The sequence below is a fragment of the Hesperophylax consimilis genome, chromosome 2 (genome assembly GCF_061612785.1).
Source record: "Hesperophylax consimilis isolate HC1 chromosome 2, BYU_Hcon_1.0, whole genome shotgun sequence".
NCBI lineage: Eukaryota > Metazoa > Arthropoda > Insecta > Trichoptera > Limnephilidae > Hesperophylax > Hesperophylax consimilis.
In genome coordinates this window covers 36,920,251-36,992,339 of record NC_142837.1, presented here as the reverse complement: position 1 = coordinate 36,992,339, position 72,089 = coordinate 36,920,251, and positions in this window count along the sequence as shown.

Genomic DNA, 72,089 nt, shown 5'->3' with positions numbered 1-72,089 from the left:
CCAAATGGCGTGATGGTTTGTGTTCAAACCTAAAGAAAAATAAACAGACAATAAATTAAAAAGGGTTTGCGATAAACAAACTCCAAAGGCAAACCACATTTGTTCATAAAATGCCATCAAATTCGCTCGTAAATACGCAATAATTTTCAGTAACGATATTTTATATGGTAAACCGAGCTATTTACGGAATTCCTACGTGATGTTTTTTAAGTTTGTTTAGGTACACATGGTATTATTGTTAGAGACCGTACATTCTTTGATTACATTCTTACATAATTTAATTGCCCAACGGATAACTATTTGCAGCTTCCTGTATCTCTGGATAATCTCTAGATATTTGGGTTGGCTTAGAGAAAAAAAGCAATCCTGCAACGTTACTAATTCAATCTGAGAGACGGGTAAAGGCAACGCCGACTGGAAACTATTCATAGGATAACCAACACTTTTTCGTTAGGTTATCCTAAGTGGTTCGCTGCGTTTGGTGACTTAGCAGGTGTAACGTGTTCTATTACACGTAAATGAACTTTAAATCAACCCCACAATAAAACGACAGTGTAAAGCTCATTCAATTGGTTTTGAAAAATCGCAAAGAGATTATCTTTAATAAAGCCACTGAGGATATAAATACTCTTAAGGATTTCTTCGACATTAATTTACTATCACTTAATAGCGATAAAACATATTATGTAATTCCATTTGCAATACACACAAAAGACATCCCTAAAAATTTTGACATTATCATTCATGACAATTCCAAAATACATTATAAAAATTACTGTCTCCAAAACTGCACAATACTAAAAAACATAAACACAATCAAATATCTAGGAGTAATTATCGATTAAAATTTGAAATGGAAGGAACAAATATGTCAAATTGTAAAAAAATCAGAAAACTGATATATGTATTTTTAAGAATCAGAATTTTTTTGTCTTTAAAAACCTATATTTAATATATTATGCCTTAGTCCAATCAACTCTACAATATGGTATCATTAGTTGGGGATCCACATGAAAAACTAACCTTACTCCAATAGAAGTGGTACAAAGGTTAATAATTGAAATAATATTAAGAAAACCTTCCGATTACCCAACGGATCGATTATTCAAAGAATTTCAAGTGCCTTCATTTAAAGATCTTTATACTAAAAATGCATTAATTCAAATCATAAAAGAAAAAGACAAGTATCAATTTCTAACTGAAAACCGTACTCGACTTAAATATATTTTTCCATGCCAAAATTAAACACTTCCTTTGCTCAAAATTATTACACTTACCGGGCAAGAATTTTTTTCAATCGACTACCTGAAGAAATTAGAAACATTAATGATAACATCCAAATAATAAACACTGTGAAAAAATATTTTAAAGACAAACTTACAAAAAATAAAAATGTTTCCAATTGAATTTATCTTAAGAATTACTCATCTCAATTAGTTTCCTTAAGTAACATTCCATTCTTCAAATAAGTTTAAAATCATTTTATTTTTAATTACCTACATATTGTAATAAAACAATGTACACTCCATTTCCAGCCACAAGCTAATGCTTCTATGGAAGAGGGGTCTTGAAATATTTGATCATATATTGTAACAAATAAACAAAAATTTACTTATATAATAAAAAAATAAAAAAAGATGAAAGAAACTCAGGGGCTACAAAAATATTACTAAGCTGAGTTGACAAACGCAAGAATGCTACATGATATGGGGTGGATGTCAATCATGTATGAACACGCGTTAGAGTTGCTTCCCGGCTGTGCACCGGTACCGAGGGGATCAATGATATTAGATCCTCGGAGCATCTCCCATTGAAAAACTTGAAGAATAGAGACAACATTTTCACCTGATTTACTTGTTTCAAAGAAGATTCCCTTGGTCCAACGACTGCAATGAGGTTGTTTGATTGAAGGAAATCAAGATAATTTATTATATTTAAAGAGACGATAAAAACGGGGAAGTTATTAGCTTTAAAGCGAACATTGATAAATATGCAACGGTGTATTTATTTATTATTGGATAATTTGTATAGCGCCACTTTTGTGAGATATCACCTCAGGGGCGCTTTACAGTTGATGCAGGTATTACAGAAAATATAAATATTACAAAAATAGAGTGAAGTTAAGTTAAGTTAAATGAAGTATAGGAACAGGTGACACGAAGATAGAAGATGGAGACTCTGCAGCCAGAATCCTAGATGGTGAAGAAACTGGGCCAGCCTCTGCAGCGAAAGAGTCCACCGCGTCCACCAACAGTGCCAGCACAAGGTTCGTCATCCGTCCAGGTATGTGTCTGCTGCTAATAAAGCGCTGACACACTATCCTTTCACAGATACCAGACCTTAGCAGCACTGCTGTGACGTTCTACAAAGATAGAAGATGGAGGCTCTGCAGCAAGAATCCTAAGTGGTGAAGGAACTGGACCAGCTGCTGCAGTAAGAGAGTCCACCGCGTCCAACAACAGCGTCCAGGTATGTATCTGCTGCTTATAAAGCGCTGACACCTCACATAGATAAGAGGCCCTGGCAGCAGCGCTGTGACGTTCGGCAAGTCCATCATTTATCTCCATGTAATCCTGTTCCTGGTAATTGTTGAAGTGGTGCATTCTGTCCGCAATAAAAAGCTGGGTTGGGGTAATAAATTACCCTGGGCTTAGTAAAAAAACTTGCAGGGTCTAAGCTTGCCCAGTTTCCGAGAATTTTGTTGAAAACATCTGGAGTGCATTTACCGATCGCTGTTCGTTTCGAATGTCCAATATTTTTGAGCAAATTTTCGATTATTTATTCACTTTTAAAACACTGCACTCAAATCACATATTATAAAGTTCTAATAATTATTAAGTTTATTTTTATTTAAGTTCAAATGTTGATTGATTGATTTTAAAAATAATTTCAAAGGGATGTTGCCTCATTTCACTTGAAAATACTAAAAAAAACAAAATGCGGTTGGAGGAAGCATTAGGACGCGTCCTGCTGCCACGAAGGGCACTATACTATATACTATCTTGCCGTCAAACTTAGAACTATTCGAATGCCAGTGCTACAGTACCGTGCGTGATGTCACACGATTTTCGTCCGGCAGCAAATAGACGGCCTATATCTTCGGCGCTATTCTGGATTTTCCAAAATTTCTAAAAGTTATGTCCTTAGCAAACTCATATTAGTTTTCTCTAAAATTACCATTTCCAAAAGGATATCAGAACACTTTCGAGCATGTAAACTCAGCCATCCTGATAAATCAGCAATTGCCAAACATTTAATCAAAGCCGGCTATTACATTGAATTTGTTCCCAAAGTCCTAAGAAGACCCAAAACGCATAGAGCACGCCAAATTAAGAAAGCAATTAAAATTCATAAAAATCCCATTAATTGGATTTGAACCTGAAGTCCTTAGAATACACAAAACGCATAGAGCACGCCTAATTACTAAGGCAATTGACATTCATAAAAATCAGATCAATATTAAGCTCAATAGTTCTTGGTATTCAGTAATTGACAGCTATACCAAAACTAAACGCCGAAAACCACATTAAATTGCCCTGTAACATCAGTTCTTAGAGGATCGGAACTGCCAACATAGTATCGCATCTACATAAGCTCACCACAATCTTCGATTACTCATCTGCCCTGATGATGAACACTGCAATGATTTCCGAAACGTTGGCTAAAGAAGTAGGTAGCGCAACATGGCTTATTACTTTAAAAAATAATCGCTTTATTACTTTTGGCCATCAAAGAATAACACATTTGTAAAATTGCGAAATTTCATTGTACGAGACAATCTAATTCGTACGTATATGATGATATATGAAAATTTCTTGAAATAACTAACAAATAGGAATCTCTCAAACGGACCACCCCTTTCGAAATCTAGAACGTTTATGAATGCTTTGTGCATTAGTACATAGATAAGCAAGTTATTCACGTCTCTTATTTGTGCCCATTGTCATTGCAGAAGTTACACTGCTTTTAATTAAAATTTATTGTCAGTGTTGTTGACGGTTTTATCTACTATTCTACTTCCGCATACTTGAAGTTTTTGTCCCCCAACTTCCCGACTGCTGTAGCTATTCCAAGCTACGGGAGTGAGACAAACCCCAGGAACTCAGAAGTTAAGGGAAGTAGGAGGTCCATACATTATTTAGGGAATATTTTGCAAGAGGGGTACACGCGGTACCTGACGGTACGTCAACCGACGAATCTACACACAGCACCGATGTTCCCAAATTCCTGAGAGCTCCGCCGAGTTACCTGCGGGAAATGTGTCTCTGGGACTGGCTAAAGTATGCCCAGCATTCAGCTATCCAGCCGCGTGTTTCAACCCTCCAAGCTCTGAGGGATGAACAAACTGTTTACGAAATTACCTGCTTTAGGGGGTAGTACACAACCTCTTAGAAATGGTTGAGTTACAAACTAATCGTCAAAAACTTTTATCAAAGGATTTACTCGACAGAATAATATATAATTTAAATATGTATAAATATATGTACTTTTACATTAACTTCACACAGGAGGACATGCAGAATATAATATGCCTCAAGGCCTATGTCGTCTTTGGGAATGATGTAGAGTAGGTTTTTTTAAGGGATGGAAAAAGAGGAAGTTCTTGGAAGGAAAAACGTATGAGAAATAGAAGGGAATCTGGGGGTCAGTATGATCAGGAGTGACGTATAAATCCATCCCTCCCAATGCGATTTAAGGCATTGGGATCGAGAGTCCAGCTGGACAGGTCTAAGGGTCACCCTTCTCTGGCCTCTTCCAATCCTGCCTGCCATGCAGCTTGTGGGCAGACGGATTCGCCATAAGTAACCAAAAATAGCGATCCACTTCCGATGACCTATGGCAGAGATATCGGTTATCTAATTTCCGGGGCGGCGGTACTCACACCCGCCTCCCAAATTTAATATAACAAAATAAACGAGTAGTGAACTCAGAACTCAGAGAGTGGTGAGATCTCTCCAAAAAACTACACAAACTCTAATACTCATAATTACTAGGAATCTGAAAATCGTATCGGAGTTTTACTGTTTGTTTCGGACCTTGTTCAATACAATTATTGGCATTATCTTTTCTTAATTATTGACAGATCTTCTCATATGACAAGAAATACGAAACAAAATGTCATAAATTTTAGGAAAATAATGAGATTAAAAAGGGGCTCGAAATCTAATGTAAGCGAAATGTAGTTAAAAATATATATAATGTAATTTTGCTTTAAATAAAGGCGGTGTAAGGACACGCAACATGTGATATTGCGGGCGTAACATATTTTTGTAATCAAAATATCCTTGTTCTCTACTCACACAACATTATGTATGAAAAAAATTTAATAACACTCTTTTTTAGTTTTATTGAAGTTTAACTTTTGACAGGCCAAGACGCCAAACAAACTTCTGTAACCAGATGGGTCTTCTGACGACCCCGTACATTGTTCTCCCTGGCTTTTAAACTATAGAAATCCCAATTATTCAGTCAAATATTAAGGGAACTTATGTATTTACGCAGAAATACGTCAAATGCTAAATTGATATGTCAAGTATTTAAGATAATATACGGAGGATAGTAATTTTGGGTACAATCTACCCCTCCACTTAGCTGCGGAATAGTTACACAAATGTTCACAAAATTTCCTGTAATAAATACAATTTTAAACCAATTTTGTTAACAATTTTGTTTTGCATTTGTGAATTGAATGATTTTTTTAAAATAAGAAAAAACAAACTTAAGATAAATTATGAAATGCAGGTAAATTTATTTGCTTTTAACGACAGTTAACAGTTCATCTGATTTTGCGTCAATATTTGGAGGTACTATTTTTTTAATGATTTCTAAACTAAACGTTTTATCGTCAATTTGTTGGCACTCTCGTTGTAAAATTATGTTTATTTTCTTTATCACACACGACTTACATTTTATACATTTACGGAAATACAAAATTTAAAAAAAAAAATCGTACCGTCAATGCCACGAGCTGTCCACTCGCGGCCGTGAGGATGATAGAATGTTGTCAGCGTTGATAAAATAATGTGGCCAGAAAATGAAATAATTTACGTAAGAATGATAAGTTCGGAATAACTTTAAAATGCGTCCTTTTTAAATACAATTATTTGAATTTTACTTTGGTTTTCGGTAATGAATATGCACATCTTGGAAAATAAAAATTAACGCTTTCGTGATTTATTTTGAGCACACAATATTCACGATTGATATATTGTTTTTTTTAATTTTTTTAGGTATAAAGGAGAAATATTCTTTTAAATTTGTTTCTTTATTTGTTTGAAATGAGAAAAATGAAGATAATATTAAGTCAACGTTCGAATAAAACGTTTTTTGTGTATTTTAAAAAGAAAGTAAAGTTAAGTCGATAAGTTTCTCAAAGTTTTTAATGTCTTAAAACTAATAAAATAACGGAGAATGATATCTATCCACAATGTCTTAAAACTAATAGAATAACGGAGAATGATACCTATCCATAACGTCTTAAAACTAATAGAACAACAGAGAATGATACCTATCCACAGTGTCTTAAAACTAATAGAACAACGGAGAATGATACCTATCTATAATTATTATTAGAGCATTGATTGAGGAAAAGTTTTTTTTATATTTTTCTTACCAGCGGTAAAGCTTATAAATATTAACTTGATTTTTTTCATTTGAAATATTTTCAAATTATGCAGAATATTCCCACCGTTCAATGTTTTTGCATAAAGAGCTTGAAAGGGTTACGAGAGGTAGGAATTTACTATTGTTTTGGTGAAGGTTTTGTTGCAACTAAGGCGGGAGTAAACATGTTGGAAATTTTGAATACGTTAAAATAATTGTCGGAGTAAATTGAGCAATTCCGCCACAAAGGGTATCATAAAACCACGTCGGAGAAAATTATGCATTTGCTTTAAATACTCGTGTAGCTGAAAATAAGTCACCGTAAAATATCTCTTAATAATAGGTGTTGATATTTTAAGCAGACAAATAAAGTGATTTTATGAATTAAAAGCAGAGAAAAGATGCAAGCGAGTTTAAAAAAATCAACCAGTAAAAGTACGAAGAATTTTTTGCAGTAATGGGTGGAGAAGCAGTAGACTTAAAATTAGTTTGAAATAAAATTTTCAAATTAAAAATTAAAAATAGTGGACAGAATAGACATCTCTGGTCAGTTTCGTATAGATTTTGCTATGCAGGTGAGTGATAATGAATTACAGTCATCTTTGCATTAATCAGCTAGATTCATCCGAATTATATTATTTGACAAAAAAGGGCACCACTATTCCTGTTTGGTCAATTTAAGACTAAGGGATTAAAAATATTTTTGTCACAATAATGTGGCAGAACTTTTGGAATTACAATGTGCTAATTCAAGATTATTCTAAATTCTACTCTCTTGAGAGCTGGTCGTGGCAGATTATAATTTCATAGTGCGAATGCAAATATTATTGTGCCGATTGCCGTCCGCTGCCGAATTTGAAGATTAAGGAGCTAAACTCAATGCGAGTGATATTTTTGGTGAGACTTCTTCTTTTATGTATTTGGTGGCTGGATTATAATTTGTTACCTTTTCTGCAGAGTGAATTTTGTAATCAATCCATTTTTGTCATAGGGAATTAATTATTCCCTGATGGTCTGTGTGACTTTTAAGCCAGATCATCACCAATGGGTGTTAATTTTTTTTTGATTGATTGAGGATTGAATCTTCCTCCCCAGAAACTGGAGTCAACCGCGCTTACAACTGAGCCAAATCCTGATTGGGTAGGATCAACTTTTATTTTTTGTGTTAACTTCTGTAATGTCATCTGAATTCAGATAAATGTGAAAATATCCGCGTGCGTATGCATGATTGCCACCAAAAGTTGGTAGAATGCGTTGTCATTGACAATGAATCTATCTGTCGAGTTTCAGCTCGATCGGATTTCGGGAAGTGGGTTTATTTAGATTTCAATGTTTCCACCTCATTGATACATTTATTACCTAAAACAGAAATGAAATTTAAATTAATTATATTTAAAAAATCAACCCGCAAAAAAGTTATTGTATCATACGTCTATTCCGCACATTCCCCTCGGTCACTTTTAACTGTATCATACTTCGAATAAGAACTACTAACATTGTCTTCATTTTTTCACCTCATACATAAAGATAGTTGCCAATAAAAATGTGCGGTGAAAAAATGAAGACAATGTTAGTAGTTCTTATTCGAAGTATGATACAGTTAAAAGTGACCGAGGGGAATAGGGTCCCACTAGCTCAGTTGGTAGAGCACTGTCCCGGAAAGACAAGGGTCCTGGGTTCGAGTTCCAGATGTGACCGTTTCCTTTTCTGATTTTTCTGTTTCAGATTTTCGTTTAGAAATCACTAATATTGTCTTCGATATTTAAAAAACGTTATGTTTCATTTTTGTTTTAAAACTTAAATTGTTTTTTTTTGTTTGACAGTGGATAGCACCTTAGAAGTAGGTATATGTAAAAAATAATCCGTTATTATTTCAACCTTCAATTTAACCGTTGGTTTGGAAGCATTAAAGAATTTGTATATTTTATAAGCACCGTTTTTAGAAAATATCGCCTTGGGCGCTTAAAAAAATGTGACGCTTATGTGAATACCTCCCCACCATATGCAGCCAGTGGAATAATGGTGTCCCTTACTTCGGAATGTTGTAAAGATAAAGGAAGTAGGGAAGGTAAGAAAATGGTCAAGACGGTGGCTATTCTGATCTGGTTACCAAACACGGCTAAAACCATTTTAGTTTCCTTTCTGAATGCTGGTTTCACCACGATAATACTGAGAGCGTTTAAACAAATCGCATTCGAATCTGTAAATCAAATCGACTAAGATCTCTCTAAGGACTGATTGTTTCAGAGAATTTGAACAATTCTTCAAATTATAAGCTAATTTTGAAGTTTTGAAGTTATTATTTCAGTTCTGTCAAGTAACTATCCTATAATAATATAATAACAGAACTTTAATAGGACTTTCTCAGAACCCGTAAATGAACATTGAAATTTGATTAATTATTCAAATTCTGTGAAACATCGTCCATTTACTTATCCTAAGTAAAGTACATTTCGGAAATGTAAAGAACCTAATTCGAAAATAAACTATATTTTTAACTGAATTTGAACAAATCTTTCTATTTATATAAAGAACCGTTTTTACATAAAATTTCGAAAACTCACACGCACTTTATGTTCACACTCCTCAAAGCTGAATTTTGTTACTCATTGATGAAATTTTGCACTCTTGACATTCAAAATAAAAGTAAAATTACTGTGTTCATCTGATATCGAACTCCAGTAAACGGCGGGAAAATCAGCTAGTTCTCTATGAAGTTCTGCCACTATTACTTCTAATAGGCATAGTTTAAATTCCATTTTTCTCTTCCTTATTTTCTTAATAACATTTAATCGATAAAAAATGAAACACAGTTTCAAAGAAGTTCAACAATTGTGGTATTATTAAATCAATTAGTTTAATTAATTGTATCCCTAACTCAACACCTTAATAAATAATACAATAGAAAATTTTGTCCAAGTTCATAGAATCAAGTCTGGAACAATGATCAGGGTTCCACCTCACAGAATCTCTCTCAACCTTGGGTATATTTACAATTTATTTCTGCCTTCCCGGAACCGGAAGTCGTGTCTTAGTGAATTGGAGGCGGAAGCGTTTAGGAAATGAAACTGACACTCGAATAGGGGTAAGAGGAAATGAAGCTGAACTGCCGGTTCTTTACCCGCTGTTTGAGCTATTCACATGTGTTGACTATACTTGTTCAATTCTGGGAGAGTTAATCAAGAGATACGTACAAGTCCACGAAGTTCTCAAACAGGTAGAAAATAATACTAGTAGTTCTGTGATCAGTTAAGAAGTTTTAAATTCAAAACTCAAATTTGGATTTGAGGCAAAAATGCTTAACCAAACTGAATAATTATTTTTTTAACCATAAGGTTTTGCAAATATCTAATACGGATTTGTGATAATTTATTAAATTTAGTTTTAAATAATGATATACGGGACATTAAAGAATTATATTTTTGACGATTTAAGAAGCAACTTTGCAATTTTTTGGAAAATTAATTAAAAAAAATTATATGGCCCTAACTATTTTGTTAATATAAAAATTAATTTCATTTTTTTAATCCTTCTAGCTAGTTCCATACAATGCTAGTATGTCTATTAATTTTGAAATGTGTGCTAATTTTTATATTTATTTTGAAATGTGTGCGATTATGTCTATTAATTTTGAAATGTGTGCTATTTTGTCTATTTATTTTCAAATGTGTGCTCTTTAGTTTATTTATTTTGGAAAGTGTGCTATTTTGTGTATTTCTTTTGAAATGTGTGCAATATTGTGTATTTAATTTAAAATGTGTGTGATTTTGACTATTTATTTTGAAATGTGTTCTATATCGTCTATTAATTTTGAAATGTTTGCTTTTTTGTCTATTTATTTTTAAATGTGTGCTATTTAGTTTATTTATTTTAGAAAGTTTGCCATTTTGTCTATTTATTTTGAAATGTATGCAATATTGTCTATTTATTTTGAAATGTGTGCGATTTTGTCTATTTATTTTGAAATGTGTACTATATCGTTTATGTATTTTTAAAATTGTGCTATTTTGTCTATTTATTTTGAAATGTGTGCGATTGTGTCTACTAATTTTGAAAATTGTGGTATTTCGCTTGTTTATTTTGAAATGTGTGCTATTTTGAATGCTTTAGTTGGTATGCCCTGTTTTTATAATTGCTATTGTATGTACCGAGTAAACTGTATCTTCTCATGTTTTACACCTTCTATATTGTTACAGGGCAAAGTTAGTATTAGCCAACCCTCTGTTTTCTCACATTCATTCCTTCCCTACTTGATTCAGTCCCATACCATTCTCCAAATTGTAGATAGTACATAATTGTTGTGAGATCATAAAAACCGAATTGATAATATTATGCTTTGACAGAATATAAATTTAGCTGAACCAAAGCCAAAAGATTAAAGTGATCAACATAACGACTAAGTACTGCAGAATTTATGTAATATTTACAACCGTTCTATTTGGCTTTTACAATGTTAGGGTTCGTAAGAAAAGCAGGATAAATCGCCTCAGCACAGGTCACTCTAGTAAGGAGGGCTAAGAAATACTATTTACTATGCATATTAAATATATCATATTTTGTATGTACAATGTTTAAATATTTGCTATAATAAAAATACGTTATAAAAAATCGATATTTTAGTGACAGATTAGTTAAATTTTGTAACTCAGAAAATTTTTAGCACCAAATTTATCAGTATAAGTTCACAGTATTTATTTGCAAGACGATGAATTATAGCAATTGGGGAAAAAACAGAGTAAATTAAAGAACCTTAAACATTAAAAACGAGTATACTGTATATATTCTAGGATGAAAGTATTCACTCAAATCACGCTTGTGTTTGATCATTTAACTTTTTTCCATGAATCTCAAAATTAACGAGATAAATGGTCAAAATTGTATTTGTTCCTAATGCAGGATTCTACCAAAAAAAATCTAGCCAGATCAAATAATAATAAACAAGGGACATGAAAACAATAATGCCTAAATTGATTTGGGAGACGCGGCGCAATTTATTGCCCGGTTTTTTCAATGAAAGTTGGGACAGTTTTCATTTGAAATTCCTCCCCGTCGCTAATAGGAAACGCTGATAACAAAAAAATTGGCGGTGCAAAAACAAATAGGTACATTTCAACTCACAAGCGGTTGGTCACGAGCATATTTGTGTAATTAATTTATTGTTTCGGGCAATAAATAACTAGAATCCGTTGACATAGGCTAAACCAGGGAGACTTATTTGAAACTCAATTAACGTGAGTCTAGTGTTTGAACAGGCTCGTGACTTCAGCATGCATTACGGTATTGGATTGGCAAACCTTCCGTTAAATCCAATTACCTATCCCTTTTGTAATATTATGTACCTAATTGTTAAGGCCCCGTAGTAAGCGTTCAAAGATGGTTTCAAAGGGAGATATGCAAATACGAATGTTAGAAGGAGCTAATATTAAAAACACGATAGTAATAAATAAAAAGAAATAAGCGAAAATATTGAATAAAACACGACTCCTTTGAAATAGAGCAATAATATTTTGACAAATGATTGAGTTGCATTTAAAGATAAACTGTGTATTTTTTCATGCCTATAACATATTAAATGACAAAACAAAACGAGTTTTACAAAATTTTCGGAGCTTAATTTTCGATTTTTTTTTCTATCGATGGAATTTTTAGTCTATCGAGGGAATTTCATATAATTAACGTTTCGGCAAAACAAATTTATAGATATTGTCTAAAACATAAGTTTTTTTGGAACTTAAAAACATTAACTTAACGAGAAACTTGTTATAAATCGGTAGAAATTGGGTATGCGGGGCTTAAAATTGGAGGGCGACTGTTAGTCTAGTTTTCACATCAAAGGCGCTGTGCAAAGACAGAAAAGTATCTACAGGGTTTTCCAATAAGAAGTGTTATTTTCATATTCAATCGTAAAAGATCAATGGTTTCGTTGCTTGTGTGGCACGTAGCGCCGCACAGTGGCTTAAATTTGAGCGCTGGAACGACATTGACCCCAGATCGGCATGTTCCCGAAATGAATTTTTTTTTTTACCAATGTGTTCTCAATTAATCACTGACATTAAAAAAACCATTGAAAATAACATCCGAAGCTTACTTACTCGGTAATTACGCACAGAACTGAGATGTTCGGGTACGCAACTATGCTGCTGTATCTAGGCGAAGGCGTGCGAAATCAGGTTGTTTGTGTACTTATTTTACAAAAAAATTATTTTTATAAATCACTTGAGATATTCTTTAAGATACGTGCTTTATTTAAGTAACTGAAAAAAAATATTTTTTTTCATAAATAATAACTGTTGCCTTGGTTCAAAGCTAACCTTTTTTCCAATGTTTTGCCTTTAATGGAGTAGGAATAAAAATCTTCACGAGTCTTCACGCTAATTTTAATAGGATATTATTGCTGTGTCTTTTTTGTACACGGAAAAAAATCACCACCAACTTTAGCCAGCCACTCCAGTAATTGCATTTTTAAGAAATGATTGTACTTAATTTTCGTCATTTTTTTTTTAGAATCCAATATTTGACTCCGATATGTCAAAGAAAGATCGACTGTATGTAATATTTAGTTCTGCGTACCGTCAGAATAAATTTTAAGTTATTCAAAATTATTCACTGTCAATTTAAATTAACATCTTAAACTCAATTATTATGTAATCAGTCGCAGAACAGGGGTACACTTATATTCGGGCGCGCAACTATGCTGCTGTATCTAGGCGAGTTTGAAGGTGTGCGAAATTGGGTTGTTTGTGAACTTATTATACAAAAAAGTACTTTTTAAAATCACTTGAGATATTCTTTAAGATACGTTCTTTATTTAAATAACTGAAAAAAAATTTTTTTTTCATAAATTATAACTGTTGCCTTGGTTCAAAGCTAACCTTTTTTCCAATGTTTTGCCTTTAATGGAGTAGGAATAAAAATCTTCACGAGTCTTCACGCTAATTTTAATAGGATATTATTGCTGTGTCTTTTTTGTACACGGAAAAAAATCACCACCAACTTTAGCCAGCCACTCCAGTAATTGCATTTTTAAGAAATGATTGTACTTAATTTTCGTCATTTTTTTTTTAGAATCCAATATTTGACTCCGATATGTCAAAGAAAGATCAACTGTATGTAATATTTAGTTCTGCGTACCGTTAGAATAAATTTTAAGTTTTTCAAAATTATTCACTGTCAATTTAAATTAACATCTTAAACTCAATTATTATGTAATCAGTCGCAGAACAGGGGTACACTTATATTCGGGCGCGCAACTATGCTGCTGTATCTAGGCGAGTTTGAAGGTGTGCGAAATTGGGTTGTTTGTGAACTTATTATACAAAAAAGTACTTTTTAAAATCACTTGAGATATTTTTTAAGATACGTTCTTTATTTAAATAACTGAAAAAAAATTTTTTTTTTCATAAATTATAACTGTTGCCTTGGTTCAAAGCTAACCTTTTTTCCAATGTTTTGCCTTTAATGGAGTAGGAATAAAAATCTTCACGAGTCTTCACGCTAATTTTAATAGGATATTATTGCTGTGTCTTTTTTGTACACGGAAAAAAATCACCACCAACTTTAGCCAGCCACTCCAGTAATTGCATTTTTAAGAAATGATTGTACTTAATTTTCGTCATTTTTTTTTTAGAATCCAATATTTGACTCCGATATGTCAAAGAAAGATCAACTGTATGTAATATTTAGTTCTGCGTACCGTCAGAATAAATTTTAAGTTATTCAAAATTATTCACTGTCAATTTAAATTAACATCTTAAACTCAATTATTATGTAATCAGTCGCAGAACAGGGGTACACTTATATTCGGGCGCGCAACTATGCTGCTGTATCTAGGCGAGTTTGAAGGTGTGCGAAATTGGGTTGTTTGTGAACTTATTATACAAAAAAGTACTTTTTAAAATCACTTGAGATATTTTTTAAGATACGTTCTTTATTTAAATAACTGAAAAAAAATTTTTTTTTTCATAAATTATAACTGTTGCCTTGGTTCAAAGCTAACCTTTTTTCCAATGTTTTGCCTTTAATGGAGTAGGAATAAAAATCTTCACGAGTCTTCACGCTAATTTTAATAGGATATTATTGCTGTGTCTTTTTTGTACACGGAAAAAAATCACCACCAACTTTAGCCAGCCACTCCAGTAATTGCATTTTTAAGAAATGATTGTACTTAATTTTCGTCATTTTTTTTTTAGAATCCAATATTTGACTCCGATATGTCAAAGAAAGATCAACTGTATGTAATATTTAGTTCTGCGTACCGTTAGAATAAATTTTAAGTTTTTCAAAATTATTCACTGTCAATTTAAATTAACATCTTAAACTCAATTATTATGTAATCAGTCGCAGAACAGGGGTACACTTATATTCGGGCGCGCAACTATGCTGCTGTATCTAGGCGAGTTTGAAGGTGTGCGAAATCGGGTTGTTTGTGAACTTATTATACAAAAAGTACTTTTTAAAATCACTTGAGATATTCTTTAAGATACGTTCTTTATTTAAATAACTGAAAAAATATATTTTTTTCATAAATTATAACTGTTGCCTTGGTTCAAAGTTCACCTTTTTTCCAATGTTTTGCCTTTAATGGAGTAGGAATACAAATCTTCACGAGTCTTCACGCTAATTTTAATAGGATATTATTGCTGTGTCTTTTTTGTACACGGAAAAAAATCACCACCAACTTTAGCCAGCCACTCCAGTAATTGCATTTTTAAGAAATGATTGTACTTAATTTTCGTCATTTTTTTTTTAGAATCCAATATTTGACTCCGATATGTCAAAGAAAGATCAACTGTATGTAATATTTAGTTCTGCGTACCGTTAGAATAAATTTTAAGTTTTTCAAAATTATTCACTGTCAATTTAAATTAACATCTTAAACTCAATTATTATGTAATCAGTCGCAGAACAGGGGTACACTTATATTCGGGCGCGCAACTATGCTGCTGTATCTAGGCGAGTTTGAAGGTGTGCGAAATTGGGTTGTTTGTGAACTTATTATACAAAAAAGTACTTTTTAAAATCACTTGAGATATTTTTTAAGATACGTTCTTTATTTAAATAACTGAAAAAATATATTTTTTTCATAAATTATAACTGTTGCCTTGGTTCAAAGTTCACCTTTTTTCCAATGTTTTGCCTTTAATGGAGTAGGAATACAAATCTTCACGAGTCTTCACGCTAATTTTAATAGGATATTATTGCTGTGTCTTTTTTGTACACGAAAAAAAATCACCACCAACTTAAGCCAGCCTCTCCAGTCATTGCATTTTTAAGAAATGATTGTACTTAATTTTCGTCAATTTTATTTCAGAATCCAATCTTTAACTCCTATATGTGAAAGATAGATCAACTTAATGTAATATTTTGCTCTGCGTACCATCAAAAATAAAATTGAAAGTAATAAACCACTAAAAATATTGCTGTTATTTACATTCAGAACGTAATTACGTTGATTTATTTATATTTTTGCATTAAGTTGCAGAAAATAGATAAAAAAGAGGGAATTTCCCTTTTATTATTTAGTTGTATTTGAAGGTGTGCCGAGTTGAGTTCTTAATGTGTTTATCGTTGATTCAAAGTGAAAATTTAACCCTGTATAATGTTCTTCAAAGTAAGTTATTTACAATGTATATTATTGTTAATATTTAAATACTTGCCCAAAGTTATAAAGCCATAGAATTATAATCTATAAAATACAAACTTAGCGCCAAAGTTACACGCTACTTTTTATAAAAGCATTAAAATCATTATCAACATTTCAACTAATAAGAATTAACAAGAAATAAGTGGTATTTCTTATTAATACTTTAAAAAAACATCAATGATGCCAAATGGTCGAACGCCGAGAGCGATGTCGCACTAAATCATCAAAATTCGCCACTGTGCGCCGTCTTGTTAAAAGTAAACGTGGTCCAAATCAATACCATCCAATTCGGGCCATAAAAAATCATTAATCATCTCTCGATAGCGCAGTACATTCACCGTTACTGTTGCTCCAGCTTCAATTTCGAAAAAGTAAGGTCCAATGACTCCGCCGGACCATAAACCGCAGCAAACAGTCACACGTTGAGGATAGAGAGGCTTTTCAACAATAACTCTTGAATTTTCCGAGCCTCAGATGCGACAATTTTGCTTGTTGACAAAGCCACCGAGGTGAAAATGGGCCTCATCACTCAAGATGATTTTTCGATAAAATTCTAATAATTAATAATAGTGAATTTTAATAATTTCAATGCTTTGTTAAAGCGTGTATCGTTCCATTTTTATTAATGGGATAGTTTTTACCTGTCAAATGTCTAAAATGACAGCTTCAAAAGTAAAATCTACTGAAATAGCGGGCTATTCAAAATAACACCTCTTATTGGAAAACCCTGTACTTGACTACTAATAATTAACAGATTAAAATAAAGATCAAAATATCATTTTTTTTTAGAAAACTGCCTTTACGTGTTACATACTAAAACGTTTCGCGCTGGAGATGAGTGGTTGGGTTTGGACTAAAGTTACTACGACTGTGGAATAATGTATAGCGCCGGTCGATTGTTTTAAATGATTAAAAGTATGTAAAATTATTTTTCATATACCTAATTGTGTATTTTTTATTTTTACTAACCGATTTTCAGTAATAACATTTGAAATAGGAGGGCTTGCTAAAAACAAATTGACATGTAATGTAAGGATTACATGATCGTTTTATCTTTTCACATTTCAATAAGATAACAGAGTAGTGAATAGCAAAGGTAATTGTCTCTTTCGTGATTTGCGAATTAATTAATCCGACGCTCTACAGGAAACTCGCATTGCATTTAAATCTTTGAAAATGAATTATTTTTTAATGATTAACTAATGTTTATAAGACATAATTTTTTTACGCATAGCACAAAGGATAACAAATTATTATAGGCAATAATTAGTCAACAATTAGCACAAAGGATAACAAATTATTATAGGCAATAATAATTTGTAATCATTTGTTAGCATTATTTTATCATTAAAAAATAATAATATTTGACAAGTCAAAATATTTCACCAACAAATGTAGATATAATATGTCTCGACGCCGTCAAGTGGGAAAATTTAGCACTAACAAAGCCTTTTCTATAAAAATAATTATGGTTGTTTAGAGCTGAAAAAACTATAATAAGCAGTTTATTGAAGTACTAGTACATATTGAATTATTTGGCGGGTTGGGAAAAAGCCGACGTAGCTCAATGGTCCAGAGCACCTGAACAGACATCAGAAGGTGCAGGTTCAATTCCCGTCAGCGGCATTTAATTCTACTGGGAAGATATTTTCAATTTGAATAGATATTTCAGGCGACTAATTATTGGTTATAATAATTTGCTTCGAAAATTAAATCTACGCAACAACAAAACGTTGTTGTTGCGTTATTCCGTACAATTTTTCGATGAGCGGTATTCGCCAGTCACCTTGCAAAGGATGACATGGTTTATTTAAGATATGCATGAACTCCTCCTGCTTCAATTAGGTTGTCAGGTGATTTGAATTCGGTCGTGAAAATGGTACGCAGATTTTGAGAGTCAGTAAACAAGACCTTGTAAAAATCAGCCAAAGAAACATGGGCTGCTAACGGCAAGCTTGGGTTATGTCACAATAACCGAAATCAGCCATTCTTCTTATATTGCCTTCTCTTATCGGAGGTTGGTTATCATTTTAAAAAATCCCTATTGAGGCTGTAGCTCAGACTAACTAGTAGCAATCAATTTCAAAGCCAATAATATACAAACACCTTCCATAGTTTGTTGTACATGATGTTTCTCTGGATCATGTAATGTTTTCCCGCCTCCCCTTATTCTCGTTAACGGATTACTATTTTGCTCGTTTGATTTGGCTCTTCTCGCGGTTTATCAACCCTTCAATCTTAACGAATTAATATGTCACGTTGTGTCAATTTTTTGTTTCGACAGGGATTAATTCATTGAAGGATCCTTTTAATTGGTTGTGGTAACTTTGGTTCTTTTTAGATGAGGCGTGTTACATTCTGTATGGTTTGAAAATAAGACAATGACCGACTACCCTGATTTTAACTACCTTTTCCTACCTTGTTTGCTCGCCCAAACGTTTCCGGTTGCTGCAGTTGATAATGTGCTAATATAATGAGACAATTAATTACAAGTACATGAAATTTGCTATAGACAATTCAATTCAAGATGCACAAAATTCTAAGTTAATGATTTGACTATGGATTGTTAGTTTTGTGAGTTATTTCTATGAGTAGGTATTTTCGGGAATAGCTAGAGACAAAACATGTGTTGCTTTCGATTGGTCTCCGTCCAAATCCCATCCATCAACGTGACCAGCTCGAGAGCAGCCAAGTTGATGGTCCAATCCCAACACCTCCAGAAATGAATTGAATATCGCTCAGCGACAGATGAGATAATGACATGTTTTGCCTCCTGCCGGAGGGTGATGAAGGTGGAATGTGGGTCCTTGGTGGTAGCTGTTGATGTTGATGTTGATGATGAATGATGAAGATTCATCTTATACCGTTAGGTACAAGGGGCTGCTCCGGTCCGGTGGCATGATAGCCTGGTGTCAGGAACCATTTGGGCCACGTGGGTAGCGCGAGGTTTAGGTCGCGTCAACCTCCCCCAAATCGATGATGAGTTGAGCTTCGCCAGCATGCCGAAAATTAGGAGTCCACTCTACTAACCTCAAACATAAACATATACTGAAGTGGTTTGCATCAGCAACGTCAGGAGTTCGGGAGTCCCGTGAACACCCCTCTGGTTTACGCTCGTAAGGATAATGATGAATTCAGCTTCAGTTTGTTCGACTTCGCCTCTGCAGTCACGCTACTCCAAATAGCTCCTGGCTCCAGCCTATACAGCTTCTCGTTCCAGTAGAGGTAATGACACATATTTATCATATGTACAATACAGAACATACTTCAAGTCTTTCGTCCACACTCAAAATAGTCATGTCAATATTTAATTTGGATGAGGGCGTCCATCCGACATAACGAATGTTTCCTAGACGGGAGATTTTACCCCACTTCAAAGTCATGGTCATTCGCTCTATCGTTTGTTACCCTCCGTTCGCTTCAAATATCAAAGAATGGTAGAAATTGATATCCTCGACTTCCGGCGCTAAGGATCAGGGATACTGGAATCATCAGGTCGTGAATCTGAAATCATCCGATCTCCGTCAGCTCAAACGGTTTCAGTCGGAGTCAATTTCCAACCTAATTCTGGATGACTTCTCCTCCTATAGTGGGGTAAGTACTTATTGAATTTGACAGGAAGGACGTCAGAAAGCGCCGAAACAACTTCATATTCGTCACGATCCCTTCGTTCTGTCAGCGAGAAAATCCTCCTCACACGCCAGCCAAGAATAGCATAGCCCTTATCCGCTTTGTTCCTTCGTCTACCAGCTAACTCAAGTAGGAAAGCCCATTAGCAATTTTCGTTCCCTTCGATCTGAACTCAGTGAAAGCGTCCTCTCACCAGCTGAAAATACTCGAAACAGGGGTCTATTCCGGGTGACTATCTAAGGCTGGTCCGCCAACACCTTCGACAGAAACCGGTGCTTTTACGGGAATAACTCAACCACACCAATAGCAGGGGAAAAAGCCGGCGCTGCTATACTAAAATAGACGTTATCTCGGTATCCAGGGTTATCGACTTTGCTAACACAAAAGTCCCTATTAGGCAAGCCAAATTACAAATTTCGTTCCCTTCGCTTTTGTCGCTTTGGTAAGATAGGACAGCCTACGGAAAATTCGTATACTTCGTCCCCGTCAAACCTATGAAAAATTAAAATCTCGCTTGATAGAATAGGAATGCCAGACAGATGCACTCTCTCGGCGACTAGCCTCGCTCTGCTGCGTTATTCCGATTCAAAAATGAATTAAAAGAGTGATGTTTGAATAAATTATATTTAATTAAATATATTTTATGAATTCCGTATAGAATAAGTTGAATTCCCAAGGAGGATACGACAACTCATTTTCAAATAACAGGCATTGAAGCATTTAATTTACCGTTCTATCCGTTACTATAAAAACACTGCATAAATACAATGGTTTGTGTTCTATAAATTTTGGCGCTAAATATAACTACTAGAGAATTATTAAATCATTTTAAACTCATAAACAATGTCTATTGTTGGATGATCTAAAGCGGTTTCAGGGTAACCGTTCTTCGTCCCTTTTTTAATGGCCAGGTCTCGTAATTTATGACCTCCTTCGCTAACGGGTACCTATAGTGCTCAAGTTAAATACCCTTACTTCAAAATACAATTGGATTATTTGGTTTACATTAAGGAAATAAGTGTTAATAATTAGATTATAATAGACTTACCGATACATCTTAGTGTCAACAATCCAAATAATTATAAAAAAACAAACACAGTCACATGCAGAAAACTCATGCTGTTAGAAAACCGCACCTTCTACACTAAATGATTTTAGCCGTGTTCGCGTCCCGACGATTAATTCTTGTTGACGCGCTTCCTAGTTTTTACTAACTCGACTATCTTAAAACGCTGACCGATCCTGATTATTCCTGACCGTCTCCCAGACCTTGAAACTCTGACCCCCTTGACTTTATTTCCCGCCTCCCAACGTTTTCAAAACCTGACTCTCTTGAACCGCTTTTTTCACCCTCGACTATCGACTTTCTTCTTCCGTTCTTCAACGCTAACTGTCTTGAACCGCTTTTTCTAACCACGACTATCGACTTCCTCCTTCCGATCTTCAACGCTAACTCTCTTGAACCGCTTTTTCTAACCACGACTATCGACTTCCTCCTTCCGATCTTCAACGCTAACTGTCTATCCGCCCGGGCTCCTTAACCACGACTATCGACTTCCTCCTTCCGATCTTCAACGCTAACTGTCTTGAACCGCTTTTTCTAACCACGACTATCGACTTCCTCCTTCCGATCTTCAACGCTAACTCTCTTGAACCGCTTTTTCTAACCACGACTATCGACTTCCTCCTTCCGATCTTCAACGCTAACTGTCTATCCGCCCGGGCTCCTTAACCACGACTATCGACTTCCTCCTTCCGATCTTCAACGCTAACTGTCTTGAACCGCTTTTTCTAACCACGACTATCGACTTCCTCCTTCCGACCTTCAACGCTAACTGTCTTGAACCGCTTTTTCTAACCACGACTATCGACTTCCTCCTTCCGATCTTCAACGCTAACTGTCTTGACCGTCTCCCCGCACTTTCAAATCCAGACTCCCAAAAACTGACTACCCGCCCGCGCTCCTTAACCACGACTATCGACTTGCTTCTTCCGACCTTCAACGCTGACCGTCTCGACCGTCTCCCCGCGCTTTCAAATCCAGACTCCCCCTCCCCAAACCAACCCCCCAAATCACCATATGCGATTTCTAATTTATGTTCTTTTGAATTCTGAATGCTTTTTGTTTTCAAAAGACAGAAATGCACTAAAGGAACACATCAATTATGGCCCTAGAACCTGTCACATTAATTTTAAATCGTTTCAAAACCAATAAATTGTTACTTCTCCAGTAAAATGTCTAATTCTTCGTTCAAAGGATGAAACTTGACTACCCCCAGTCCAGTGGCGTGTTGGCCCACCAGCATTTTAGCTCGGCTTACTATTATCAACCACCATCACGGAAGTCTCTGCCGATACAGTGCATGTTCCTATTTTTTTTTTCTCTACCCTAATAAATCTAAACACTTGTTTTAAAATCAGTTGTCCAACATCTGGTAATCTCCTATGTCGTGAGACCAACTGAAAATTTCTTTCCCACCATAATAAATCAACAATAAAAAAATTTTATCCCAGGGCGAGTCCATCACAATCATCATTTGGTCCTTTTCCGGAAAGATATCATTTCACACAAACAAAAATACTAATGACATTAATAATTATAATTATTAACATTTTTCTTCCTCTTCTTTCGAATGGTGGGGGGGTCAGATGGTAACATCTAGGCCAGTTAGCCAGTCTAGGATCTCAGGCGTCGCCCTGTAGACCTCATCAATCCCGCCGGGGAATGAATCCAGCCGGCATTCTTTGACCACATGGTTGGTGTTCTGCACCACACCGCATTCAAAAATTGCATTAATAACATGAATTTATAAGAATAAAAAATTTTTACAATATATTAGTTTACCAAGGAAAATGGTAATTAAATGTATATAAATAAGGAAACATCATCGATTTAGATTTTCTTGATTGAAGATTGTTAGAGCCAAAATCTTTCTCCGATTTTCTTCAATACTCGAACTAGAAATTTGACAGGATTCCATGATGAGGACATTTGTTGAGTTATTGATCCTTTCCCCCATTCCTGCAACCCTTGTTCCATTAAGGCTGCAACTCGTTCTTCTGCGAACATAGAGGAGCCACATCAGTGCCTGGGAAGTCCAAACAACATACGGAATGCATTATTATATTGCACCCGAAGCTTTTCCATGGTTGTTTTTGTTGGCTCAGACCTCGCATGTGTAAATGTTAGCAGAGAAGGCTGCGAATAGCGTCCTTTTCACATGACGCGAAAAATTCTGCTAAATATATTTAATTAAACTAATGCCTCATCTAGTGTTATAATCAACAATGCTGGGTATTTCAAGTGGTAGTTACTTGTAACCCCAACGAGGGTTGTAGTTTGAGGTAAGTAGAGCCTGAAGAGAGCAGTGAGAAAAGGTACTAAACTGTTCACATCATTCAACCTCATTTAACTCACCTTTTAGGTGCGGTAATGGCGTCACGCATTCTTGTTAACTTAGGTTAGGTTTTACTGGTATTTACGGACTTTCAAACGCAAGAATATTTACCTCAACACATTAAACGATTAATAACGTTTGACTATATACACAGAAATAAAAAGATAAACAGAATCGTAGTTCATATTTCAATTTGAATTATGAATGTATTCAAATTAATAAATGTAATTTGTTTTCCATTTTCTACAATCGCTTTATTTAATATTACTGTACTGTAAATAATTAAAAATATACAATGACTGCCTTTTTTTTCAATCACATATTGATTCATTCAATGATTGGTGTAAAATTAATAGCTTGAAGCTAAATGTCGATAAATTCAAAATGTTGTCATTTTTACATAACTACAAACCGATTGTTTTCGAATACAAACTAAATCACATTTGCTTAACAACTGTCACATCCAAATTGAGAAAAAATGATTTTGTTAAAAATAGTGATAGCATGCCACTTTCCCGATAAAATATTAGTCATTCAGAATATATCGAGAACACATGTTCTTTTCCTAGTAAATTTCATTTTTTTTAATTTTTTTATAGTGAATACCTCACAAGAGTCCCAACTGCTCCCGTCTGGAGCCAGTGAGACTATGGCATCCCCAATTGGGGGATGTTGTGAGGCTGAAGGTAAGTGGGGAAGGGAAAGAGGAAGGTGGGGAAGTACCTGGCTATTCAGATCTAGTCACTAAACACGGCTAAAGCCAAATGACGGAATGCGACAGTATCAGTATGTCAATATCATTACCAGTATTTGTATTAAAAGGAAACTACAAGCCAAAAATGTGTATATTCTTTGTATACCTTATATCGTAGGTAATAGGCATTAAAATCGCTTTACAAACATAGTCTAGAAAAGTTGGATTTCAAGCAAATAACCGGTTTTTATTTATTTTGTAAATAATTTTATAAGAAAGCAAAAAAGTTTATGAAGTGAAACTGTCACAGATAATCTTAGCTATAATACTGTATTTTTCAAAAACATTCGCTTTTAACTGATACTTTATTACGAACTCTGTCAATTCATTCTTTAAAGGCCCGCAGTCCCGTTTTTAACAGGAAAATTTTATATCAGTAAGTTATCTCGGTGTATTAAGGAACTTGGAGTTTCTAGATAGCATGATTTATGTTAGGTAACAAAAAGGTTGTTTATAAATCTCTCATATTACTCTGGTCTCATCATCACCTCTGATTTCAAAAAAATGAATAACCTAATTTTTTTTCACTGCTCCTTGCTTCACTCCGAATATCTCGAATATGCTTGTGTCCTTTGTTTCCTTTTTATGCTGTCCACATTCGTCATACGGCATCCATTCAACGTCGGTTTTTAAGAAGGATTGCTAGGAGATTAGGATTTGAAACAGACAAAACCTTTCTCCTTTAGAAGACCGTAAAAAAATGATATCATTCGTTTCTCCAAATTATTTATTGTATTATTGATTCACATTCTTTACTATGTACAACTCATACCGAGGCATTATCTACCGTTCTATTGTAATAACTCCAACACAGAATCTCTATACTCTTGTTCGCCGTATACAAAATTTTGGTAACGACTATATAGATGTTATGGATATATTCAACACATCATTCACCAAATATAAACAAGTCATAACCCAATTTATTTCAGAAAGAAGAATATCAAATATAATATAATTTAACTATAGAAACTACGTAGCCCTGTTTATCTTACCATAGTTTTGTAATCTTCCTAGTATTATATTTTTCCATCTTGCATGGTGGAGTGACTAGTTTTTACTTTATTTCGTTTTGACATTGTTTTTGTTTAAAAGGTTGTGTTTTATTATGTCTTCTATTTTCTTTTTGATTTTGTTTTTTTATTATTTTTTTGTGTTTATTTCGATGTTCTTTGCAAAATTTTTTTTAAAAAATAGCATGTAAAAGCCCAGCCGGGCGTAAATTTAGAAATAAATAAATGCCTTTCAATATCCTCTCCCGAAGACTCAAATAATGACTTGGTTTCCCTCCATCAACACCGATGGTCAACTCTAGTCATAATCTTGATTTTTTTTTTGTAGAAGTGTAAATGTAAATGTAAAAAATAAGTGAAATAATGGGGAACATACTAAGTATTCGGCTGACAGTTAAATTTAATTGGTTATTAATAATTTTAGCTTTTGAATTTACGGTTTTTTTTTATTTCCAAAGCTTCTAAATTGTTTAGTTTTAAACCTTTTTCATTTTTATGTAGGACTTTGATACCTGTATCGCGGTCAAAAGTATTTTTTAAATACTTAATTTATACATAAAAGATTTTTTTAAAACATTATTTATATATTTTTTAATGAAAATTTACGCATACATTTCTTTAGGTTATGGTGTCACGAAATTGCTACTCCACTCTATAAGTTGGTGTTTGAGGGCGGTGCTGGGAAAAGCCCATTCCAACACACTCGAAGGACCTGTTTCAAAACTGTCAAATGCCTGTCTCCTCAATATATTAAATCACAGTTTTTGGAACATAAGATAAGCCCAGATTGGAATATAGGAGAAAATGACTCCTTTCATAATTCATCCGCTCTTCATATCCAAAGCATCTCATCGTTCCTTTCATAATATTATCCATTACACTTTCATCATCCTCGTATTCATCTGTTTTATCTCATTATTTTATTTTATCACTATTAATTTCTTGAAAGCTGTAAAATAAATACAAAAACATTTTTTTCATTTCTTCCATTATTATTAATGTGACCATTATGAAAGGTGTTTTGTTCTGAATCCGCCTTACTCGTAGTAACTAGAAGCGACAATTTGTTGTAAAGAAATTAATGGCCCAGCTTCGTAATTTAACCAGAAAAAAATGTAAAACGTAGCAAAGTGGAAAATAAGATTCCGGCTACATTACCCGTTCGTCAATGTCGTAATATTAAACCTCGTTAACTTGGTTAGTAATAATTTCTCGCCTAACAAATTATTACGTCCGAGTAATTTTCAAGCGAACGCACAGAGGTCAGACTAACAAAATTAGATGGCCAAAATTTCAAAAGGTTTTTTTAGAAGAGTGACAATTTTTTTGCGGTTATAAATAAACGAAACATTTACTACTTAATTTTCATACATTAGGATGTACACTTTGGTAATTCCGACTCTTGATAGGACCTTCCGTCATGTCTTCCTGGGGTGTCCCCGACTCGTTTTCCCATTTATTATCGCGTTATATACTGACACTGCTTTCTCCGCCATCTACTCTTCTAACTCGAAACACGAGTATTTTATATTTTGTTCACAACGCTATCGTCAGCTTTGCTCTATATCCAGTCGTTCAAATTTGTAATTCGATCATACATGGTTTTACTGCTCGTACGCCTCAGGGATCTCATTTCCACAGCATTTGACTAGATTTAGATACCTGATCACTATCAAGGTCAAGGAATTAAGGAATTTGCCCAAAAATACACGCACATTTGAAACCGATTCTGTGAGATGTAACTTTTTTATGAATCTCAGACTTTCAAAGTATACTTTTAAGGATAATTGTGTTGTTTCGTATTTCGAGTAGTTCAATATATGTCAAATTTCAGTGTTTTGTAGGGAAGAAAATTTATTTCATCATCATATATTTTATAATCACGACTTCAAAAAGTGTTCATCGAGTTTCAGTAATAAAAAAATAATAATAATATTGATTTTCGTAGGATGAAAATGAATGTTTAACATGTTTATATAAAAGCAGCTCGATGGCAGAATTTTATACACAATTATCCTGATTTATTTTTGGGGTACTATGCCGCGTATACTTTCTTCTCAAGCCAACGTTTCAAACAGCTTTACAGTGTCCATGTATGTGTGATGCATTACACATATGTCCTGATGATGGAGTATTATTATTTGATTATGTCATTGCAATAAACGCCCGGGTTGGCAGCAATTAAAAAAAAAACATGTAAGAAGTAGGAAGGGCAACACGGCATAATACACCAAAAACAAATGATGCTCATACTTTTGGTCGTTAAAATATCAAATCAAATTATAAAAATATCAAACAGGGTTTTCCAATAAGAGGTGTTATTTTGAATAGCCCGCTATTTCAGTAGATGTTACTTTTGAAGCTGTCATTTTTTGACATTTGACAATTAAAAACTGCGTCATTAATAAAAATGGAACAATGCACGCTTCACCAACGCATTGAAATTATTAAAATTCACTTGAAAGAATCAAATGCAAATCTTTTTGAGTGATGAGGCCCATTTCCACCTCGGTGGCTTCGTCAACAAGCAAAATTGTCGCATCTGGGGCTCGGAAAACCCAAGAATTATTATTAAAAAGCCTCTCTATTCTCAATTTGTGACTGTTTGGTGCGGTTTATGGTCCGGCGGAGTCATTGGACCTTACTTTTTCAAAAATGAGGCTGGAGCAACAGTTACGGTGAATGGATTGCGCTATTGAGAGATGATTTATGATTTTTTATGACCGAAATTGGATGGTATTAATCTGGACAACGTTTGCTTTCAACAAGACGGCGCTACGTGCCACACAAGAAACGAAACCATTGATCTTTTACGATTAAATATCAAAATAACACCTCTTATTGGAAAACCCTGTATTATCTTATTTGCAATGGGGAATTTTCACAAATTATGAATACCGTTAAAAATGGGTGGAAGATTTAAGATTATTTTTCTGATTGTGATTTTCTTACTTAAAGTGTGTAAATTAAATATGTTCGTGATTCGTGATTATTGATTTCAAAAAAGATCTAAAAACAAGCATTCTGAAATGGTTCCAACTGGCTACAACGTTATATAAAACGTCGATGTCTGGTATTACGGATGTCACCAACGTCGCCCGGCGTGACCTCAACGCCGCCCAATTTACTAATAAAAACAAATTTGTCGTTTTGGCGGCAAATCGAAATAGGCACATTTAAAACCTTATAGAATATTCGTCAACAAACAAAATAAAATTAAAATACATTCACTATCGTAATTTTTTTCTTCAGTTTTTTCGAGGACAAAACCAAAATGAAAACACCCGACCTTTTTTTTCTTTCAATTAACCCTTTTTTCACTCGAATTTTTGACCAGCTAAAGTGACGATTCGGATGTTCATATAGCGGTGAGTTTTAGCATTGGTTGTTGATTACCCCCGTCCAAATCTCTAAAAACACCCCTCAAGTCATGAAAGCACTTTTTAATCCGATTTCTGATTAACAAAATTATAATTATGTGATTTTCATAAATCCTTTAGAGAAATAAACTTCTTTCTCGTTAAGAGACTATTTTTTGTTTCTGGTGCCAGACTATGGCATCCCCATCGGGGTATTTTATGAGGCTGAAGGTAGAAGGGAAAAGAAGGAGATGGATAAGAGAAAGGTTAGAAAGTACCTGGATATTCAGATCTGGTCTCCAAACATGGACAACGCTGTTTAAAGCAAAGTTTCGATTCAATACTGAAAAGCGCCGTAAAATTACTGAATATTGTGAGTTCACAACCTTCAGAATCAACCTCAATAACGGAGGCCGTCCGGTTTTCCTAGTTCAGTTTTCTTTTTTTTGAGTTCTGATACTGTTTTAATAATACTTTTCCTAACTTAAACAAGCCAGATTTCTTCAAGATATGTATAAGTCAAGTGATTAATATAAACTTTAAACTAAACCCCTATTATAGGAGGCAAACCAGTACAGGGATAACAGCACATTGTTTCTTATTTGTTAAGGGACTAACGTCCACTTAAAACAATTAAACCCCCACAGCTCCGTCCCAAAGAAAACACAGATTGCTGATGTGCACTGGTAGCAGTCAGCGAAACCATCATTTACTTCTAATTTTCATTATTATAAGTAAAAAATGGTTTAGCTGCCTGTTACCAGTGCACATCAGCAATCTGTGATTTCCTTGGGAAGGAGCTGTGGGGGTTTCATTGTCTTAAGTGGACGTTAGTCCCTTAACAATGTGCTGTAATCCCTGTACTGGTTTGCCTCCTATAATATAAAATAAACTTAAATAATGGCCTTGTCTATGGAACAAAAAAAAGTTTTTCTAGTACCTACCATGCTACCAATGGACGTGGATACAACCCTAACTTTCCACTACCCTTCCTCTAACCCATTCCGCTACCCCTATCATAACCAGCGGGGATATTAATATCAACAGGTTCTGGCGACGGCCACCAGGGAGCGCTTTTCAATTTCAGAACTGTCAATGTGACAAACAATGAAAAATGTATTGCGCCCCCTTTGCCTCCTCGGTGGAGGCAAAACAAACATGTGTTGCTGTTTAGTTTTTAGCACGTACGCAACTACCGCATAAACAAACCGGAAAATTGGGACTAAAAATTTAATCAAATTAATTAATTCATGGTACGTTGTGGTCAAATTGAATTTTATAGCATTTTTTTAACATCCTTATTTTGAGACAGCGTTACAATGCCCATTACTTCTGTCTTGACGATAGCTCCAATATTGGCTTAAACAGGAGGAAGCCTAATACGGCACAGTTACCCAAAATAACCTTAACGAAATTCAAAAATTAACTTATGTTATATCGGGTTCAGACGTTTCAATTTTAGTTGATCAACTTTTATTGAATGACAGGACTTCTAACTATAATCTTGAACAACTTTTTTGAAAGAAGATTCACACTTGCTTTGTATGCAGCACACATGCTTTGATCAACCGAAATGTAACGTCAGAACCCAAACAATTCAAGAAAAAAATTGTTTTTTAAATTTTTTATTAATTTACTTTATTTTTACAAAAAAATAACTGTAAAGGATACATTTTTGTGTTATTTCACCCGCCACAACAGGGCATAATCTTTTAAAAATATGTCCCCGGTGGTGTCCGGTCTTCGCAAAATTATTTTAAGATTTTTATCAGATGTAGACAGTAATTTTCCTCTTATTTTTAATGTAAAGGGTGACAAATTTCATTAAAAAGTAAGAAGATTTTTCTTTAAGGGATGGAAAAATGGGATTGGACTGGATTTTAGAAATCTCAGTAACCGGCGACTTTACTTTTGTTTTGAAAGTCAAGTGTGAAAATTTTCATTAATCTCGGAAAAAAATGTAGATTTATATGAAAATCAAATCTATGTCGCCCACCACAGACACTCATCTTTATACAGATATACAGAAGAAGATGTAGAGATGGAATATTTCCCCCTAAATTATTTGCCAACCACTCTTCACTACTTTAACTTGATGGGGATGATAGGTGTCGCTAAGAAAAAAACTTTTGAGATTATAAAGTAATTTTCATTCAATAGCACCATTTTTCTTGTTATCACAACTTATAAATTACTAATATCTATCTGATAGCCTCTGTGGTTGAGGAATAAGGCTCTCAATTGACAAGCCGAAGGTCTCGGGTTCAAATCCCGGCGGGCATAAGTAGATTTTAATTGAATTATTTTTGACATTTCAGAATTAATTAATTTAAGCAATATAATATAGTAAATTGGCGCCACTTTCCAGAGTCCTAGATACTCCTAGTATCATTCTGGTGAAAGAACTCCAGCCATGTGTGGTGACCAAATCTGAATAGTTACGTACTTTCTCACCTTCTTCTCCCAATCTTCTTTTCCTCCCCATCATCTTCAGCATCACAATATACCCCAATTTTGAGATGCCATAGTATTACTAGCTTCAGACAGTTGGGAGCAGTTAGGGCTCTTGTACGGTAATCATACAGAAAGTGTTTAAGTAGGTACAACGCTTTTACTAAAAATATAACATTATGAAGTAACACAAACCCAACCTACAATCAGCAAATATGAAGATGTGGAAGTCAACAAACATGACGTTGTGGAAATCTAAAAACATACTCAACAAATATGAAGATGTGGAAATCATCAAATATAGTCAACCAACATGAAGATGTGGAAATCATCAAATAAAGTCAACAAACACGAATATATGGAAATCATCAAATATAGTCTACAAACATAAAGATGTGGAAATTATCAAATATAGTCAACAAACATGAAAATGAGGAGATTATGATACATGATACATGTAACACCAACACAATTACCCACAGGAACAGGAATATCTTGTGAGGAGGACTGTGAATTAACTACTATTTTTTTTAATTTTAATGGTTATATTTAGAAAATTTAAATAAATAAATAATATTATTTTTTATTTGAATAACTTTTCATTAGATATGATTTGAGATTTCACGGCCAAAAAAATTATAGTGATTTGTAGTTGGATGTGTTGCCTGATGATGGACACTGTAATGCTGTCCGAAACGTTGACTAAAGAAGGAGGTAGCACAACACGGCATAATACCTCAAAATAGCTTTGATGGTTATACCCATCAATGTAATATATCACTGAAGAAGAAGATAATTCTAATAAATTTAATTAAAACATGTAACAAAACAAGACACATAAAAATAAAATTCGATAAGTTGAACCGAGTCACTTTCTAGGTTACAAATCAATTATTTAGAACTTCGTAATTATTTAAATAGATGGCTGCCAAAAATATGGGATAATTGAAGGCAAGATAATATTGTTAAGATAATATTTGTAATCGAGTATAATCTATTTTTACCAATGTATTAGTGGGTAAGTACCTTCTTCTTAATTTCTACCTCAGCTCTGTGCGTATGTGTATATCCATATCTTTTATCCTTTTTTTCTTCTATTTAACATCTTTTTTTCTACTTGTGTAATGTTTTGCTTGTGAAACTTATAATTACGATATTTTTGTACCTTTAAACTCCCATCTATGTATTGTAATTTCCTCTCGTCCTACAACGAGTTTTGTAAGTCATCGGAATTTATCTAGCAAAAAATAAAAATTTAAAAAAAAATTATTTATTCTGAAACTTAAAAATTAGATCGACAGAAATTACGCATAATAATTAGATCCCGGTGGCCGATTGGATAGAGGCGTTGTCCTGGTAAAACAGAGATCCTGGGTTCGATTCCTAGCTGAGATCGTCACCTTTTTTTTGTGTCTTGTTCTGTTTAATGTTTTGTTTAGATGTATTAGTATTATATTCTTCTTCAATGAAAATAATTTAACATTTTCCACACATTGTTTTTGTCATCACCAGAACCCTAATCAAACCTAAATAATTCCTGCCACATATTGAATATAATAGTAATTTTATATATTGCCACACAACACAATAAAGCATTATCAGTCCATTATATAAAAGTTTGCCACAAGGTAGGTCCATCTATTGAGCTTGCAAAGCAAATTCCTGTCTGTTTGATGTGAATGCGTCAGGGGTAATTAATCGACCCTCAGGTCTCGTTTGCTTTTTAAGAGGCTATTGTCCGGCGGATGGCATTTGTCATAAAGGGTCTGAATTGTTCGTACGTTGCCCATGTCCGTTTGGGAGAGTTTCATATACGGAGTCTGTACCGGATGGGGAAAATACAATAATTATGATAAAATTTAAAAATACACGCCTAGAAAAGGCAATCGGTTGCTTGTTAAATTTTTGATGGTTCACCGAGCTATAAATCAAAAATTAAATGTATAATTTAAATGTGGGTATCTAACCCATTTTTTTAGTCGTACTTTACTGGACTTCAATCACTCTTGTATTAAATTAACCCGAGCAAAAGGTAACTTTTAAGTTTACAAAAAAAAAATCCATAAGAAAAGATTTTTTTCCATAATACATAGTGTTATGAAATGAACTTTCTAAAAATTAAAACGTAAATCCCCGCAATATTTTTTTGAAATCACGTACTTTGTATATTGAAATATTTTCATATGGTAACCCCATGGAGATGTTCACTATTAGGGGGAGGCGGGGCGAGTCCTTCAGCCCCGAGGAGTGCGGGAGAGGAGAGCTCTCTTGGTTCCTAGCTTTCGTCAGCACAGGTTGTTTCGCTTCTCCGCTTGGAATTCGAGATTTGCTTTGCAAAGCAGTATTTTGAAAGTGTTTGCCACCAAAAAATTAAGTTCTAGTATATTTCAGTCAGTATTTGCCGCTGTTGCCACCCTGGACGTCTACAAAATCATCGTCCTGCGGTAACTTTCCAGTTTGATTCTGTTTATTTCTGTCTCTGCTCTCTTTCAATAAATTTAACATCAATGTCCATTCTTTAAGCCGTCCACAAAGAGATTTAAGCTTCTCCTACACGTAGATTCAAGTGCTGGAATATAGGTCTCCTTAAAAGCGTTTTGTGAAACTATAAATAGATTTTTTTTATTTCCAAGAAATTCCTTGTTCTATCAACCTATATGAGGAGGCTGTTTACTCTCCATACAAACGAACGAGAAACACGAAACCTGCTTGAGCTAGTCCGGTAGTCGTGAATATTGTATATTTGATTTCCCTATGAGGTTAAAATCCGTGGAAACCAATTATCTAACCATCTATTTTTAATAAACTAAGGATTTATTTTTTCTCCCCAAGGACTGGAATCAACCGCGCTGACAACTGAGCCAAATCCCATTTGATTGGGACCAAAATTGATTTCGTGTATTACATGCTGTAATAAGATAAATATGTGTATGTCTGCGTGTGTATACGTGATTGCCATATATTTATGTTATGTATTATGATCACAACTACCATAAATTTCAGCTCGAAAGGATGCCAGGAACAAGCTCAGCCTAATTAATATCTACAACTTCAATTATCCTGATGAAGAAGCCATTGGCTTTGAAACATTAAAACTATTGTTGATTAAAAGTGGTGTAAAGTGTTTAATTTTTACATACTAAAAAAAGACACCACAAAGTAACTTTTCAACTGAATAAGATTTCTAGTAAATAGTTGGACAAAGACACGTTATTATGCCGTAGCCATGGTTTTGGTCATCATATAATCTTAGTCATTATATAATCTTAGTCATTATATAATATGAGTCATTATTTAATCTTAGTCATTATATAATATGAGTCATTATTTAATCTTAGTCATTATATAATCTTAGTTTGTACATAATCTTAGTCACTATATAATCTTAGTCATTATGCAATCTTAGTCATTATATAATCTAAGTCATAAAAAAATCTTAGTCACTATAAAATCTTAGTCACATTATAATCTTAGTCATTATATAAACTTAGTCATTATATAATCTTTTTCACAATATAATCTGATACTTTATATATTCATAGTCATTAGATAATCTAAGTCATTATATAATTTTAGTCGTTATATAATCTTTATCATCATATAATCTTAGTCATTATATTATCTTGGTTACATTATAAACTTAGTCACGTTATAATATAAGTCAGTATATAATTTGAGTCACTATATAATCTTAATCACATTATTATCTTAGTCATAATATAATCGTAGTCACATTTTAATCTTAGTCATTTTATAATCTTAGTCATTTTATAATCTAAGTCGTTATAAAATCTAAGTCATCATATAAACTTGGTCACATTATTAACTTAGTATCGTTAAAATCTAAATCATGATATAATCTGAGACAATATATAATCTTAGTCATTATATAATCTTAGTTATTATAAAATCTTAGTCATTATATAATCTTAGTTATTATATAATCTTAGTCACTATATAATATAAGTCATTATATAATCTTAGTCACATTTTAATCTTTTAATCTAAATCATTTTAAAATCTAAGCCACATTTTAATCTTAGTCATTATATAATCTAAGTCACTATATAATCTAAGTCACATTAAAATCTTAGACATTATATAATCTTAGTCACATTAAACTATTTTAATCTTAGTCATTTTATAATATTAGTCACTGTATAATCTTTGTCACATTATAATCTCAGTCATTATTTAATCTTAGTCACATTTTAATATAAGTCATAATATTATCTAAGTCACAATATTATCGAAGTCACATTTTAATCTTTTGATCTTAGTCATTTTATAATCTTGACCACATTATAGTCTTAGTCACATTTAAATCTTATTCATTATATTATCTTAGTCACTATATAATCTGAGTCATTTTATAATCTTAGTCATTATATAATCTATATCATAATGTAATCTCAGTCAAGAGATAATCTTATTCATTATATTATTATATAATCTAGGTCATTTTATAATCTTAGTCATTATATAATCTTAGTCATGATATAATCTTAGTCATTAGATAATCTTTTTCATTATATAATCTGAAACTTTATATATTCATAGTCATTAGATAATCTAAGTCATTATATAATTTTAGTCGTTATATAATCTTTGTCATCATATAATCTTAGTCATTATATTATCTTGGTTACATTATAAACTTAGTCACGTTATAATATAAGTCAGTATATAATCTTAGTCATTATATAATCTTAGTCACTTTATCATACGAGTTACATAATATTCTAAGTCGTAATATAATCTTAGTCATTATATAATCTTAGTCATAATATAATCTTAGTAATTATAAAATCTGAGTCATTATGAAATCTTATTCATTTTATAATCATAGTCATTATATAATCTGAGTCACTGTATAACCATAGTCATTATGAAATCTTAGTCATTATATAATCTTATTCATAATATAAACCTTGTCATTATATAATCTAAGTCATTATAAAATCTTATTTACATTATTTTCTTAGACATTATATAATTTGAGTCATTATATAATCTTAGACATTATAAAATCTTTGTCAAGAGATAATCTTATTCATTATTAAATCTTAGTCATTATATAATCTTGGTCATCATATAATCTAAAACATTATATAATCTTAGTCATGATGATATAATCAAAGTCATAATAAAATCTTAGTCACATTATAATCTTAGTCAATATTTAATCTAAGTCATAATATAATCTTGGTCATCATATAATCTTGGTCATTATATAATCTGAGTTATTATATAATCTGAGTCAAACTGAAATTTTAGTCATTATTTAATCATTGTCATTATAAAATCTTAAATAATCATATACTTAGTAATTATTTAATCTTGGTCATTATATAGTCTAAGTCATTATATAATCTTAGTAATTATATAATCGTAGTCATTATATAATCTTATTCATAATATAATCGTACTAATTATATAATCTGAGTCATTATGAAATCTTAGTCATTATAGAATCATATTTATTATATAATCTTAGTCACTGTATAACCGAAGTCACTATGAAATCTTAGTCATTATATAATCTTATTCATTATATAATCTTAGTCAATATATATTAAAAGTCATAATAAAATCTTAGTCATAATATAATCTTAGTCATAATATAATCTTAGTCATTATATAATCTTGGTCACAATATAAACTTAGTCACGTTGAAATCTTAGTCATGATAAAATCAAAGTCATCATATAATCTTAGTATTATATAATCTTATTCATTATATTATCTTAGTCACGTTATAATCTTAGTCACGTTATAATCTTAGTCATTACATAATCTTAGTCAAAATATAATCTTGAGCAAAATATAATCTTAGTCATTATATAATCTAAGTCATTATATAATCTTAGTCACATTGTAATCTTAATCATTCTTTAATTTTTGTCACATTTTTATCTGGGTCATTTTTGAATCTTTGCCACATAATAATCTTAGTCATTTTATAATCTTAGTCATTAAATAATCTTAGTGATTAAATAATCTTAGTCATTTTATAATCTTGGTCACATTATAATCTTAGTCACGTTAAAAAATTAGTCATGATATAATTTTATTCATTAAATAATCTAACTCACGTTTTAATCTTAGTCATGATATAATCTAAGTAATTATATAATCTTAGTCACGTTATAATCTGGCGGCCGGCATAGTCCAGTGGTAACGCATTGGACTGCCATTCCGAAGGTCGCGGGTTCGAACCCGGCGTGCGCAAATAAATTTTATTTGATTAATTTGTGTTATTTCACAATTAATTAATTAAAATAGAATAAAGTATATTTGCGGCACGTTCCAGAGTGGAAGATACTACCAGTATCACCCTGGTGTAAGACCACCATTCAGAATTGAAACGTTGCTCCAAATGGCTTAAGCCGTGTTTAGTGACTAGATCTGAATAGCCAGGTACTTCCCCAACTTCCTCTTTCCCTTCCCCACTTACCTTCAGCCTCACAACATCTCCCAATTGGGGATGCCATAATTTCACTGACTCTAGACGGGAGCAGTTGGGACTCTTGTGAGGTATTCACTATAAAAATAAAAATAAATCTTAGTTATAATTTTGAATTTGGTCATTATATAATATTAGTCACATTTTAATCTTAGTCTTTTTATAATCTTAGTCATTTTATAATCTAAGTCGTTATAAAATCTTAGTCGTTATATAATCTTGGTCACATTATTAACTTAGTATCGTTATAATCTAAGTCATGATATAATCTTAGTCAATATATAATCTTAGTCAAAATATAATCTTAGTCATTATATAATCTTTGTCATTATAAAATCTTAGTCACATTATAATCTTAGTCATAATAAAATCTTAGTCACGTCATTATCTTAGTCATTCTATAATTTTATTCACCTTATAATCTTAATCATTATATAATCTTAGTCACATTATTTTCCTAGTCATTATATAAACTTGGTCACATTATTAACTTAGTATCGTTATAATCTAAATCATGATATAATCTGAGACAAAATATAATCTGAGTCATTTAATAATCTTAGTTATTATATAATCTTAGTCATTATATAATATTAGACATTATATAATCTTAGTCAGATTTTAATCTTTTATTCTAAATCATTTTAAAATCTTAGCCACATTATATTCTTAGACATTATAAAATCTTAGTCACAATAAACTATTTTAATCTTAGTCATTTTATAATCTTAGTAACTATATAATCTTTGTCACATTATAATCTCAGTCATTATTTAATCTTAGTCACATTTTAATCTTAGTCATATTATAATATAAGTCACAATATTATCTAAGTCACATTTTAATCTAAGTCATTTTATAATCTAAGTCACATTTTAATCTTTTGATCTAAGTCATTTTATAATCTTTGCCACATTTTAATCTAAGTCACATTTTAATCTTATTAATTATAGTATCTTAGTCACTATATAATCTTAGTTCCATAAAAATCTTAGTCATTGTATAATCTTAGTCATATAATGATATTTTAATCTAGGCCATATTTTAATCTTAGTCATTAAATAATCTTAGTCATTATATTATCTCAGTCATAATATAATCTAGGACTTATTATAAACTAAATCACGTTTTAATCTTAGTCATGATATAATCTTAGTCATTTTATTATCTTAGTCACTAATTAATCTTAGTTCCATATTATTCTTAGTCATTATGTAATATTTGTCACATTTTAATCTTAGTCATTAAATTATCTAAGTCACTATATAATCTAAGTCACATTTTTATCTTAGTCATTATATTATCTCAGTCATTATATAATCTAAGTCATTATATAATCTCAGTCATTATATAATCTTAGTCATTATATAATCTCAGTCATTATATAATCTTGGTCACAGTATAAACTTAGTCACGTTGTATTCTTAGTCATGATATAATCTTAGTCATTATATAATCTTAGTCATTATATAATCTTAGTCATTATATAATCCTAGTCATTATATAATCTTAGTCACCTTATAATGTTTGCGATTATATATAATCTAAGTCTTAATATAATCTTTGTCACATTATAATATAATCAAATTATAATCTTAGTCATTATAAAATCTAAGTCACATTTTAATCTTAGTCATAATAAAATATTAGTCACGTCATAATCTTAGTCATTCTATAATTTTATTCACCTTATAATCTTAATCATTATAAAATCTTAGTCACATTATTTTCCTAGTCATTATATAAACTTGGTCACATTATAAACTAAGTCACGTTAAAATCTTAGTCATGATATACTCTTAGTCATTTATTATCTTGGTTCCATTTTATTCTTAGTCATTATGTAATCTTAGTCACATTTTAATCTTAGTCATCAAATTATCTAAGTCACTATATAATCTAAGTCACATTTTTATCTAAGTCATTATATTATCTCAGTCATTTTATAATCTTAGTCATTATATAATCCCAGTCATTATATAATCTTGGTCACAGAATAAAAATAGTCACGTTAAAATCTAAGTCATGATAAAATCTTAGTCATTATATAATCTGAGTCATTATTTAATCTTTGTCACATTTATACTTAGTCATTATATAATCTTTGTCAAGAGATAATCTTATTCATTATATAATCTAAAGAATTATATAAACAAGGTTATTTTATTATCTTGGTCATTCTATAATCTTAGTCACATTTTAATCTTTGTCATTTTATTATCTTAGTCACAATATTATCTAAGTCAAATTATAATCTTAGTCATTATACAATCGTAGTCACATTTTAATCTAAGTCATTTTATAATCTTAGTCATTTTATAATCTAAGTCATTATATAATCTCAGTCATTATATATACTTAGTCACATTTAAATCTTAGTCATTATATTATCATAGTCACTTTATAATCTAAGTCATATTATAATCTTAGTCATTTAATAATCTTAGTCACATTTTAATCTTTTAATTTAATCATTTTATAATCTCAGCAACATTTAAATCTTCGTCACATTTAAATCTTATTCATTATATCATCTAAGTCACTATATATAATCTTAGTTCCATTAAGATCTTAGTCATTATATAATCTTAGTCATTTTTTAATCTTTTAATCAAAGCCACTTTTTAATCTTAGTCATTATATTATCGAAGTCATTACATAGTCTCAGTCATAATAAATCTTGGTCACATTATAAACTTATTCACGTTTTATTTTTAGTCATGATATAATCTTAGTCATTTTTTTATCTTAGTCACTATATAATTTTAGTTCCATTTATATCTTAGTCATTATATAATCATCGTCACATTTAGATCTTTGTTACAATATTATCTTAGTCACTATATACTCTAAGTCACATCATAATCTTAGTCATATTTTATCTTGGTAACATTTTAATCCTTTAATCTTAATCATTTTATAATCTTAGTCACGTTAAAATCTTAGTCATAACATAATCTTGGTCATTAGATAATCTTTGTCAATATATAATATTGGTCATTATATAATCTTATTCATTATTTAATCTTAGTCAAGAGATTATCTTATTCATTATATAATCTTTGTCACATTTTAATCGTAGTCAAAATAAAATCTTCCTCATTATATAATCTTAGTCAATATATAATCTTGGTCACATTATAAACTTAGTCACGTTGAAATCTTAGTCATGATAAAATCAAAATCATCATATAATCTTAGTATTATATAATCTTATTCATTATATAATCTTAGACACGTTATTATTTTAGTCATTACATAATCTTAGTCATAATTCAATCTTTACAAAAATATTATGTTAGTCATTATATAATCCAAGTCATTATATAATCTTAGTCACATTGTAATCTTAGTCATTATTTGATTTTTGACACATTTTTATCTTAGTCATTTTTTTATCTTTGCCACATAATAATCTTAGTCATTTTATAATCTTAGTCATAACATAATCTAAGTCATTTTATAATCTTGGTCACATTAAAAACTTTGTCACGTTAAAAAATTAGTCATGATATAATTTTATTCATTAAATAATCTAAGTCACGTAAAAATCTTAGTCATGATATAATCCAAGTCATTATTTAATCTTAGTCACGTTATAATCTTAGTTATAATTTTAAAATCTTGGTCATAATATAAAATTAGTCACATTTTAATCATGGTTATTATATAATCTTAGTCACTATATAATCTCAATCACATTATAATCTTAGTCATAATATAATCGTAGTCACATTTTAATCTAAGTCATTTTATAATCTTAGTCATTTTATAATCTAAGTCGTTATAAAATCTTGGTCACTATATAATCTTGGTCACATTATTAACTTAGTATAGTTATAATCTAAGTCATGATATAATCTTAGTCAATATATAATCTTAGTCATTATATAATCTTCGTCATGATATAATCTTAGTCATTATAAAATCTAAGTCACATTATAATCTTAGTCATTTAATAATCTTAGCCATTATATAATCTTTATCATTATGTAATCTCAGTCAAGAGATAATCTTATTCATTATATTATTATATAATCTAAGTCATTTTATAATCTTGGTCATTATATAATCTTAGTCACATTTGAATCTTAGTCATTATATAATCTAAGTCACTATATAATCTTAATCACATTATTATCTTAGTCATTTAATAATCTTAGTCATTTTATAATCTAAGTCGTTACAAAATCTAAGTCACTATATAATCTAGGTCACATTATTAACTGAGTATCGTTATAATCAAAATAATGATATAATCTGAGACAATATATAATCTTAGTCATTATATAATCTTAGTTATTTTATAATCTTAGTCATTATATAATATAAGTCATTATATAATCTGAGTCACATTTTAATCTTTTATTCTAAATCATTTTAAAATCTTAGCCACATTTTAATCTTAGTCATTATAGTATCTAAGTCACTATATAATCCAAGTCACATTATATCTTAGACATAATATAATCTTAGTCACATTAAACTATTTTAATCTTAGTCATTTTATAATTTTAGTCACTATATAATCTTTGTCACATTATAATCTCAGTCATTATTTAATCTTAGTCACATTTTAATCTAAGTCATAATATTTTCTAAGTTACAATATGATCTTAGTCACATTTTAATCTTATTTATTATATTATCTTAGTCACTATATAATCTTAGTTCCATAAAAATCTTAATCCTTGTATAATCTTAGTCATATTATTATCTTTTAATCTAGGCCACATTTTAATCTTAGTCATTATATAATCTAAGTCATTATATAATCTCAGTCATAATATAATCTTGGTCTTATTATAAACTAAGTCACGTTTTTATCTTAGTCATGATATAATCTTATTCATTTTATTATCTTTGTCACAATTTAATCTTAGTTCCATTTTATTCTTAGTCATTATGTAATTATAGTCACATTTTTATCTTAGTCATTAAATTATCTAAGTCACTATATAATCTAAGTCACATTTTTATCTTAGTCATTATATAATCTCAGTCATTGTATAATCTTAGTCATAATATAATCTCAGTCATTATATAATCTTTGTCACAATATAAACTTAGTCACGTTAAAATATTAGTCATGATATAATCTAAGTCATTATATAATCTTAGTCATTATATAATCTTGGTCATTATATAATCCTAGTAATTATATAATCTAAGTCACCTTATAATGTTTGTGATTATATATAATCTTAGTCTTAGTAAAATCTTAGTCACATTATAATCTTAGTCAAATTATAATCTAAGTCATTATAAAATCTTAGTCACATTTTAATTTAAGTCATTATAAAATCTAAGTCACGTCATAATCTTAGTCATGATATTATCTTAGTCATTCTATAATTTTATTCACCTTATAATCTTAATCATTATATAATCTAAGTCACATTATTTTCCTAGTCATTATATAATCTTGGTTATTATAAACTTAGTCACGTTAAAATCTTAGTCATGATATTCTCTTAGTCATTTATTTTCTTGGTTCCATTTTACTCTTAGTCATTATGTAATCTTAGTCACATTTTAATCTTAGTCATTAAATTATTTAAGTCACTATATAATCTAAGTCACATTTTTATCTTAGTCATTATAAAATCTCAGTCATTATATAATCTTAGTCATTATATAATCTCAGTCATTATATAATCTTGGTCACAGTATAAACTTAATCACGTTAAAATCTAAGTCATGATATAATCTGAGTCATTATATAATCTTAGTCAAATTATAATCTTAGTCATTATATAATCTTAGTCAAGAGATAATCTTATTCATTATATAATCTAAAGAATTATATAATCAAGGTTATTTTATTATCTTGGTCATTCTATGATCTTAGTCAAATTTTAATCTTAGTCATTATATTATCTTAGTCACTATATAATCTAAGTCACATTACAATCTTTGTCATTATACAATCGTAGTCACATTTTAATCAAAGTCATTTTATAATCTTAGTCATTTTATAATCTAAGTCATTATATAATCTCAGTCATAATATAATCTGTTGAAATGATAACAACAATATAAGACTAGTGCTGCCATCTATGTATTTAATATGTAAACTTATATGAAATAAATGACAGTCTATTCTCCATCTTTGATCAAACAGCGTTTCATTACAGGTTATGGGCCGTTCGCTTATAAATCTTCGCGATTTTGTTGTTTTTTTTGTTTGACCAATATAAAAAACACGATTACAAAACGCGATTGAACTGTGTCGTGACGGATTGTTATAATAAAAGTGTACAACTTTAGTATATCGCAGTTTAAAAATGTCGGCGAACTATCTTGTCAACGTACCCAAGCTAACGGGACGTGATAATTACGACATATGGTGTTTTGCGGCACAGAATTTTTTAATCCTCGAAGGCATGAAGCATTGTGTGCAGCCAGAAGTCGAGATTGAAATAAAACCTGCAGATGATGCAAAAACCAAAGCAAAATTGATTATGACAATCGACTCGTCTTTATATGTTCACGTAAAAGATGCTACATCCAGTAAAGAGTTATGGGATAAATTAAAAAAATTATTCGACGACAACGGATTTTCACGGAGAATAAGTTTTCTGAGAAATTTAATTTCGATTCGCCGAGAGAATTGCAGTTCGATGACGTCTTATGTGACGCAGATTATCGATACAGCACAGAAGCTTTCAGGAACGGGATTCGAAATTAATGACACATGGACAGCATCATTGCTACTCGCTGGTTTGCCAGATCGTTTCTCGCCGATGGTTATGGCATTAGAACATTCAGGAATTCCTATAACAACAGACTCCATAAAAACAAAATTGTTAGATATGGATTCAGCAAGTCATGACGGGAGTGAAGTTAGCGGAGCTTTAGCAATTCGTTCAACTTCAAAGTACAAAGGAAAAAATAATACGAATATGTCTATGGCCCGCAAAAGTTATGTTGGCAGCAATGGCAGCACTGGCTTGTCAAAGTCAAACGTCAACAAGCATATAAAGTGCTACAGATGTAAACAAATCGGGCATTACAAGAACCAGTGTACAAATACAGAAAATAACTTGTCAAATCAGATAAATAAGGATCGAATGCAGTCTAATGCGTTTAGCGCAGTGTTCCTGAGTGGAAATTTTAACAAAGACGATTGGTATATCGACTCGGGCGCGAGTGTACATCTGACAGCAAATGAAAGTTGGATTATAAATGCGCAGTATGAACAAGAAAAAATAATTGTTGTCGCAAACAGTGAAAAGGTGTCAGTATTGTGTTCTGGCGATGTAAAAATCATGACTAAAACAGATAATCATGAGTATGACATCATGGTGAAAAACGTATATTGTGTACCAAGTCTAACAACGAATTTATTATCTGTTAGCCAACTGATTATGAAAGGCAACCGTGTATCTTTCACTGGAAATGGTTGTTCAGTTTATAATAAAAATAACGAGTTGGTTGCTACGGCAGTGTTGGTCAATGGAGTATATAAAGTGAATTTGCTAAAACAAGACTGTTTAGCAGCATCAGTTGTGTCAGGAATGACTTGGCATCGAAGGTTAGGACACATAAACAAAGATTATTTGAATCAGATGGAAAAAGCTGTGCATGGTATGTCACTTGATAAAAAAGTTGACATAAGCAAATCTTCATGCACAACATGTTGTGAAGGCAAACAATGCCGGTTACCTTTTAAGAGCAGTGGCCAACGAAGCAGTAATCTCCTAGATATTGTGCACACAGACATATGTGGGCCTATGGAGAATGTGTCTATGGGCGGCTCGAGATACTTCTTGTTATTTGTTGATGATCATAGTAGGATGACATTTGTTTATTTCTTAAAACACAAAAATCAGGCTTTGAAGTATTTCAAGATTTTTAAAGCTCAGGTGGAAAATCAAACAAAAAAAACAATCAAAGTATTAAGGAGTGACAACGGACTGGAGTATTGCAATAAAGAATTTGATGATTTCCTGAATAGTGACGGTGTGATTCATCAGAAAAGCAACCCTCACACCCCACAACAGAATGGATTGTGTGAACGATTTAATCGCACAATAGTTGAAAAAGCAAGATGTCTACTTTTTGATGCAAACTTAGGCAAAGAGTTCTGGGGTGAGGCCACCAATACGGCAGTGTACCTGCAGAATCGGATTGTGGCAGCGGCATTGGAAAATAAAACTCCATATGAGTTGTGGACTGGCTCCAAACCGGATATAAGTCATATCAGAGTTTTCGGTAGCACTGTGATGGTCCATGTAGCTAAAGAAAAGCGAAAGAAGTGGGATAAGAAAACAACCAAATGTATTCTCATAGGATATCCAGATAATATAAAAGGATATAGGGTCTTCAATCCAGAAACAAGGAATGTAACGACTAGTAGAGATGTGATCATCATTGAGAAGGAATCAAAATCTGAAAATTTAACGGAAGTGCAAGGTCAGAATATTGATTCAGTGGGGGATAGTAAGGAACTTGATGATACAGAACAATGTGAAATTGAACCTGTGCCTAGTCAAGAACACTCAAGTTTCATGGACAGTTTTATAGATAATGATGAAACATATGTTCCCAGTGATTATGAAGATGCAAACAGTGAGAAAGAAAGCCCGCAGTGCCGACCTAACCGGGAGAGGAAGATTCCAGAGAGGTATGGGTTATCAAATCTGTGCGTTGACAGTGAAACATATGATAATGCGGCTGGTTTGTCTCTGCATGACGCTTTAAATGGACCAGAAAAAGAACAGTGGGAGTTGGCTATAACAGAAGAGTTGCAGTGTTTCAAAGACAATGATGCGTGGGAGTTAAGTGATGCTCCAAAAGATGGAAGAGTTGTACAGTGCAAGTGGGTGCTTCGTAAAAAGTATGATAGTGAAAATAAAGTCCACTTTCGTGCACGTTTAGTGGCAAAAGGTTTTTCACAAGTTGAAGGTGTGGACTTTACAGAAACATTTTCTCCTGTAGTGAGACATACTACATTAAGATTACTTTTTGCATTGTCAGTACAACTAAATTTGAAAACAACACATCTTGATGTAACAACGGCTTTCTTGAATGGTACACTTGAGGAAACTGTTTACATGCAAATACCAAAAGGTTTTTCTGAAAAAACACAAAATGGTCAAGTACTTAAATTAAAAAAGGCCATTTACGGGCTTAAACAATCCTCAAGAGCTTGGTATAAAAAAGTAGATGAATGTTTGTTAAGCATAGGTTATATTAGATCTAAAATAGAACCATGTATGTATACAAAAATGAAAGATCAGTTTAAAACTATTGTCGCATTGTTTGTAGATGATTTTTTTGTTTTTTCAAATGATACTAATGAAACTAAGCATTTAAAGGATGTCTTAACAAGTCATTTCAAAATAAAAGATTTAGGAGAAATAAAGAAATGTCTGGGTGTTAACATAACTGTTAACAAATCTAAGCAAACAATAATATTAAGTCAGAAAGATTATATTGATCAGCTGTTGCATAAGTTTAATATGAGCCAAAGTAAACCTGCACAGACTCCAATGGAAACAAAGTTAAATGTGTCAAAAAATGAACATTGTGTAGGTAATTTTCCATATCAACAAATAATTGGATGTCTTATGTATTTAGCGGTTCTAACCAGACCGGACATTGCATATACGGTTGGTTTTTTAAGCCAATTTAATAATTGTTATTCCAAAGAACATTGTTCTTATGTAAAAAGGTTATTGAGATACCTAAAATGTACTAAAGATTATGGTTTAAAGTATTCCGCTAGTGGAAGCTCAATATTAAAAGGGTTTGTAGATGCTGATTGGGGCGGAAACATTATAGATAGGAGGTCATACACTGGAATTTGTTTTACTTTATCTGGTTGTGTTATATCTTGGGAAACAAAAAAACAGAATACTGTTGCACTATCTAGTAGTGAGGCTGAATATATGGCCATCACCGAAGCCTGCAAAGAAGCAATTTATTTGAGAAATTTACAATATGAAATAACTCAAAAAATGTATACTATTGATATTTTCAATGACAATCAGAGTGCGCAAAAGTTAACAGCAAATCCAGTTTTTCATAAGCGCACCAAACATATTGATATTAAATATCATTTTTGTAGAGAATGTGTAGTAAATAATATTGTAAATGCTAAGTATTTGCCAACAGCTGAAATGCCTGCTGATTTGTTCACCAAAAGTTTGGGTTCCACAAAACATTATGAATTTTTGGATAAACTAGGTGTGCAAATTGTTTAATTTAATTGTATTTATATTGTTAGTTATAGTGGGGGTGTTGAAATGATAACAACAATATAAGACTAGTGCTGCCATCTATGTATTTAATATGTAAACTTATATGAAATAAATGACAGTCTATTCTCCATCTTTGATCAAACAGCGTTTCATTACATAATCTTAGTCACATTTTAATCTTAGTCATTATATGATCTAAGTCACTATATAATCTAAGTCATATTATAATCTTAGTCATTATATAATCTTAGTAGCATTTTAATCTTTTAATCTTAGTCATTTTATAATCTCAGCCACATTTTAATCTTAGTCACATTTTAATCTTATTCATTTTATCATCAAAGTCACTATATAATCTGAGTTCCATTAAGATCTTGGTCATTATATAATCTAAGTCATTTTTTAATCTTTTAATCAAAGCCACTTTTTAATCCTAATCATTATATAATCTTAGTCATTATATAATGTCAGTCATTATATAATCTTGGTCACATTATAAACTTTGTCTCGTTTTATTTTTAGTCATGATATAATCTTAGTCACATTTTAATCTTTTAATCTTTGATACATTTTTATCTTAGTCATTTAAAAATCTTAGTCATTATATAATCTCAGTCATAATGTAATCTTGGTCACATTATAATCTTAGTCATGATATAATCTTAAACATTTTATTATCTTAGTTACTATATAATCAAAGTCACATTATAATCTTAGTCATTCTATAATCTTAGTCACATTAAAATCTTTTAATCTTAGTCATTTTATAATAAGCCATATGTAAATATTTGTCATTATTTAATCTTAGTCATTTTATAATCTTAGCCACATTATAATCTTAGTCATTTTATAATCTTAGTCATAATTTAATCTTATTCATAATATATTCTTGTTCACATTATAAATTTAGTTACGTTAAAATCTTAGTCATGATAAAATCAAAGTCATTATATAATCTAAGTCATTATATAATATTAGTCACATTTTAATCTTTTATTCTAAATCATTTTAAAATCTTAGCCACATTTTAATCTTAGTCATTATATTATCTAAGTCACTATATAATCCAAGTCACATTATATCTTAGACATAATATAATCTTAGTCACATTAAACTATTTTAATCTTAGTCATTTTATAATCTTAGTCACTATATAATCTTTGTCACATTATATTCTCAGTCATTATTTAATCTTAGTCACATTTTAATCTAAGTCATAATATTATCTAAGTTACAATATGATCTTAGTCACATTTTAATCTTATTTATTATATTATCTTAGTCACTATATAATCTTAGTTCCATAAAAATCTTAATCCTTGTATAATCTTAGTCATATTATTATCTTTTAATCTAGGCCACATTTTAAACTTAGTCATTATATAATCTAAGTCATTATATAATCTCAGTCATAATATAATCTTGGTCTTATTATAAACTAAGTCACGTTTTCATCTTAGTCATGATATAATCTTATTCATTATTTTATCTTAGTCACAATTTAATCTTAGTTCCATTTTATTCTTAGTCATTGTGTAATTATTGTCACATTTTTATCTTAGTCATTAAATTATCTAAGTCACTATATAATCTAAGTCACATTTTTATCTTAGTCATTATATAATCTCAGTCAGTATATAATCTTGGTCACATTATAAACTAAGTCACGTTATAATCTTAGTAATGATATAATCTTAGTCATTTTACTATCTTAGTCAATACATAATCTAAGTCACATTATAATCTTAGTCATTCTTTAATCTTACTCACATTCAAATCTTTTAATCTTAGTCATTTTATAATAAGCTACATTTTAATCTTTGTATTTATTTAATCTAAGTCATATTTTAATCTTAGTCATTTTATAATCCTAGACAAATTATAATATTTGTCATTTTATAATCTTAGTCATTATATTATCACAGTCATTATATAATCATGGTCACATTATAAACTTAGTTACGTTAAAATCTTAGTCATGATTAAATCAAAGTCATTATATGATCTAAGTCATTATTTAATCTTAGTCATTTTATAATCTTAGTCACATTATAATCTTAGTCATTTTATAATCTTAGTCATTATCTAATCGTTGTCACATTTTAACCTTAGTCATTATTTTATCTTAGTCACTATATAATCTTCATCACATTATAATCTTAGACATTATATAATCTTAGTCACATTTTAATCTTTAAATCTTAGTCATTTTATAATCTCATCCACATTTTAATCTGAGTCACGTTAAAATCTTAGTCATTACATAATCGGGGTTATTTTATTATCTTGGTCATTCTATAAACTTAGTCAAATTTTAATCTTAGTCATTATATAATCTTAGTCACTATATTATCTGAGTCACATTATAATCTTAGTCACTATACAATCGTAGTCACATTTTAATCTTAGTCATTTTATAATCTAAGTCATTTAATAATCTTAGTCATTATATAATCTAAGTCATTATATAATTTTAGTCACATTTTAATCTCAGTCATTATTTTACCTGAGTCACTATATAATCTAAGTCACATTATAATCTTAGTCATTATATAATCTTAGTCACATTTTAATCTTTTATTCTTAGTCATTTTATAATCTCAGCCACATTTAAATCTTCGTCACATTTTAATCTTATTCATTATATCATCTTAGTCACTATATAACCTTAGTTCCATTTAAATCTTAGTCATTATATAATCTAAGTCACTTTCTAATCTTTTAATCATAGCCACATTAAAATCTAAGTCATCTTATAATCGAAGTCATTATATAATCTCAGTCATTATATAATCTTGGTCACATTATAAACTAAGTCACGTTTTATTTTTAGTCATGATATATTCATTTTTTTATCTTAGTCACTATATAATCTTAGTTCCATTTTAATCTTTGTCATTATATTATCTTAATCACTATATACTCTAAGTCACATCATTATCTTAGTCATATATTATCTAAGTCACATTTAAATCTTTTAATCTTAATCATTTTATAATCTTAGTCACAGTAAAATCTTAGTCATAACATAATCTTGGTCATTATATAATCTTTATCAATATATAATATTGTTCATTATATAATCTTATTCATAATTTAATCATATTTAAGAGATTATCTTATTCATTATATAATCTTTGTCACATTTTAATCGTAGTCAAAATATAATCTTCCTTATTATATAATCTTTGTCATTATATAATCTTAGTCATTATATAATCTTGGTCATCATATAATCTTAGTTATTATATAATCTGAGTCATTATGAAATTAAAGTCATTATATAATCACTGTAACTATAAAATCTTAAATAATCTTAAACATAGTAATTATATAATTTTGGTCATTATATAGTCTAAGTCATTATATAATCGTTGTCATTGTATTATCTTTGCCATAACATTATCGTATTATTATAATCTGAGTCATTATGACATCTTAGTCATTATATAATCATAGTTATTTTATAATCTTAGTCACTGCATAACCTTAGTCATTATATAATCTTAGTCATTATATTATTTTAGTCACTATATAATATTAGTCATAATATTATCGTAGTCATTATATAATCCTAGTCATTATAAAATCTTAGTCACCTTCTAATATTTGCGATTATACATAATCTTAGTCTTAATATAATCTTAGTCACATTATAATCTTAGTCTTTATATAATCTTAGTCACATTATAATCTAAGTCACATTATAATCTTAGTCTTTATATAATCTTAGTCACATTATAATCTTAGTCACATTATAATCTTAGTCATTATAAAATCTGAGTCACATTTTAATCTTTGTCATTATAAAATCTTAGTCACGTCATAATTTTATTCATGATATAATCTTAGTCATTCAATAATTTTATTCACCTTATAATCTTAATCATTATATAATCTTAGTCACATTATAAACTAAGTCACGTTATAATCTTAGTCATGATATACTCTAAGTCTTTTTATAACCTTAGTCACTATATTATCTTGGTTCCATTATAATCTTAGTCATTATATAATCTTAGTCACATTTTAATCTTTTAATCTTAGCCACATTTTAATCTTAGTCATTATATAATCTTAGTCATTATATTATCTCAGTCATTATATAATCTTGATCACATTATAATCTTAGTCATTATATCATCTTAGTCACATTAAAATCTTTTAATCTTAGTCTTTTTATAATCTTAGCCACATTTTAATCTTAGTCATTTTATAATCTTAGTGAAAATATAATCTTAGTCATTTTATAATCTTTTTCACATTATAAATTTAGTCGCGTTAAAATCTCAGTCATGATAAAATCAAAATCATTATATAATCTTAGTTATTATATAATCTTAGTGATTATATAATCTTAGTCACGTTATGATCTTAGTCATTACATATTCTTGGTCATTTTATTATCCTCGTCACATTATAATCTTAGTCATTATTTAATCTTAGTCACATTTTAATCTTAGTCATTTAATAATCTTAATCTTAATATAATCGTAGTTTTTATATAATCTGAGTAATTATGAAATTTTAGTCATTATAAAATCATAGTTATTATATAATCTTAGTCACTGTATAACCTAAGTCATTTTGAAATCTTGGTCATTATATAATCTTATTCATTATATAATCTTAGTCAATATATAATCAAAGTCATTATTAAATCTTAGTCACATTATAATCTTAGTCATTATATAATCTTAGTCATTATAAAATCTTAATCACTATATAATCTTAGTCAAGAGATAATCTTATTCATTATATAATATAAAGAATTATATAATCAAGGTTATTTTTTAATCTTGGTCATTCTATAATCTTAGTCACATTTAGATCTTAGTCATCATATGATTTTAGTCACTATATTATCTGAGTCACATTATATTCTTAGTCATTATACAATCGTAGTCACTAATCTTTTAATCTAAGTCATTATATAATCGTTTTCACATTTGAATCTTAGTCACTTTATAATCTTAGTCACATTATAATCTTAGTCATTATATAATCTAAGATACATTTGAATCTTTTTCTTAGTCATTTCATAATCTCAACCACATTTTAATCTTTGTCACGTTAAAATCTTAGTCATTACATAATCGTGGTCATTGGTCCGGCGTGCGCAAAAAAATTTTTTTTGATTTATTTGTGTTATTTCACATTTCATTAATTAAAATTATATATAGTATATTTTCGGCACGTTCCAGAGTGGAAGATACTACCAGTATCGCCCTGGTGTAAGACCACCATTCAGAATTGAAACGTTGCATCAAATGGCTTAAGCCGTGTTAAGTGAACTAGATCTGAATAGCCAGGTACTTCCACACCTTCCTCTTTCCCTTCCCCACTTATCTTCAGCCTCACAACATCCCCCAATTGGGGATGCCATAGTCTCACTGGCTCCAGACGGGAGCAGTTGGAACTCTTGTGAGGTATTCACTATAAAAAAAATATATATATAATCTTGGTCATTATATAATCTTAGTCACATTTGAATCTTAGTCACTTTATAATCTTAGTCACATTATAATCTTAGTGATTATATTATCTTATTTATTATAATTATATAGATAACTTAGTCATTATGAAATTTTAGTCATTATAAAATCTTAGCATTTATATAGTCTTAGTCATTATATTATATAAGTTATTATATAATCTTAGTCATTATATAATCTTAGTCATTATATAATCTTAGTCATTATATAATCTTAGTCATTTTATAATTTTAGCCACATTTTAATTTAAGTCACGTTAAAATCTTAGTCATTACATAATCTTGGTCATTTTATAATCTTGGTCATAATATAATCTTGGTCATTATATAATCTTAGTAACATTTTAATCTTATTCATTATATTATCTTAGTCTCCATATAATCTGAGTTCCAGTATAATCTTAGACATTATATAATCTAAGTCACATTTTTATATTTTAATCTTAGTTACATTTTTTTCTTAGTCATTTTATAATCTTAGTCATTATATAATCTCAGTCAGTATATAATCTTGGTCACATTATAAACTAAGTCACGTTATAATTTAGTCATGATATAATCTTAGTCATTTTACTATCTTAGTCACTACACTATAAAATCTTAGTAACTTTTAAATCTTATTCATTATATTATCTTAGTCTCCATATAATCTGAGTTCCATTATAATCTTAGACATTATATAATCTTAGTCACATTTTTATATTTTAATCTTAGTTACATTTTTATCTTAGTCATTTTATTATTTTAGTCATTATATAATCTCAGTTAGTATATAATCTTGGTCACATTATAAACTAAGTCACGTTATAATCTTAGTCATGATATAATCTTAGTCATTTTACTATCTTAGTCACTATATAATCTAAGTCACATTATAATCTTAGTCATTCTATTATCTTTCTCACATTAAAATCTTTTAATCTTAGTCATTTTATAATAAGCCACATTTTAATCATTGTATAAATTTAATCTAAGTCATATTTTAATCTTAGTCATTTAATAATCTTAGCCAAATTATAATCTTAGTCATTTTTTAATCTTAGTCATAATAATATCTTAGTCATTATATAATCTTGGTCACATTATAAACTTAGTTACGTTAAAGTCTTAGTCATGATTAAATCTAAGTCATTATATAATCTCAGTCATTATTTAATCTTAGTCATTTTTTAATCTTAGTCACATTATAATCTTAGTAATTATCTAATCGTTGTCTCATTTTAATCTTATTCATTCTTTTATCTTAGTCACTATTTAATCTGAATCACATTTTATATTATGTAACATTATATTTTAATCTTAGTCACGTTAAAATCTTAGTTATTACATAATCGTGGTTATTTTATTATCTTGGTCATTCTATAAATCTAGTCACATTTTTATCTTAGTCATTATATAATCTTAGTCACTATATAATCTTAGTCATAATATAATCTTTGTCATTATATAATCCTAGTCATTATATTATCTTAGTCACCTTATAATGTTTGCGATTATACATAATCTTAGTCTTAATATAATCTTAGTCACATTATAATCTCAGTCACATTATAATCTTAGTCATTATAAAATCTTAGTCACATTTTAATCTTTGTCATTATAAAATTTTAGTCACGTCATAATCTTAGTCACGATATATTCTTAGTCATTCTTTAATTTTATTCACCTTATAATCTTCATCATTATATAATCTTAGTCACATTATTTTCCTAGTCATTATATAATCTTGGTCACATTATAAACTAAGTCACGTTATAATCTTAGTCATGATACACTCTTAGTCTTTTTATAACCTTAGTCACTATTTTATCTTAGTTCTTTTATAATCTTAGTCATCATATAATCTGAGTCACATTTTAATCTTTTTATCTTAGCCACATTTTAATCTTAGTCATTATATAATCTTAGTCATTATATAATCTCAGTTATTATATAATCTTGGTCACATTATAATCTTAGTCATTATATTATCTTAGTCACATTAAAATCTTTTAATCTTAGTCATTTTACAATCTTAGACACATTTTAATCTTAGTCATTATTTAATCTTAGTCACTTTTTAATCTCAGTCACTTGTTAATCTTAGTCATTTTATAATCTTAGCCACATTATAATCTTAGTCATTTTATAATCTTAGTCAAAATATGATCTTAGTCATTATATAATCTTGGTCACATTATAAATTTAGTCACGTTAAAATCAAAGTCATGTTAAAATCAAAATCATTATAAAATCTTAGTTATTATATAATCTTAGTCATTATATAATCTTAGTCACGTTATGATCTTAGTCATTACATACTCTTGGTCATTATATTATCTTAGTCACATTATAATCTTAGTCATTATTTAATCTTAGTCACATTTTAATCTTAGTCATTTAATAATCTTAATCTTAATATAATCGTAGTTTTTATATAATCTGAGTCATTATGAAATCTTAGTCATTATAAAATCATAGTTATTATATAATCTTAGTCACTGTATAACCTAAGTCATTATGAAATCTTAGTCATTATTCCGTAACGCCGAAAGCTTTTGACAGGCTGTGTAATGACCAATCATATCGTCAGAATTTAAACTGTATAGTTTAAGTTCGCACAAGTCAGCTAAAACGACGGTTAGCCGTGAGCCGAGCCAGTTGCACAAAAACGGTTCGTCCTGTCAACTCTCGATCGCCGGTTGTCTAATCGGAATAATCATAAGACGTATTTTTATCGCAATTTAATCTAAAATAACGAGTGCTAACAACCACGCTAAACGTCCCAGTGCTGACAGATGATGCTCACTATGCAGATTTCACCATCTCCTCCCGGTAAGTTGATTGTGAATTAACGTTATGAATTGTGTTTTTGCATCGCCTGTCACAAGCCATAAAATTCATTTATACTTTATCTGTGCGGAATAGCCCTTTAAAGTGCGGCTATTCCAACCCCTGTTCGTTTTTCGAACATTTTGGTGCCGAAACTATGGAACTTTAAGATTATAATCTATCTATGCCAAAACGGATAATGCTGTGGAATGTTTCTTAAATTTTGAATAATAATCAATTCGAACAGTAATTAGGTAGGTACCTAGCGCTTGAGTATTTACGACCAACCGCGCATATAATTATAATAGGCTAAATTATTATCATTTATTTTGTTTCGTTTTTGGGTACGTTTCCAGTCGTGTTTATTCCACATGGCCCCAGCCATTCAAACATTGCGCCGGAAACGGACATTAGCGAATAATAGGTTAGTCAAGACACATGAAATAGCAAAAAGCGCTTTGCACGATGCAACTAAGTGCAACTTACTGTTAGCGCATTATACTACTCTGGAAAAGATAGTTCTTGGATTTGAAACGTCCCACGCGGAAATATTAGCTTTAAATGACACAAACGAAATTGATGAAGATAAAATTCGCGAAACCTTTGACGAGATGTATTATCAAATTAACGAAATTTACCAAGAGTTAACCAGTCAGCCTCTCGATTGTTAAACCGCGAATGCGTGCACAAACGTTAAATTACCAAAAATAAACGTTCCAATATTTTCTGGAAATGTCAAGCAATGGCCCGAATTTTACGACATGTTTAACGCTCTGATTCATGAAAACAAATCTTTATCCAACATCGAACGCATGCAGTATTTGTTCTCATGTTTATCTGGAGAAGCTTTAGGGTTAATTCGGACATTTCCAGTACAAGGAGCTCACTACGTTGAAGCATATCAAAGATTAATCGCGCGCTATCGTAACGCGCGTGAACTCGCCTTTACGTGTTGGCGGGAAATGCTAAATTTAAATTTTCCACCCAACGATCCTTTTGAATTCCGTCGCGTGTTCGATATATTTAACGAGGATTTAACAATTTTAAAGGAATTAGATCTCCCAACGGACAATTGGGACTTCGTGCTTTGTTATTTAATTCTGTCGAAATTAGATTCACCTACAAGATGCGCATTCGAACAACTGCAGTCTCCTACCGACCTGCCTTCATATTTGAAACTCAAAGAGTTTCTTTATAACAAATGCGAAGCTCTTGTACGAGACTTACATTTTTCGACTCGCGATAGCAGTACTATTGACAAACCTCTTGCACGGAACTTTAATCAGGCTGCCAAAAAACGCACTTCAGCGCTTCTTTGCGATCTTAAGAAAGGACAGCCTAAAACAAATAGGTGCTCGAACTCCACCACTTACCTGAAATGCTCCTGTTGCGGGGAAGACCATCCCATTTCCAAGTGCGAGGTATTTGCACTCAAGTCAGTTCAGGATCGCCTACAGTTTGTTCAATCACACCGTTGGTGTTTCAATTGTCTTCATTCTTCTCATTATCTTAAAGATTGTAAATCTTTGTTTACATGTCAAAAATGTCAGCAAAAACATCATACTTTGCTCCATCGAGACGAAAACGCCTCTTTGGAAGATCAGTATCAACACTCCACGACGTCTACGGACCAGGAGCCTTCTTCCGACTCTAAAATTCAGGCCCTCACCAACTTAAAAGACAAGTCCATAGTACTATTGTCAACCGCCAATGTTGGCATTCGCGATTCATCCGGCCGTTTCCAAACCTTTCGCGCATTGATCGATTCGGGCAGTCAAGCTCACTTCATCACCGATCGTGCTGCGGAGCTCGTAGGCATCCCTCGTCAAGCCAGTTCTCAGAGAGTTAGCGGCTTAGGCCAATCTTCCGCAACCACGTCAGGAATCATTCAATTAGAGATCAGTGTTAAGGGACGGGTTCTCTTCAACATCAAGGCACTTACGCTGCCTAGTATCTGCGGCAACATGCCAACTGTTCGTCTAGATAAGTCATCGTGGCATCAGTTGAGAGACTTGCCTCTTGCAGATCCTGATTGTCACAAACCGGGACCGATTGATCTTCTTTTGGGTGCTGAGGTTTTCTCTTCTCTTCTGAGACCTGGTAATTTGAATGGTGGTCCACGTCACTCATCAGCTTTTAATTCTGCATTTGGTTGGCTTCTTCTAGGTTCAGTTGGTTCGAACACTGCTCATGAAACGAATTCTTTCATCGTTACTAACGAAGACCGGCTCCACGAAGAGGTCCAGCCACTGTGGGAGTTAGACACCATTCCTCAGTCTTCACACCTCACTCCTAAGGAATAACGTTGTGAACAAATGTACTATACTGACCACTCAAGGGACACTTCGGGAAGATACATCGTATCCTTGCCTTTCCGAGAAAGGAGAAGGGATATCTCTTTTCCAGGGTCGCGTGAGATTGCTTTACGTAGATTCCATTCCCTCGAGCGCGAACTCATAGCAAATCCAACCTTACGTGAACAATATTCTGCTTTCATGACTGATTATTTACACAGTGGTCCCATGACTCGTGTTCCTGGAAAAGATTTGCACAAGGGAAAGTATTACATACCTCATCATTGCACTCTTCGTCCAAGCAGCGCTAGCACTAAGTTAAGAGTGGTTTTCGACGCCTCAGCGACGGATGTGAACGGATCCTCGTTAAATGATACCTTGCTTATCGGTCCAAAGCTTCAAAAGAACCTGCTGGAGCTTTTGCTAAAATTCCGTACACCATCGGTAGTGTTTACTGTTGATGTACGACAAATGTATCGCCAAATATTGGTTCAAGAACCAGATCGTGCTTTCCAAAGAATATTTTGGCGTTTTCATTCGTCGGAACCCATCCAAGAGTACCAACTAAACACTGTAACCTATGGTGTCTCCTCCGCCCCATTTTTAGCCTGTCGTACTGTCAAACAGTTGACCAAATATGAAGGTTATGATTTACTGCTAGCGCGTCGTGTGCTAACTTCGGATATTTACATAGATGACATCGTCACCGGTTGTAACAGCTTGGAACAAGCTCAACAAACGAAAACCGAAGTTATCGAGCTGTTCAAACGAGGTCAATTCGAATTGCGGAAGTGGGCTAGTAACAAATCAGAATTACTCGCCGATCTGCCTCCGGAATACTGCCTCAATGACTTGGTGTCCATGGATGTTGATAACTCTCACATTCTCAAGGTATTGGGATTAAAGTGGGAGCCACGACATGATACATTTTCATTCGAAGTCTTATGCCTCGATCGCGAGTTAACTAAACGCACTATCCTCAGTGAAGTCGCTCGGGTTTTTTACCCTCTCGATTTTCTATGCCCTTTGACGTTTTTCGCCAAATCCCTAGTACCAAAGTTGTGGGTTCTAAAGGTTGGGTGGGATGACACCCCCTCTGTTGACATTGTTCGTCAATGGGATCGTTATACTTAACAATTACCGCTCTTGAAGTCGTTCAAAATCCCTCGATGGGTGTCATTCCCTCACATGGAGTCGTGTCAACTTCATGGCTTCTCAGATAGTTCGGAACTTGGATATGGCGCGGTAGTTTACTTGCAAATCATGGATGTTGACGATAAAGTCCAAATATATTTGGTTTGCGCCAAGTCTCGAGTCACCCCCACAAAAAAGATTTCATTGCCTCGCCTTGAACTGTGTGCGGCAGTTCTTCTAGCATATCTATTAAAATTCGTCAAAAATTTATACGTACCATTGCTTCCGATCTCCAATACCTTTGCGTGGTCGGATTCAACCATCGTGCTCGCCTGGTTACGTTCTCTTTCGTGTCGCTGGAAGACTTTCGTGGCTAACCGTGTCAGTCACATTCAAGATGCTCTCGAAGGGACTTCCTGGCATCACGCGTCATCTGGAGATAATCCAGCGGATGTCGCTTCTTGTGGTCAATCCCCAGCCGATCTGATCGATCACACGTTATGGTGGGCGGGGCCTTCGTGGCGGATCCAGTCATTTGATTCTTGGCCGTCTTTCGATGGCAATGTCGACGAAATTGAACTTCACTCTGAGGAACGAGTTCGATCGTTATTTGTCCAACAGGACGAAAATCTGGTGGACCTATTACTAATTAAATTTTCTTCGATTCAGAAGATCCAACGCATTCTCGGTTACTGTCTTAGATTCATCTACAACCTACAGAATAAAGAATCTCGTCGTTTGTATCTTCCATTAAACCGTGCCGAAATTCACACTTCACTTTTGACAGTAGTTAAACGCACTCAACATGTACATTTTAATGATGATATCACGCGCTTGAAAGAGGGCAACCTTATGTCGAAACAAATGCGGAAGCTTAATCCCTTCATTGACGACCACGGTGTGCTCAGGGTGGGTGGCAGGTTATCTCGATCTGGGCTCGAATTCGAGTATAAACATCCTGCCCTACTTCCTCGCGAATCTAAGCTTACTTCTCTTGCGATAGACGCTCTACATCGCTCTACATCGCTCTACATTAACCAAATTATGTCCATTGCCTAGTCAATGTGACTAATCATCTTCGCTTCCGCGGCGCATTCTTTCTTATCATTTTCATTATTATTATTAATATTTTTTTTCTTTTTCTTCTCTCTTTTCACTGTTTCTTCGTTCACGCAACGTTCCACAGCATTGCCCGTTTTGTTTTCTAAATTTTTTTTAAAATACACGTTGTTGTATTTTGGTGGGCGGAATGTTCCGTAACGCCGATAGCTTTTGACAGGCTGTGTACTGACCAATCATATCGTCAGAATTTAAACTGTATAGTTTAAGTTCGCACAAGTCAGCTAAAACGACGGATAGCCGTGAGCCGAGCCAGTTGCACAAAAACGGTTCGTCCTGTCAACTCTCGATCGCCGGTTGTCTAATCGGAATAATCATTAGACGTATTTTTATCGCAATTTAATCTAAAATAACGAGTGCTAACAACCACGCTAAACGTCCCAGTGCTGACAGATGATGCTCACTATGCAGATTTCACCATCTCCTCCCGGTAAGTTGATTGTGAATTAACGTTATGTATTGTGTTTTTGCATCGCCTGTCACAAGCCATAAAATTCATTTATACTTTATCTGTGCGGAATAGCCCTTTAAAGTGCGGCTATTCCAACCCCTGTTCGTTCTTCGAACAGTCATTATATAATCTTATTCATTATATAATCTTAGTCAATATATAATCAAAGTCATTATAAAATCTTAGTCACATTATAATCTTAGTCATTACATAATCTTGGTCATTTTATAATCTTGGTCATAATATAATCTTAGTCATTATATAATCTTATTCATTATATTATCTTAGTCTCTATATAATCTGAGTTCCATTATAATCTTAGACATTATATAATCTTAGTCACATTTTAATATTTTAATCTTAGTTACATTTTTATGTTAGTCATTTTATAATCTTAGTCATTATATTATCTCAGTCAGTATATAATCTTGGTCACATTATAAACTAAGTCACGTTATTATCTTAGTCATGATATAATCTTAGTCATTTTACTATCTTAGTCACTATATAATCTAAGTCACATTATAATCTTAGTCATTCTAAAATCTTAGTCACATTAAAATCTTTTAATCTTAGTCATTTTATAATAAGCCACATTTTAATCTTTGTATTTATTAAATCTAAGTCATATTTTAATCTTAGTCATTTTATTATCCTAGCCAAATTATAATCTTAGTCATTTTATAATCTTAGTCATAATATAATCTTAGTCATTTTATAATCTTGGTCACATTATAAACTTAGTTACGTTAAAATCTTAGTCATGATTAAATCAAAGTCATTATATAATCTAAGTCATTATTTAATCTTAGTCATTTTATAATCTTAGTCACATTATAATCTTAGTCATTTTATAATCTTAGTCACATTATAATCTTAGTCATTTTATAATCTTAGTCATTATCTTATCGTAGTCTCATTTTAATCTTAGTCATTCTTTTATCTTAGTCACTATATAATCTGAATAACATTATAATCTTATACATTATATAAATCTTAGTCACATTTTAATCTTTAAATCTTAGTCATTTTATAATCTCAGCCACATTTTAATCTTAGTCACGTTAAAATCTTATTTATTACATAATCGTGGTTATTTTATTATCTTAGTCATTTAATTATTTAAGTCATTATATAATCTCAGTCATAATATAATCTTAGTCACATTTTAATCTCAGTCATTATATTATCTTAGTCACTATATAATCTTAGTCACATTATAATCTTAGTCATTATATAATCTTAGTCACATTTTAATATTTTAGTCTTAGTCATTTTTTAATCTCAGCCACATTTAAATCTTCGTCACATTTTAATCTTATTTATTATATCATCTTAGTCACTATATATTCATAGTTCCATTAAAACCTTCATTACATAATCATAGTTATTTTATAATCTTAGTCACTGCATAACCTTAGTCATTATATAATCTTAGTCATTATATAATCTTAGTCACTATTTAATCTTAGTCATAATATAATCTTAGTCATTATATAATCCTAGTCATTATATAATCTTAGTCACCTTATAATGTTTGCGATTATATATAATCTTAGTCTTAATATAATCTTAGGCACATTATAATCTAAGTCACATTATAATCTTAGTCATTATAAAATCTTACTCACATTTTAATCTTTGTCATTACAAAATCTTAGTCACGTCATAATCTTCATGTCATGATATATTCTTAGTCATTCTATAATTTTATTCACCTTATAATCTTAATCATTATATAATCTTAGTCACATTATTTTCCTAGTCATTTTATAATCTTGGTCACATTATAAACTAAGTCACGTTATAATCTTAGTCATGATATACTCTTAGTCTTTTTACTACCTTAGTCACTATATTATCTTAGTTCCATTATAATCTTAGTCATTATATAATCTTAGTCACATTTTAATCTTTTAATCTTAGCCACATTTTAATCTTAGTCATTATATAATCTTAGTCATTATATAATCTCAGTCATTATATAATCTTGGTCACATTATAATCTTAGTCATTACATTATCTTAGTCACATTAAAATCTTTTAATCTTAGTCATTTTATAATATTAGCCACATTTCAATCTTAGTCATTATTTAATCTTAGTCACTTTTTAATCTTATTTACTTATTAATCTTAGTCATTTTATAATCTTAGCCACATTATAAATTTAGTCACGTTAAAATCTAAGTCATGATAAAATCAAAATCATTATATATTCTTAGTAATTATATAATCTTAGTCATTATATAATCTTAGTCACGTTATAATCTTAGTCATTACATAATCTTGGTCATTTTATTATCTTAGTCACATTATAATCTTAGTCATTATTTAATCTTAGTCACATTTTAATCTTTGTCATTTAATAATCTTTATCTTAATATAATCGTAGTTATTATATAATCTGAGTCATTATGAAATCTTAGTCATTATAAAATCATAGTTATTATATTATCTTAGTCACTGTATAACCTAAGTCTTTATGAGATCTTAGTCATTATATAATCTTATTCATTATATAATCTTAGTCAATATAATATAATCAAAGTCATTATAAAATCTTAGTCACATTATAATCTTAGTCATTATATAATCTTAGTCATTATAAAATCTTAATCACTATATAATCTTAGTCAAGAGATAATCTTATTCATTATATAATCTAAAGAATTATATATTCAAGGTTATTTTATTATCTTGGTCATTCTATAATCTTAGTCACATTTTAATCTTAGTCATCATATAATCTTAGTCACTATATTATCTTAGTCACATTTTAATCTTAGTCATTATACAATCGTAGTCACATTTTAATCTAAGTCATTTTATAATCTTAGTCATTTTATAATCTTAGTCATTTTATAATCTTAGTCGTTATTATATTATTTGACCCAGCAGCAGCGTTTGGGCCGCATTGGATGCCCTCTCCAGCCGGACTCTCCCAGCCTATCGCCTAGCACCGCAGTGAGTGGGCTGGAACCAAACGCTCATCACTCCTGGACAGCCTGAACCCCAAATTCCTACCCACCTCTCATACCTTTCCATTCCAGACCTTCCTTTTCCCTCATACCCTTAAAAAATAAAATATTAAAATCATGAATATACAAAAAAACAAACTTAACATCATTACAGCGGCGAGTAGCAGGCTTCCCCGGTGCGGGTCAAAACTGTTGGTAAATTTTGCCAACATTCGCGGTCTGCACACTTATTTAAATTCTGTTCATCACCATCTTTACATGGTTGACATTTGTCACATGAGAACGGGTCGCTTCTACGATTCGTTCTTGAGTTCAACAGCTCGGCTGTGGAACGAACTACCGGCCTCTGTGTTTCCTCGCTCCTACAACATGGGACTCTTCAAGACCCATGTTCACTCCTTCCTCTCCACAAAAAGACCCTCCACAAAGCATCCCCAAAGATGACATAGGCCCTGAGGGAAATTATTTTCCTCAGGGCCTCCTGTGCGGAGTTAATATAAAAAATAAAAAAAATAATCTTAGTCACATTATAATCTTAGTCATTATATAATCTTATTCATTATATATTCATAGTCATTAGATAATCTTAGTCATTATATAATCTTAGTCAAGTAACTAGAGATATGTATAACAATTTAATGGCTTGTATGGAGTTAAAGTTTTTAGTTGTTCTTAATATGAATCCTAGTGTTTTCATGCCTTTGTTTACAATTTGGTGTATATGATTGGCGAAACTTAGTTTTTCATCCAAAATAATTCCGAGATCTCTCATTTCCGTGACTCTTTCTAAAGCTGTATTGTTAATGGAATATTCAAATAAAACAGTAGTTTTATTTCTGCAGAAAGTCAGGGTTTTGCATTTGTCTACATTTAAAAACAGATATTGTAGAAATGCGGATTTTATTGTTTTTACGAGTGTAAAGTTGTGGATATCTTGATTGTGGTTTGATGGTGCTCATGACTACATTTTTGGGAAGGATTTTTTTAGAAAGGATACCGGATATTGAATAGACGTCGTTGACACATGTGTCCCATAGAAGACCAAAAACATTTCTGAGAGCTCAGTTTTGGACCATCTGCATGTGAGTTATCAGTTTCTTTGAGGCAAAACCCCTGAAAGAGCAGAGATAGGAGAGGTGTGAATGTACCATGGCATAATACACCGAAGTTAGTAAAAGAATAGGTAGTAATCCTTGAAGCCTGATTGTACGCCAGATATGGATGTATTTTTCTACTTCACATAATTTATTCTACTTTAATTTTATTAGTAAGTAGCTATGCTCAATTTAGCTCCCTCAATTAACTGTGTTCAAAATAGCTTTGCTCAATAAATTCATCTCTGCTCAATTATACTGCGCTTAGTTTACGAAAGCGTTATTTTTTATCTGAACCCATTTTAGCTAAGCTCATTTTGGCTTTGTTCATTTTAGCTGCTCTCATTTAAGCATACTCAATTTAGCTCTGTTCAACGTAGCGGTGGTAAATTTAGTTATCATCAACGGAACTCTGCTAAGATTAGCTTTGCTCAATTTAGCCATGATAGATTTAGCTATGCTCAATTTAGCTCCCTCAATTAAACTGTGTTCAATATAGCTTTGCACAATAAATTCATCTGTGCTCAATTTTACTGTGCTTAGTTTACGAAAGCGCTATTTATCTCATTTTAGCGAATATTATTTTGGCTTGTTTCATTTTAGTTGCTCTCATTTTAGCATGCTCAATTTAGCTCTGTTCAACGTAGCGGTGGTAAATTTTGTTATCATCAATGGAACTCTGCTTAGATTAGCTTTGCTCAATTTAGCTATGATCGATTTAGCTATGCTCAATTTAGCTGTGCTTAATAATTTAGATATATAGAAGTGGAATATTCAGTATCTTTCATAACCCTTTTCTTCCCTCCTGCAACATTAATTAATCAATTGAGTTTTTCATAGTCTCACTAGCTAAGATCTATTTGACTCTTAAATGGTGTATCATAATACATCTATTTTAAAATGTCTTTTAAATATATATATTTTTGCGTCTGTGAAAATTGAAATGCCTATAATATGTCACTGTCAACATAATGCGTTCTATTTATCATCGACAGCGAGTATATCTGCCTAGTTTCAGCTCGATTGGAAGTCGCGAAATTGTTTTTTTCCACTTTCAAGATTTGTATTCATTCATTACCGAAAACCAAAGTGAAGTTCAAATGGATGTATATTTTTTTTAAAGCTGAGACTTAATTTCTTCCACCACGTTTCATAATTTTAGCCCAAAGGAAGTTTCACACGATAGCACCAATAATATATCACGACGGAATATCTTTATCATCGTAACGTCCCGACTTCAAAAGCAGTTGGCGTAAGTTACGATGTAAGTTCATTACTTCCTTGGCCTAAAGTTTGGCTTGAAGAATAATGCAACAATAACTTACGAGTATAATGAAAGTTTCCTTTGTATGCGGCGTGTCACGTAATAAGCCAGTTGATAAATGATCAATATTGAAAAAATACTCTTCAACAACTTAACTTAACTAGCGAGACGATAACTTGAACTATGTTGTTAGTAAGCATAGCGCTTCACTAAGAGGCGCTACTGCATACTAATATTACAACGCGATAAGCGGTGCGCGTAGTTTTGATTAGAGCGTACGGAGAGTTGGAGCGGAACCTTTTATTTCGCTTCATGTCTCATCTAAATATAATATATCGATATTATTATTTAAGGAGGTTTGTGGCCTGCCTTGATGGGAGTTTAATCAGAATCATGGGGGAAAAAATTCTCATCTGATTCCTTTGTTGGTCATTTCCATAACTAGGTAAACATAACGTATTTTTCCTGAGATATAATGGAATTTCATATTTTCCATAAATCGACCATGGATATTCAAGGATATTTATGGATATCAATGGACGATATGCATGTATGTTCATCCCACATAATCGGAGAATATCATGATAGTGCTATGAAAGTATCAGGAACGAAAAGAAACACGACTCGTTTTGGTTGGTGACGGAATGCTCTAGTGGGCGTTGTTTCACAATTATGGAGTATGCCTACATAACCGGAACATACCATGACCGTGCTATGAACGTACCTGGCACGAAAAGAAACACGACACGTGGCCTACTTCAACGGATTGACAGAGTTCTTTGCCCATATCTATATATGCACGGAGCGTATCGCTACCAGAAATTTTTTCTTGCCGTGAATTTGTAGCCGGTCCGGTCATGGCACGCTATGGTATTGGTCGGTGACGGAACGGCGTTGTTTCAAATTCATTCATATTTTTTTATTGAAAGAATTTTTTTTCATGTGTCAATACGATTACAGTAAGTAAGTACAGTGGCTGAATTCAAAATGCACGCAAGTGATTCATTTCAGACACATTTTTCTCACATGGGTTTTACTGTGCCTTTTTCCAACTAGGAATACCCTGTATCGAGACAGGCTTTTATTTACCGATAAATAGACTTTTTAGTACGGAATTTCAAAGTATTTAAATAGGTATGTCTATTTAAAATACACCAATCAACTACATTTTTAATTTCTAGACCATTAAAACGATAACATAAAAAGCAATACTTTTTTAATAACGCAATTTTTTCCGCTTTTCCTAATGTAAAACATTTTTTTGTGTATTTTGTAACTGATGCTGCAGACGATATTTTTTCCACAAGAACAAATATTTAGCAAAGCCACTTCATAGAATTGAACGAAAAAACTTGTTTCCGAAAGTAATACCCAATAGCGAAGCATTCAATCTTGTGGTTTATTATCTTTATATGAACTGTATTTCCTCAGATTTAGAGAACAAGATTTGTGACTTGCAACACTGCATATAATATTTTGACAAATGAGAAGGTTATCACTGTAAGTTTAGATAAAGGAGAAGTTTATCACTGTGGTTACCACTGTTAGTATCGAGTTCGATCCCACCGATTTTTAGACTCTGAATTTTAAAAAAACTCTAAATAAAATTAAAAATACGTAATATTCTTGTATTTGTGTTATGTTATAATATTTAGTATTATAATACAATATATTATAATATCAAGATCGTTCGTTACATTAATAGAACGCTCAGAGGTGGAAATAATATTCTTATATGTATTCTTCATCTTGTATCTTCGTCAAATGTCACAGCGGTGTTGCCGAGGTCTGGTATATGTGAGAGGATATTGTGTCAGCGCTTTATTAGCAGCAGACACATACCTGGACGGATGACGAACCTCGTGCTGGCACTGTTGGTGGACGCGGTGGACTCTTTCGCAGCAGCAGCTGGTCCAGTTTCTTCATCACATAGGATTCTTGCTGCAGAGTCTCCATCTTCTATCTTCGTTTCACCTAACCCTGTACTTTATTTTACTTAACTTAACTTCACTTTATTTTGTAATCTTTATATTTTTTGTAATATCTGCATCAACTGTAAAGCGCCACTGAGGTGATATCTCACAAAAGCGGCGCTATACAAATTATCCAATAAATAAATAAATAATAAACGTAATATTCTTAAATAGAATTATATTATAATATATCATATTGTAATAAAATATATTATAATATTAAGATCGTTCGTTAAATTCGAAAATACTGTAGATAATGACATTTTTTATTCAAAGCTAAACCCTGACAACCTGCGACACCTGTTTTTTTATTAGCAAATAATAAATCACTTGAAATTTAAATGCAATGTTTAGCATTTAAATCAAAGAACCTTCTGCAATACCCTCTTGGGAGAGGGCTTGGTATGTATTCCCACTTCTTTGCATAAGATCGGAGATCGACTCACAAAAATAAAACTCAATCGACGACTCAAAGCGCCTTTAGAACGGAGAATCTGAATAGCAATGCGATTGCAGTGGGACTAACCATCGATCTAAACCTGCAATCGTTATACATTACAGATTCGAAAAGGCTGCAGATTTTAGTGGGGTATTCGAAGCGTGAACGTTTAACAAGTGAGTATATCAATAGTTTTATGAAACTTTTCCTATTTTAAACTGCGTTTTCTGACTGATGTTTAACATTCAAGGCAATATGTGATATTTGAATGTGCAATTAATAACTGACTTTTCGCCTTTGGTCGATTCATCATATAAAAATGGCAATTTTTATAAAACTAACATATTGAGATTCAACGTCTGAAGACCTATCTGATTATTTTAATTATTGATGGTGAAGAAAAAGCTATAAATATAAAATATATTTTATAATGCCTTATTATATTATTTTTTTAATGTTTTCTATCTCGATGTACGAAAAATTCATGGTTTTGGAGTGAGAAAAATTAAAGAAAGAAAGAGACAATTTAGTGAAAATAACGATTGTATTTGTATTTGAATTTCATTTTCGTTTTTGGTGTTGAATGAATGCAAATTTGGAAGCGGAAACTAACCCATTTCCTGACATCTGATATAAACGTTTCTTTATACATATTTTATAATAAATTGAATGAAGAAAAAAAAAATATATAAAATTTTGTAATATGGTTCACAATTAACTAACTGAGTATTTAGGTACCATTTTACAAATATTATAATGTTTTTGTTTTTTAAAAACATACTTTTTTGTACGCCAAGCCTTGGTACTCTTTTTGGACGCCAAGCCTTGGTACTCTTTTTGGACACGAGGCCTAGGTACTCTTTTTGGAAGCGAGGCCTAGGTACTCTTTTTGGAGGCGAGGCCTAGGTATTCTTTTTGGAAGCGAGGCCTAGGTACTCTTTTTGGAAGCGAGGCCTAGATACTCTTTTTGGAAGCGAAGCATAGGTACTCTTTTTTGGCGCGAGGCCTAGGTGCTCTTTTTGAACGCGAAGCCTAGGTACTCTTCACAGAACTACTAGTTATTTTTATAAACATCTAAAGAGATTTTTCTTCACGCTAAATTCTATGCCTGTATTTTTGAACTTTAAAAAGTGCTTTGCACCGACTGCCGTTATTTGGAATTCATCTGCAATTCCCAGGCCTTCTCACCCTGTTCCCGCCTTTCTTTGCACTCAGTTCAGATCTTCTACAGCAGGATCTTTCCACTAGGGTACCCAAAGTGTAATGATATTCAGTGTCCCATCGTATGGCAATCTTTCAGCGATACGATGCGGCAAAGAACACCCTTTGGGACCTACACAATTTTAAGGTTTGCATTATTATTTCAGAGTTTTTCGTTTATTTTTGATCTGATATTGAATTTTTGTTAGAAGACTACTAGTTATTTTTATAAACATCTAAAGAGATTTTTCTTCACGCTAAATTCTATGCCTGTATTTTTTAACTTTAACAAGTGCTTTGCACCGACTGCCGTTATTTGGAATTCATCTGCAATTCCCAGGCCTTCTCACCCTGTTCCCGCCTTTCTTTGCACTCAGTTCAGATCTTCTACAGCAGGATCTTTCCACTAGGGTACCCAAAGTGTAATGATATTCAGTGTCCCATCGTATGGCAATCTTTCAGCGATACGATGCTGCAAAGAACACCCTTTGGGACCTACACAATTTTAAGGTTTGCATTATTATTTCAGAGTTTTTCGTTTATTTTTGATCTGATATTGAATTTTTGTTAGAAGACTACTAGTTATTTTTATAAACATCTAAAGAGATTTTTCTTCACGCTAAATTCTATGCCTGTATTTTTTAACTTTAACAAGTGCTTTGCACCGACTGCCGTTATTTGGAATTCATCTGCAATTCCCAGGCCTTCTCACCCTGTTCCCGCCTTTCTTTGCACTCAGTTCAGATCTTCTACAGCAGGATCTTTCCACTAGGGTACCCAAAGTGTAATGATATTCAGTGTCCCATCGTATGGCAATCTTTCAGCGATACGATGCTGCAAAGAACACCCTTTGGGACCTACACAATTTTAAGGTTTGCATTATTATTTCAGAGTTTTTCGTTTATTTTTGATCTGATATTGAATTTTTGTTAGAAGACTACTAGTTATTTTTATAAACATCTAAAGAGATTTTTCTTCACGCTAAATTCTATGCCTGTATTTTTGAACTTTAAAAAGTGCTTTGCACCGACTGCCGTTATTTGGAATTCATCTGCAATTCCCAGGCCTTCTCACCCTGTTCCCGCCTTTCTTTGCACTCAGTTCAGATCTTCTACAGCAGGATCTTTCCACTAGGGTACCCAAAGTGTAATGATATTCAGTGTCCCATCGTATGGCAATCTTTCAGCGATACGATGCTGCAAAGAACACCCTTTGGGACCTACACAATTTTAAGGTTTGCATTATTATTTCAGAGTTTTTCGTTTATTTTTGATCTGATATTGAATTTTTGTTAGAAGACTACTAGTTATTTTTATAAACATCTAAAGAGATTTTTCTTCACGCTAAATTCTATGCCTGTATTTTTTAACTTTAACAAGTGCTTTGCACCGACTGCCGTTATTTGGAATTCATCTGCAATTCCCAGGCCTTCTCACCCTGTTCCCGCCTTTCTTTGCACTCAGTTCAGATCTTCTACAGCAGGATCTTTCCACTAGGGTACCCAAAGTGTAATGATATTCAGTGTCCCATCGTATGGCAATCTTTCAGCGATACGATGCTGCAAAGAACACCCTTTGGGACCTACACAATTTTAAGGTTTGCATTATTATTTCAGAGTTTTTCGTTTATTTTTGATCTGATATTGAATTTTTGTTAGAAGACTACTAGTTATTTTTATAAACATCTAAAGAGATTTTTCTTCACGCTAAATTCTATGCCTGTATTTTTTAACTTTAACAAGTGCTTTGCACCGACTGCCGTTATTTGGAATTCATCTGCAATTCCCAGGCCTTCTCACCCTGTTCCCGCCTTTCTTTGCACTCAGTTCAGATCTTCTACAGCAGGATCTTTCCACTAGGGTACCCAAAGTGTATGATATTCAGTGTCCCATCGTATGGCAATCTTTCAGCGATACGATGCTGCAAAGAACACCCTTTGGGACCTACACAATTTTAAGGTTTGCATTATTATTTCAGAGTTTTTCGTTTATTTTTGATCTGATATTGAATTTTTGTTAGAAGACTACTAGTTATTTTTATAAACATCTAAAGAGATTTTTCTTCACGCTAAATTCTATGCCTGTAATTTTTAACTTTAACAAGTGATTTGCACCGACTGCCGTTATTTGGAATTCATCTGCAATATAAGAATTTTTATTCCACAATCCCTTACAAATAATAGGAACCAAGTCAACAATCATTTGTATGGTAAACAAAACATAAACACCAATACATGTAGTCAAAAGTCTCATATGATAACATACTTTATAAGATGCATGCACTTAACTTTATATAAGTTGAATCTTTTGGACA